Source organism: Copidosoma floridanum, unplaced genomic scaffold (genome assembly GCF_036245765.1).
Source record: "Copidosoma floridanum isolate Cflo_tuat_1 unplaced genomic scaffold, Cflo_Japanese_pri ptg000001l, whole genome shotgun sequence".
Classification (NCBI taxonomy): Eukaryota; Metazoa; Arthropoda; class Insecta; order Hymenoptera; family Encyrtidae; genus Copidosoma; species Copidosoma floridanum.
In genome coordinates, this window is record NW_028321878.1 from 14,992,600 (window position 1) to 15,064,688 (window position 72,089).

At 35.2% G+C, this 72,089-nt stretch overlaps 2 protein-coding genes across 3 annotated transcripts in view; both read left to right on the forward strand.

Annotated features, from left to right (window-relative positions):
* The window catches only part of LOC106642879 (succinate dehydrogenase assembly factor 4, mitochondrial), a 2,490-nt gene extending 2,390 nt beyond the window's left edge, over positions 1 to 100 (forward strand). For both annotated transcript variants that reach the window (XM_089591756.1, XM_014357789.3), the window contains exon 5: positions 1 to 100. This exon is cut by the window's left edge and continues 119 nt beyond it. In XM_089591756.1, the coding sequence (XP_089447882.1) occupies positions 1 to 51 (51 nt within the window). In that variant the 3' untranslated portion in view covers positions 52 to 100.
* An 18,294-nt stretch (positions 101 to 18,394) lies between these two features.
* LOC106642868 (uncharacterized) lies at positions 18,395 to 33,029 on the forward strand. Its single transcript, XM_089598246.1, has 4 exons — positions 18,395 to 18,581; positions 28,639 to 28,869; positions 29,983 to 30,245; positions 31,726 to 33,029. Exons 2-4 carry the CDS (start codon positions 28,785 to 28,787, stop codon positions 32,791 to 32,793), a joined length of 1,416 nt encoding a protein of 471 aa, XP_089454372.1. The 5' UTR covers positions 18,395 to 18,581; positions 28,639 to 28,784; the 3' UTR covers positions 32,794 to 33,029.
* The last annotated feature ends 39,060 nt before the right edge of the window (positions 33,030 to 72,089 follow it).

Below are 72,089 nucleotides of genomic sequence, written 5' to 3' on the forward strand. Positions count from 1 at the left end.
CCAACGAGGTATGGTGACTGGGAGAGAAAGGGTCGCGTATCTGATTTTTAAAAATCCAACTTAAGTGTCTACGAAATAGTTGTATAAATTCTATTTGAAATCTAATGTAATTTGTAAATAATATATTTTTAATCATTAAATTACTTTATAAATGTTGAAAAAGTCGCTTTTTTCGAATACCCAATTTAACAATGCAGTTAAATAATTTTACTCATAGAATGGTAGACGTCGAAAACACTTCTGTAAAGAAAAATTTAGAAATTAAAAAATTCTCTAATTCACCTTTTGGCTTTCTTAGGGAATACATTGTATCAAGATCAAAAATTTTGTCTGGATTTCCTAATGCCTACTTACCCCCCTGAGTATGAAAAAATGTGTCATAAAAATATGTATGATTAATCTTCCTAAACAATATTTAATTGGATAAATGAATCTCTACAAAACTTTACACTCACTTCTTTGTTATAATTATCTGAAACGGAATATATTTTTTGCCCTAAATATTAAAGTAAAGTGCTTTATCAAAGACTACTTAAACACATAATTAATTTTTAAATATTTAAAATATAATTTTTATCATTGTTAACGTCGTTTCTCATAAAAAGTAAAAATGAATGATATGAAAATATTAAAATAGTACACTGCAATTCTCCATGTAAGATATGACGTGAAAAATTCAATTTACAGCGATTTTTACAACTTTTAAACAGGTGGCATTGCTATACTTTCCCGTGATATATATATGTATATATATATATGTGTGTATAAAATCATTTTTTTGACTCCATTGCCTTGCCCCCTTTTTTTTAAAATTTTGTTTATTTGTCATTTATTTTATCTTAATCTCCTAATATTATAAGACTGTAATTATTTGATTAGTAAGATTTTCTCAATGGAATTATTTTTAATGAAATAATTTTTTCTTCGATAAGTACTTTATTCCTTCTTTGTAGCTACAATTGTTTGTATGTAATTTATAAAAACTATAACATGAATACAAATATATTTAAACAGTAGAATAATTACTTTCACGAGGGATTGAATAATTTTTTTAAGTTTCAGACCTAAAGCTTTATTAATTCGGAAGGTAAAAAAGTTTTTTGATAATGTAGTGTCACGTACAGTATGTATGGAACATACTACGTGGGATGAGCTTCAGCTATTAGTATTAGGAAGGAGCACAAGTGGGGGAAGAGAGAGCATAAAAAGGCCCGCAGCAGTGGCCACAGGGCTCTTGAACGTCGGGACTAGAAGGAGGTGAGTCGCGATAAGTCACCCGGGACCGCAAAGCGCCTTCCCTCAAGGAATATAGCAATAAAGTGATTGATTGAGTTTAACTGCCGCGTTGTTATTAAGCACCCCGAACCTTTAGAATCCTACGTAACAGTTTTGGTGCTAAGTGTGGGGTAGGTTTTGTCGCGAAATAAAATTTTTTTTTTACACGTGATATTTCGGAATTTTCGGGCAACAATCGGGAAGCACACATAGTGCAGTGCAACAACAGGCGCAGAAAATTCAAGGCAGTCACCTGCAGCTACTATCGAGTAAGGAAGGACTAGGGTCAACATCCAGTTTTAAAAGGAACTATCGTAAAGAGGATGACTTGGAGTATATTGGCGTTCACCGTCTTGTGCCTTCTTTCAGAGTAAGTAATAATTCTATTTATCATCCCAAATATATATACTTATTGTCCCTCGGGTTTTTAGCTAAGGAAACGACGTACAATATAAAATAATACTTAACCCGAATACGGCTAGTTCCGCTCGTTTTAGAAGCCAGTAAAATAGAAATACAGAATCGGAAATAAAATAAGGATCCTTTTTTTTCTATTATTTCTTCGTGCGTGGACTGAAAGCAACTAATATAATTAAGCTCACATCACTCTAATATAAAAAAAAGGGGGAAGGAAATAATGATGTCCGACTACGGGGAGGAGATTGATAACGGTAGGAATGGTTTAAACGAAACTTTTTCCATGACACAGGAAGATTCAGATACAATAACGGTTATGCTTGAACACGACCCCGAATCGTATGCACTCTATGAGAAGATGGATAAAAAAAATCAAGTTCTTATGTTAAAGATATTTAAAAATATAAAACCAAAAATTTCATTTAAGAAAAATCCTAATACAAAATTAGCAGAGCCAACGAACGAAACAGCAGAAATAGAGATGTTGGAAATGGCACCAGAAAAATCAGAATTAAAAGAGAATGCGATTAAGGAGAACATAGGGGTAGACAGGAAACGTGATCAATTAGGCGTGGAAGGGCTAGGCAAAACGAGTTGGCAGGAAAAGTATACCAAACGGCAAGAACAAGAAAATACAAACAGTGAACAACCTTTTATACCATTCTGCGATTGGCCACCTCTGCATTCAAATGACAAAAATTATAACTACTATACATCAAACAATAGGACAGATAGGCTGAGGTTTGGATACGAAGAAAATCATAATGACGTGTATACAAATACAGAATATCTTTTCCCTGCATGTGACCGACCAACCGAGCTGCCGATAAATAATCAGGCAGAATCTTTTCAAAGGACACAAAGTAACATACGTGATATTCCTCAGCATCAAACCATGCAATTTTTTCCTAGTAATAGGCAACAAACAGGGGTACCGTTAGCCTTAGGCTCGAATCTTAATATATTAGGCTACCTAAACAACGCAGTAAATGGTATACCACTGTATAATGGAGACCCCGTGCAGTTCCCCTTATTTGAGCAAATGGTAAGGATGATAAAGGGAACAATACCTGCCCAGTATGAAAAATATTTTATAGGACTTTTGGGAAATAAATTGCGAGGCATAGCGGACGATCAATTCTGCACGCGATTATCGTTATTTAATTCGATTGACGAGCTTCTGTCGGCTCTATCACGAAGATTCAATAAAATAGGAGGAATAGAGACACTTGCAGCGGAGCTTAAAACTGTCACGCAATGGAATAACGAATTAATTATGGAATATTGCGGGCGAGTCCAGCGACTACACAATGGAATCATGATGGCACATGAGGCGAACCCATACTCGACGCGGGCCGAGAAAGACGCGTCGAAAAAGAGATCAGACAGTGAAGCAGTGAGGCAGTTTCTGTACGGATTAAAGGCACCGTATAACTGGAACGTCGCAGGGTTCCAACCAAAAACGCTAGAGGAGGCTATTGAAGCTGCCATTACTGTAGATAATGAATTAAGCCTCCGCCGCTCAATGATAGTGCAAAAGAGCAGATTGAGAGCAAATAACGCCGAGAGACGGTATGACGCCATGGTGGGCCTTATCGGTAGCGACGCACCCGTGGGGAAGTCAGATACGGACGAGTGGGACGGTGTGGCTGATGTAAAATACTGTTCGTATTGTCGAGAGCACGGCGCCCATTCTACTAGTGGATGTGAAAAATTGTGGCAAGATGCAAAAAAAGGAATAATAAAAAATCCTAACGTTGACGAAGAACCAAAAAAAGAAACAATAGAAGAAGAAGGATGGTATGATAGGAAGGTAGCGTATAATGATTATCACCGTCGGTATGGAAACGATAGGATTTTTGATAGACAACAAGGGAATAATGGTAAAAGGCCTTACAACCAAGGGAATCGCTACCAGGGAAGAAAATATAACTATGATAGTAATAATTATTATAACAATAATAATAACAGTAATAATTATGGTGGAAATAGTTACAATGACAGAAAAGTAGGTCATAATTATAATAGATATGACCACAGGAAGGACGATTATCGGGACAGGCAAAATAACCAATACTCCAATCAGGATAATCGCAGGGATGATTATAGGAGAGATAATCTTAATAGTCAAAGTGCGAGGGTAAACAGCTCGAAAACCGGGCATTTAAACTCGCAGGATGTTCGACGCGATCCCCAATCGTCGGGCATGACAAAGCAATAAATGAAGAAATTTATGAGAGGAAGTTAGGAGTGTTAGAGGAGGGTATGGATAATGACAAGCATAAGGTATCGGAGACTTATGCCACGACGCGTGAAAATTCTAAAGCTGAGGGAAAAGATGAGCAGCAGCTATCTCGCACAGTGAAAATAAATTTATCGAAAATAGGATACACACCACCCACAGTAATTCTAAAAAGCCCTTATATAAACGAAGGTGCGACATTTTATGCCGATACGGGCGCGGAAATTTCAATAATTAAAGAGAATTGTCTCGATATTGGAGTAGCGGTAAATAGTAGGGAAAAATTAAAAATAAAAGGCGTAACGCACGGAGCTCGCCAAACTTTGGGATCTATAAGATTACCCCTAGAAAACTTTATGTGTACCCTACACGTAGTCCCCCATGACTTTCCCATAGAGGTAGAAGGAATCATAGGATGGGATATTTTTAAGTTGTATAACGGTCAGATAAATGCCGAAGACAATACACTTAAATTGAATGGAAGGAGAATTCCGCTACGAGAATCAGAAAGTTTTGAAATTGTGCCGAAGACGAGGCAAGTTATATATGCGTATATAAAAGAGTCGCACAGGAAAATTAAAGTGGGCTGGGTCCCACTACAAAAGCTTACAGAGGGTATTTTGTTCGGTAATTTTATCGCAACGAACAATAATGGTAGGGTGTATGCCGAATGTCTAAATATATCAAATGAAATAATAAATGTACCAGTCCCAGTGGTGGACTTTTTAGAGTGTGAGACGACGAAGAAAGCTGACTCATCGGACGTCAATCGGGATGACGTAGAAGCATTAGAAAGAGCCTTTGTACGGATGTTTAGAGAAACTGAAAACCCTGAAGAGAATCAAAAACTAGGCAATGAGATAAAAAACGACGCCAGCTGCACGAGTTAGTCGACATATCGGGGTGCAACGAAGAAGAGAAAAAATATGTGCGAAGGCTTATAGAGGTTGACCCGTACGTTTTTGGACTCGACGGGGAACAACTGAAAGCGACAAATCTTTTAAAACATAAAATAAACACGACTACGGATAGACCGATAGTAACGAAGCAGTATAGATATCCGCCAGCTGTGAGAGAGCAAATGAAAGTTGAAATTAAGAAATTACTCGAACAAGGCATAATAAAACCTTCAGAGTCGCCGTACAGCTCAAACATGTGGATCGTACTAAAAAACGCCGGACCAGACGGCGAAAAGCGCTGGTGGGTAGTAACGGATTTCAGGCAACTCAACGAGATAACAGTGGGCAGTTGTCACCCACTTCCCTTCCAGAGTGATATACTGGAACATCTGGCGACGGCACGCTGTATTACAGTGGTAGACTTAAAGCAGGGATTTTTTCAAGTCGAAATACATGAAAATGATGCTCATAAAACAGCATTTTCGGGACCAGAGGGGCATTACCAGTACAAAAGAATGCCAATGGGTTGCATGGACTCTCCGAACACGTTCTTAAGAGCAATAACGCTTGCACTGGCAGGGCTGCAGGGCCATGAGGTAGAGGTATATTTAGACGATATAATGGTGTTCGCGTCGAATCTTAAAGAACATCGCAAACGCTTTATAAGATTGTTAGAGCGATTGTCGAGGGCAAATCTTAAAATTGAGCCAAAGAAGTGCCAATTCTTAAAACGTGAAGCAAAAGTGTTAGGCCATATTGTAGGGAATGGTGAAATAAAAACGGATCCAAAGAAAATCGAGGCTGCAAGAAAATATCCAAAGCCTACAAATGCAAAGAAAATCAAACAATTTCTTGGATTTGTTGGATATTATAGGAGATTCATTAAAGGATACGCTAAAATTGCTCAACCGCTGTCGAGGCTTCTGAAAAAAGGTACAGAGTTTAAATGGGAAGAGCAGCATGAACAAGCATTCAAATCGCTCGTAGATGCACTTTGCAGCGAGCCTGTACTTAAAGCACCCGATCTAGAAAAACCATTTGTGGTGACAACGGATGCATCTGACTATGCCATTGGGGCAATATTGAGTCAGGGAGAAATAGGAAAAGACAATCCGTGCGAGTATGCCTCTAGATGCCTAAAGGGCAGCGAAATTCGATACCCTACGTACGATAAAGAATTGCTCGCAATAGTATATGCAAAAGAGCAGTTTCGACCCTATCTATTTGGCAGAAAGTTTACAGTGGTTACGGACCATGAGCCTCTTAAACATTTTCACTCATCAAAGAAGCCAGATATAAGATTTAATAGGCTTAAAGCTGAATTAAGGGGCTACGAATTTGACGTTGTTTATAGACCAGGAATAGCCAATAAGGCACCGGACGCACTGTCCCGAAATCCAATCATAGAGGATGGAGAGAAAAATCCTGAACTACCGCGACGAGAGTTATATGAACTTGCTGAAGAGCAGGAGAGAGATGGTCATGGTGACATAAATGCGCCACCCGCACGAATATTCAAAATGCGGACAAGAAGAGAGAGAAACATAATAAGAAAGGATAAGAAATGGCAGATAGAAATATCTGATTCAGACGAGTCGAACAAAAAGATAGAAAGGAAAAAGCCTCGCAAGACGAATAATTCGGATGAGTTGACGGTCAATGAACACAGCGACGCTGATTCAGAATCAGAGTGGCCGGTGGCGAGTGAAAATATAGAGAGTAAAGGAGCAGAACCACGTAAGAAACAAGGGAAAAGAGGCAGGCCGCGTAAACAGATAGTACAGATCGCAGAAGGGAATAAGGGGAAAAATATTCAAATAGGATCCTTAAACAATGGCGAAGAACAAATCCTATCACAGGGTCCGACGGAGGATAAATTAGCTTACATATGCAAAGAAGAAAATTTGAAAAAAGGGGTGGGAATAACAAGCACACCGTATTTAGAACTAGAAATACAACCGAAGGTGCAACGAAAAAATCGCAAAAGACAATTGGATACGCTGCATAGGCACCCGCCAAATTTTTCAGTAACACCGCAAATAGAAACTGTGTCGAAGGAAATTATCATAGCGAACTGTGACTCACCGGTGGCTTTAAAAGGAAAATCCGAGCCGGTAAAACATTGGGGATTCCAACTAGCCGCAGCTAGCCTAGCGAATGAGAAAGGTAAAGAGGAAGAAGAAACTGTAGGTACAGAGATCATAGTCATAAATGCGAATAATGATAAGCACGGGGGACACCAGCAGGCACAGGAAGGCCTGGTTACAGAGTTGATCGGAAAGAGAGAAAGAATGCTTGACCCTATAGATACCATAGAGATGGTGAGTTCGGATGCAGGTATCTCAAGCAGAAATGCGAATAAAGGAGAGAAGGAGAATAACCGATGGGCCCAAGCTCACGCGCAAAGTGGGCTCCAAGAGAGTAACAAGCAGCAACAGAAAATACCGAATACGGTCGAAGGGGACCGACCGACGCCGAAGGAAGGGGCACAAAGCAGACCGTCTAGTGAGAGTGTAAGCGAGAAGCAAATAAATGAATCACGACGGGGTACACAGACGAAAGAAAGTCCAGAAAAAGGGACGAAAGTAAACAAAAAGATCGGAGCGTTACTTAATAACTCAATAGATAACTTCCAAGCGAAAGTTAGACTAGATGTTAAGCGCCGAGACTTTAAAGGCAAGCCGGGAATCAGAATAGACGCTTGGGAATCCGATACTATCACCGATCGACTTCTGAGCGATCCGACGGTAAGTACAGATAATGATACAAACATATCTCAACAGCCCTCGAAGGAGAGAACGGGCTCAGGGGATAGAGAGAAATTCTTGAGCGAGGAAGATACCCCGTGTGAATCACCACAGATAAATGAAAACCCATCGGGGAATGAAAGAATAAGAGGGGTAACGGACGATTATACCGATGAAGGTAATAAGCTTGAAAGTAAAACAGGAGGCGGAAATGTAGCCGAACGGAATTTAGAACAAAACTGCATGGAGTCGAATAAAAATTTAAAACTCATCAAAGAACTTCCGGTAGAAATACCAGGTAATTGCTTATTCGACTCTCTTATTTTTTCCTGTGACTTGCAATTGACGGCGCGAGAACTCCGGGATGTACTACAAGGTTCGAAGTGGAAAAATATATGTGTTGACCCGGAGGAGGTAGGAAAAATCCTGCAGTCCAATACAGAATATGGTAATGATGATTGCATATTGTTGTTCGCACAAGAGTTCAGGAAGAATATTTGTATACATCTACAGGGTACTAAGAGGGGAAAAAAGTGTGAAATTTTCGAAAGTTTCACGATTAATGCCAATGAGGAATATGTACACTTGCATCTCCTCAACAACCACTTCAGGCCACTCGTTGCCGCATCCCGGCATAGCGAGGAGGAACAAAGCCCGGTGGAAAGGGAATCGCGGGTTAGTGACGAATCGGGCGCCAATATAAATTGGAAAAGTGAAGTAAACGAATCATGGAAAGGAAAAGAGGAAGGAGTTAAAGAAATAGAGCGTAATAAAAGTGACTCCATGGATGAGGAAGTTTATGAAGATGGGGACACGCCCCCACCTGATCCACCACCACCCCCAGACTCTTCAAGTAGTTCAGACTTACTAAACAATGAGAGTGATGAGGGGGCTGGTTTAAACAAGGCCAGACTGGAGTCGGAAAGCGAACCAGAGGAAGCAGACCTTCAAAAAAAAGTATTATCAAACCTCCCACAGCTAAAAAAGTACAGAGTATGCAGGACACGGTTGCCACATCAAAAACCACCGTGGCTACCGGGAAAAGAAACAGACATACAGCCATTCCAAAGAATGCATCGAGCAAAGGATCACCCATTTCATTATCTAGATAACCTAGCATTCGCGACGGTAACAGAAAGTGTGCCTGATACGGAAACAATAGACGCCCTATATGAGCGCGGATACATAGATCCAATAGCCCTAAATAATGAAAAAAAGATGGTTGGTGACGTCATGAGAGCAAATGTGAGAAAGGTCGCGGTAATGCGAATGTATATTAAATCACATTTTGAAGATACGGCGCTAAAATCGGACATCAAGAAATGCATTACGTCACTCAAGGCACTAGTAATGATAAATAAAATAAAGTCTATAGGCGTGATACGTGACTTGGCAATACTCAACATGAGCCAATGGATCTACTTCGTGGAACAATTTGAGGAAACTTTCAAAAACCTCAAGGTCACAGCGACCTTTTACATGAACACCTTAGTTATACCACCAGTGGATCAAAGATATAAGGTTATTAAGGAGTATCACGAATCAACAATCGGGGGTCATAAAGGAATGAATAAAACCTACAATAAGATAGCAAGGGACTATTATTGGAGGCACATGAGGGCCGATGTAAGGCAATTTATACTTGGATGCAGGTCATGTCAGACTAAGAAACTAGTGCGCGTAAAAACAAAGCAAGCTATGCTCGTTACAGATACGCCCAGCAGACCGTTTGAAAAAATCTCGATTGACTATTACGGACCAATTAATAAGCCTTCAACAAACGGCTATACACATATTCTGTCAATACAGGATTGGCTAACCAAGTTTATTGTATTAATACCGGTACAAAAAGCAACAGCTGAAGAAACGGTAAGAGCCTTAACGAATAAATTTTTAGCATACTTTGGAGCGCCAGAAAAATTATTATCAGACCGAGGAACGCATTTTATGAACAAAACGATGGACGAGTTTACGCGATTATTCAAAATTGAAAAACTTGGGAGCACAGCATTTCATCCTCAGAGCAACGGGGCAATTGAACGCATGCACCACGTTTTAACAGAATACTTAAAAGCCTACATTAGCGAGACCGAAAAATGGGACGAACTATTGCCGTTGTGTATGCTTGCTTACAATACGTCGGAACACGAGAGTACAGGCTACACACCCTACGAGCTTATATTTGGTCAACAGGCAAAACTCCCGTCAAGCTTCAAGAGGCCAGAGGTGGGTCAAACATATACAGAGTTACTGCTGCAAATAACGGGGACACTCGCGCAATTACGATCGTTGGCAGCAATGACCCAAACACAGAACAAATACAGATCAAAGTACTATTATGATAGGGCGCTGAACACGAATTTTTTTATGGAAGGTGAGATGGTGTATGTACTAAAAGAGCCATCTAAAGGGAAATTTGATGACCAATACGAGGGCCCTTACGAAATAGTCGGCATAGATTACAGGAACCATAATGTGAAGTTACAGAGAAATGAAGAAATACGGGTCTCACATGTGGACAAAATAAAAAAAGCTTGTGTATTGAAATCTCCGCGTCCAAGGGATGAGATGATAAGAAGAGGAGAAGAAGAAAAGTGAAAGGAACCAAGCGGCAACTTGCTCCCCACCCCAATAGTTACTTGCGAATAATAGCATTATAGACGAATAGGGGGTAGAAATAGACGTGAAAATAAATACCACTTCTCTCGGGAACTCCTTTTCTTTCGCGGCCCCCGGACGCGCCGCGAAGATTCATTAAATACAGGCATACGGGAGAAGACACGTAACGAAGGGAAATATATTACGTTCAAAATTATCACAGACTGAGGAATTAAGGAGAAGAGAGAAACATGCAATATAAGAATAATAATAACAATCATAATAATGAGAGGGAATGAATAAATAACTTGTATAATAAAGTGATATTCTATTTTTATTTTCTTTGTTACTCTTTACATGAACGATGATTGAGGTGGGTAAAAAGGGCGTGTGGCTCTATCTAACTAGCGTTAAAACCATGTCAATACAATTATCACATAAGTGTACACTTAGGAGACATATGCAGAATATAGGCATATATATATGTATAAAAAAAAAAAACCTTTTTGAGTTACATATTTGTACGGCCGGGAGGAGCATGGAGGAACGGTGAATAGAAATAATGGGGGGTAACCGCAAAAAAAAAAAATTTTTTATCACACTTTTATCGTGGGCCACGAGTTCGCGAACTAGGACAGATCTTCCTCTTCCCTCTTCCTCCCTCCTTCTTTCGCCCGCCGTCAGGGACTATCCTGCCCCCGCCATAGTCACTCCTGGATAATAACAGCGCCCGTGAACGGCGCACGCAGTCGTCATGAGACAACACTGAATCGGCGGTCACGTCCTTGGCGATGAACAGACCGTCCACTGGACCGTCCACCTAAGGTAATTTTTCTTTACAAAAGTATATAACTGGCAACTATGACGAGAAGTAAATCAACTGATAGCGCACCTGGATTATCGGTCAGCTGTCGAGAGGATAGGAAGCAACGTCGAACTGCACGTCGACTACCACCACCATGAAGGCCCGGTGGCAAGTACACCCGATAACAATAGTATAAGTCGCCCCGGACTCAAGACTTCGACAGTATTTCCTCAGCACGCGGCCGTCGAATGACGTGCACGCCACCGCTTCCTCGTGGTCCTGGAAAACAAGGACAAACGGTACTCCTAAGAAGCACCGAACCTCACAGGTTTCAACACCTCCACAGTATGGGTACCGCCGCAAGGGTAAGGGGCCACGTTGTGAGACCACCCTTGCTCACACAGAGGCTTCGGTACGCCGAAATAAGCGTACGGATCAACAACGAGCCGCGTACCCAACTAAAACAAATTTTTTCTTAAACTTCAGAAACTCGGGCAACCGCACGGAAATATCAAAAATCGCACTTGCACCAGTCATAGTAAAATTTTTTTGCGTTGTGTGGAAACAACAAGGAAGAGTACCGGAAAAAATCAGCGAGTACACAGCCGGGAGAGCAGCAATGAGAAAAGGAAAACCCAACAGAATCCCTTTGACATTCCCTCCTTGAATTCTGTCACATGAAAAGAAAGAAAAAAAAAAGAGACGGAAGGAGATAAGGTATAATTAGGGGAAATGAGTGAAGTATTGGTCCCAACATGACATACTGCTCACTACGGAAAGGCGCGATCATCAAATCATCTACTCCTCCAGGCTCATCCCAACCAAAATAGGGACAGACTGTAATACAAAGCGGTACCTTCCAAAGGTACAATAAACAAATACATACACAAATGTCGCAAGAATCGGCGAAAACAACGCTGTAAACATACAGACACGCATTTACCTAACCCACGATGTGGGAAAGAAAACATAATTTTGAGCAAAAAAAAAGAAATTCCTAAGGAATAAGACTATTATGTACCTTATGTTTATAGCATACACATACATAGTGTAACAAATATAGATGTACATAAGTATAACATTTATATTATATGCAACGATATACCCTGAATGTAAAGATGGAGCCACACTCGCTACTTACCGTAATAACCAGTCAAGCCCTAATACTAGATTGCATTTAATGATTATTAGGAAAATATGTATTATGAATTGTATGGCATGGTCATTTGTATTTACACAGAACGTTAAAACAAAATAAAAATAAAGAAATAAAAATAAAATAAGAAGGAAGGTAAAATTTTTCTCTCTCTCTCGTAGTTGTTCTCTCTTTCCTTAATCAAGGGTAACCTAGGAACCTAGGATATTACGATAAATGGGAGTGAGAACGGGAAAAAAGGATAACTATTTCATGTTTTAGGGGTGAAATAGCGTTGGGGGCGGCTGCAGGATCGGTCGATATTTTTAAATGGGGGGCCCCACTTATACTAAATTTATATAGAATGTTTGCAGAAAGAAGAACCAGAAACAATGTCGCAAGAAATGAAAATCCGGGGAATTCTATGGCACTACAGCCAATACTTATCCAAGTACGGGGTGAGCGGCGACAAGAAGATCAACCGACGGGCAGTAACAATCAGTTACCATAAAAAACAAACAAACCTTAGCTAAGTTAAAAGTAGAGCCTTAATACCTAAGCATTGACGATGTCTAGTAAAAAAAAAAAAAAAGAATACGTATGTAATAATGATGATAATAAAATAAAAAATAAAAAGATTTTTGTCATGTTGTGTGGAAGACGCTGCGTTAAATGTAATGAATATAGTATAACACAAAAAAAAAGGAAATAAAAAAAAAAGGGAAATGAATACACAAAACAAAAGTTGTAAGTAAAATAAAACCGAAAGAAGGAAAACAATAATCATAATGAGGAAAATGAATATGTATGAAACAACTCAAAAAAAAAAATTTGTAAGTAAATAAGTAAATATTAAACTAGATGATAAGCAATAAATGGTAATTGAATAATCATCAATGAAAGTAAGACCCACAAGGGCATATTTATCAATTTATTATGTAAGAGGGAAGAGCGCAAACACAAACAATATATGTAATAACACAATTATAAACTTGCGGAAAACTAATCAAAGCCTGTAAAAGAAAAATTAACGAGGATATTCATAGGAACACCTCATTAATTTCTCTTATATGATTAGTATACATTACAACACGAACAACATGATACAAACACTAATTAAACAATCATTCCCGAGGTGGTACAGAAAAGAACGTTGTCGAGGGCGAAAACGAAGCGGCCTCGGACGTGTCACGTACAGTATGTATGGAACATACTACGTGGGATGAGCTTCAGCTATTAGTATTAGGAAGGAGCACAAGTGGGGGAAGAGAGAGCATAAAAAGGCCCGCAGCAGTGGCCACAGGGCTCTTGAACGTCGGGACTAGAAGGAGGTGAGTCGCGATAAGTCACCCGGGACCGCAAAGCGCCTTCCCTCAAGGAATATAGCAATAAAGTGATTGATTGAGTTTAACTGCCGCGTTGTTATTAAGCACCCCGAACCTTTAGAATCCTACGTAACAGTTGTAAATAATTTTTGTCATGCAATAGCTAGTGCTTTCATTGTAACAACCTATAAACCAGTTGTAAAATATATCCACAACTTCCACAAGCGATCATTGCTTCTTTTTATGATTAAAATTTAATATATTTTGTACACTTTAAACGTACGCTGTCTCGTAAAAAGTTAAACTCTTTGGAACCATCGCAAAAAATAAAAAAAAAAAACAAACCAAAAGAGGGTAAAGTGTGTTTTATGATGAAAAGAATTTCATAGTTCTAGTACTTTCTTTTTAAAGTAATCTTTTTAATGTGTTGATAATAGTCAATTCATACCGTCAATTGTAGGAAAGGAAGGACCAGTTTAGAATTCAATAAAATAAAAGAGTACCACGTCTTACGGCGTCACTGCTGCATTGATATTAAATTATCTTATTCTTGAGAGCGCACTTCGTTGCCACTATAAAAATTGTCTCCGAATTAGAATTTTTTTAAGCAAAAATCTGAGTTGTTACTTTTTTGCCTATATACAACTTCTGGTATGCTGCAGAAATGGAGGGGCTGGTTAAAGTTTTATTTGTAACGTGATTAACAGTTAATATAATCCTTGAAAACTGCTTGAAAATATAGAAAAAGCAATGGTAGTTTTCGTCACAGAAGTACCATTGTCTCCGAAGTTATTTGCGGTCCGAGATACCGTAAGGTAGCCCCTAGGGGGCTATGGCACATATATACTACTATTTTTATTAAACTAAAAATAGCAAAAATCTTTGGTGCGTCTACATCAGTATAGCTCAGTATTTTTTTTTTTTTCGTTATTTGCCAGGCAAACAAATATGTTATCTTTTGAGACATTTAAACATTTTTACAAATAAGGAGACACCACCTGATACATTTTATTAAGAAAGACGTGCAGAATGAGGTACATACGACTGCCTAAAAAAGCCGCTGCTTTGAATCCCTGGTAGGTAAGTATTGCATATCGTCTTATTAATACACGAATCTATGGTAAGTGTAACATGGACTTCGGTTGAACTTCGGCAAGTACAACAATTATTCTGAGAACGATTAAATTTTTTTTATGTTGTCAATTCATAGATAATAGTTACGATGTATTGTTTTTGAAGTTCACTATCCGCCTTTCCTATAACCGATTCTACTGTTTAAAAGTGTTTAAATATTTTTTACTACAAAATTGTGTTTTTAAGCCTAACTGTGTTTCCACCGTATTTTAAAAATGAATATGTATGAGAAATATTGCAGTAAGAAAACCATGTATTCAAGTGAGGCTTACGAAAATTTGTCTTTATGTTGGACACTTCAATTTTGGTTAGAATTAAATGAATGAACTAAGGTAAAAGAGAAGAAATTTACAATTCCCTTCTCAATCAGGCTCCAGTAAGTTTCATCTTTCTTAACTATATTGTCAGAGGTATAACAAAAAAAAAAAAGGTTTCAACATTATACATGGTATATCCAATTGTCTCACTCAAATTTCTACACATTTGTGAAATTCATTGCAGCAATAAAAATCATTATTTCACAAGCAACACTACAACATATGTAATTAATAATTTAAACAGACCTACCACAAAAATTTGTCACTAAGTTTAATTTCATAGAAAATTTTTTTCAACGCATTCAATAATAAAGCATCGAAAAAATAGCAATTTTAACCGATGTATGGAATGTGATTTTAACACTAAATAAAGTCGATATTAAAGCACAGATAACATAGCTGTAAAATATACATATATTTGAGCATGTGTTTTTTACCATAAAAAGCGGGAGTAATACTTTTTTAATTTTTTTGCTTAAAAATTATAAAATCTTATCTGCTAAATGGATAGTTGAAATATTTTTTTTTCGCTGGTTAAGGAAAGATGGTATTTAACTTAATGGTTTTACATTTATTCAAGTCAACCGAGTTCTCATTAAATTTGATGGCTTATTGAGGAAAGTAATAAAAGAAAAAAAAAATAAAATAAAATAAGGATAGAAGAAGTTATAAACAAACAAGGTACTAAGATGTGTTATCATTTTGTTTCATTTGACGATACCAATTTTTGTTAATTATTAGCTATAAAAAGATTAATAACTTTTTTTCTTTGTTATAGGATTTGGTCTGTTTTCAAAGTTATTTTTTTATTTTTATGGTTTTTTGCATGAAAAAAATCGCAAAAACATATCAAAAATCATTTTTCACAGTGGAGAAAGCTGTTGCACATGTTTTTTATTTATTAAAAAATTGCAAGTCGTAGATAAAGGTAACTGAAGGAGAAAATCGATTTAACCAAGGTCAAAAATCCAAAGTTACCGCATTCTAAAACCAATTGAAGTGTCACAACTTGGCACTTGTTATCTGAAAATCGAACTGCAATACAAAGGCAAAAACTTCTTGTGAATTAGTTTATGTTGAACAAAGGAGTTGCCATTACTCGAGACGACTACGGTGGAAAAAGATAAAAGCATACAATTCCTCTTAGAATCTAATTTCAATTATGAATTTTTGTTAAAACTTCATTTTTTTTGCCACGATTGCTTTACAGAAGTACCCTATATTTTTTTCAGAGCAAAAAGTGTAACCACCACTTATGAAGATATGTAAATCAACTGTTTCGAAAACATGACATCCAACTGTGCTCAAATTTTAATTATAGCTTCATTTTCATACGACAATCAGACAGTTTTAAATTCAGAAAATTTGGACGAAGGGAACTTTAACAGTAAAAATGTTAACAATAACTCTTAGAAAATGAAAATCAGAACCTTATGTATAACTATTCAAGTGGATATTTTAGGTCAATGATATTTTTTAAATGTTTTTATTTATTTTTCCCAAACCATTTATATACTTAAAAAAAATTGAGAAAACATCGCAAAATATAAAAATAATCAGTTCTTTTATTATACCTTGTAGTTTCCATTAAAGGTGAGTGCATGGTAAAAAAAATGTGGATTCCCTTGAAATAAATTTTTTTTTTTATTGTACACTTATTTAAATTGCAAAACTGATGGTCTGGAAGATAATAAACACAAAAAAATTGGTTTTGGCCAATTGTAGTTTTAAGCTTTTTTAAAAATATTTTTCAAGGACTTGTTTCATGCTCTAAGAATTAAAGAAAATATTTCAGTATTACAAAAATTAGTTCTTTTACTACAGCTTATATTTTCGATTTATGCGTGGGGAAGGAAAATTAAACTGTAAATTTTGTTGCTCTACGTTTCTGTAATATACATCTATATCTTAAATTTTATCATTACTCATGTAAATTTTTTTTTTTCATACTACACTTTTTTCAAAAAGATCCGAATGCTCTGTACTAAAAACTGCTTAGGTTTAAAATTCATATAAAGTGATGTCACATGAACAAATAGTTAATTGTTTATGCAAAAATGTAAATTGTTGTTTTAAGACTTCCCATCAGTTACAAATGAAAAAATTATATTCAAATTCGTGGTCAGATCCCACCTGAAAAAGAAAGACGGAATTCCATGTGTGATTACTGCTGTAATACCTTCAGGAAAGCCATGTGGCATTACATATGGTTTTACGTATGGCATTACATAAGGGGTTTTAGCTTGGTAATGCCATATGTAATTCCATTTGAAAAAACACATAGAATTACAAATTGGAAAAAAGAAAAAAATTTTGTCATCTATAAATAACTGCAGAATACTGTAATGCGTCATTTACTGTGAACAATTAGTGTTACCATCTGGATGATAACTCGAAAACAAGGGATTCAAGTTCTATTTCAGAAATAAAAAAAAAAATAAAAAAATAAAATTGTTTTCTATAGAAGTAAAATCCCCTTGTTTTGGAGTTATCATCCCGATGGTAAGACAAAATGCTAACTGCAAATAACTTATTATGGTATTTTGCAGTTATTTCTAGATGATAGAAATTTTTTCTTTTTCCAATTAGTAATTCCATGTGTTTTTCCATATGGAATTACATATTTATGGCATCACCAAGCTAAAACCCTTTATGTAATGCCATATGTAAAACCATGTGTAATGTGCCATATGGCTTTCCTGAAAGTTTTACAGAAGTAATTCTACATAGAATTCCAACATTTTTTTTCAGGTGGGATATGTAACCTGAACTGCTTTTAACTTCAGAATTTTGTAACAGGCAACACTATATTAAAGATATCGGTCGGGATTAGACAAAGATTTTTGAACCCATTACGGTTTCTTTGTTCCATTATGTGATTCGTAAACATACTTGTTTACCGAAATATTTCAACATATTTTTAAAGCGGATACACTACAGCAGTGCAGCCTAAAGAATTGACTAAGACATGTGCTTTTTATCTAATTTATTTTAACTGTAAATGTATTTTTAGAAAAATGTATTTCTAATACTAAGTGAAGATACATAATAAGTTGATATTTCCGTTGCACGTGAGCGTATATTGGTAAGATAAAGCTTATTAAAAATTGTTATGTATTGAATTCAGTAAAAAAAATTTTCATAATTATAATTAAATAAAAACGCGCATTTATTGTAATTAGCGCATAAAATAATTATTTAAAGTTAATGTAATAAACTGGATGAGTGAAAAATTAATTTATGGAATTTTCAAGCTATTTTTTTGTAAAATAAGTGTTTTAGTGTAAAAAAAGTTTTTGAATATATTTTCACTATCTTAATGTTCAACGCGGAGTCATTAGGTCTTCACCTTTCACAACGGCATATCTTTTATCACAAATAGTGGGTATATATATATATGTATATAGACGAGTGTACAGTTTGCTTTTAGAAAAATTCGCTTTCTAAGTGCACACCTCACTTAAGCTGAAGTTCGAACGGAACATTTCGAGGAGTTCTTATCAAGTGTTTCTTCGCAACATTCGATCTAAAATTTGTATATATACGTGGCGAGGTGCAAGTAAAAGTTTAATTGGATTTTTGAGTTCGTTGACGTTGACATCAACAATAGAATGTGTACTTAAGTGACGTACAACAGTAAGAATACAAGTGCTTTGAGAACACGATGATGGTTATATCCGAAATTTGGTGAGTTTTTTGTATAAAAATAACCATTTTTTTTTCGAGAATTTTTTTTTGTTAGTTTAATAGCCTTACCAATTTAGTGTAACAATGTATTATATGTAACAATATTTATGAATCCTATCTTAAAAGATTATTTGTTTCACGGGGGACGGGGTAAAAATTTAACGGTATATATTGTAATAACATTTAATGAAATAATTTCACACTGTGATAAAGATCTGAAATGCTATTTGACGTGTTTGTCCTTAGAAAGAGACAAATGGACAAAAAATTATATCTGATTGAAGGTGGTATAAAATAAAATAATCTGTAATTTATAACATTATGGCGTACATAATAAAAATTGTCTACCAAAAATTCACAAAAATTGGTGGAACTATAAAGATTGCGTAGGTAAGATGTAGTCTGTACGTTTGCGAGTACAACAAAATGGGGAAAAAAATGGTCAGCATGAATTTGTTTTCTTCGAGTAGTGTGATATGATCATGGAGTATATAATATAAAAGTAGTAGTCACAATGATTTAGATCTCGTAAAGCGCGTTTAACGTAACTAATAAACTATATATGTTAAACATTTCATTGAAGAATATAAAGTGAAAGTCAGTAAAAAAGAAACTACAGTATAAATTAAATAAGTTTCTTAATAATATTTCTTAGATGGTATTTGAATGTATTTGTTTTTATTGGTTTTTTTATTATTTTTTAAATTATTTATTTTGGTTTGTAATATCTATGGTTGAGAGAATCCTCCGAAATGGTAGAGTCTACGTCAGAAATTAATTGTAAAAAAGCAAATTTTTCTACAATGATTGTTCTTAATGCATCATGTGAACTATTCATTTCATATCGTACAATAAAATATGACAAAGTCGTGAATACCCAAAAAAGTCTTTAAAACGAGATTTGTCTATTATCTTTTTTTTCTGATCTGTATTGTACAGATACATTAATAGCATCGCGTTCAAACTGCCAGTTTAACTTATCATATCTTAAAAATTCTCTTGAAGGTGATACCACTTGGCCTTCTGAAATTTTAATGTGCATCATTCTAATTATAATCTCATATGATGCTTGAATTCTTTAAAAAATTCTTGATTAAATAGTTGTGGGCTACGTTAATAATGTAAGTAGTCTGTTTTTGGCATATAAATATTGTAGTGTGAACACATGAACTAATCAACGTGTCTTCAAAAACGAAAACAAGTGTTAACAGCTGAGAAAACTGTAGACGACAATAATCACCGTAACTTGTTTAAACTTAATTCAGTTAGTTTTAAATGCTTGGATGTAACAGTAAGGTAGAGAACATTGTTGAAATAATTCTTAAATTTAATGTTTCTCAATAGACTTGGTATGAAATTTAATGATTATGTAATTTAAATTACAACAAAAGATGAAAAATGTGAAGTTTATATTTACTTTATTGAGTTTCATGAACTTTCAATTCATTAAACCTAATAACTGCTGCATAAAGATACATTAACAACAGAAATATTTAAATTCAAATACAATTTATACCCTCTATATTTATTTTGAAACGCAAACTTATGAATTTCAATATATTAATAAGTTGAATTACAATGATTTAACCAAAAAATTACGAATTTTTGTTAAAAATAATTAATAAAAATTAATACTAAACATATATTATTTATTAAAGTTATAATGTTACTGTTAAAAATGTTAAAATTTAAGAACGTTTTTAATAAAAATTCAAATTTAATTTTATAATATGTTAGCTTGAATTTGACACAACTCATTTAAGTTTTGTATTTTTAGATATTGTATTACCTCTATTTTGAGACATCAACTTATTTATGTTAGTATGGAAAAGTATTAAAATTACATTGCACAACTGAAAAAATACTCCATGTCACATTATTTGTGATATCTATTATGTCTTGTAATGGAAACCTCTATTGTAGCTCATTTAATTTTAGTTTATATTGAAAGTTTGAAGAAATTGTATTTAACAAAATAAGTTAAGTACAGTTAAAAAAAATAATAGAGCATAAACTCACTTAAAACAGCAAAATCTAACGAAAAAATGTAACTAGCTATTCAAATGAGTAGTGCAGTAGTGATGTGGAATACTAAAACCTAGATGATTTTTTTTAACTACTTACACTCTATTTTGGCAACCCCTTCAAATGAAATACTCAAAAATTCATAAAAACATATTAGAAAAAATTTACAAAACAAAATTTTTCATTTTAATCATAGAAGATTTACAGTTTGTGTTTTACTTTCTCAGCGATGGTCTCATTTGTTCTTGTAACTTATTTTTATCTTAATGCAACTATTCCTTTTGATCTTGTGGCGCCTTTTTATGTAATAACTTTTGTTTCTCTTTCTGTTTTTGCTCTTTTTCCATCGATATTTTTTATACGTTTTACTTATCAGCTTCTTTCAGTTGAAATCTTTCCTATTTAAGAATATATTTAAGGAGGAAGGGGAGAGGCAAATACTGTGGGTCAAGGTAAAAAGAGAATTCGAATTTCAATCGATTATATACAAATATCATGTCATGAAAATTAATGTTTATTAAATATATGTTACTGTAAGCGAGTAAGGCGACAAAAAGTTATAACATACCATTATAATTTTACAAAATGTATGTTAAACAGAGTGCACGTGAAATTAACGAATAATCCATCTATAATATCATGAGAAGAAAAATTGTAAGTATCTTCTCAGAAAAAAAAACGTTAATAATCAGATAATTGCATGCGATCTGTCCTGTCTTGCCTTATTATACTTTTTCACATAGGTGTCATAGGTTTTTGTTAAAAAATAAAAACAAGTTGCACCTTGAGTCTTAAGAAATGTATGGTCTAATAGTACAGCAACAAAATTTGATCTGATTTGAAAATACTTTTTTTCATTACCAGCTGCCAAATTTTTTTTAAATCGTTAGAAAAAACAATTATAATACGAGAATAATCACGTATACGCTTCTTGTATTAAAAGATTAGAAACATATCACGTGCCATTACGAAGCAATTTTAATTTTGAAGTAATTGTCATTTTTTTTGTGCATCTATATCGAGACATTAGCTTCTCATCATTAAAACAGTCCATTTCGTGCCATATCAAGTTGCGAGCGACATTTTTCTTGCCAAGGGTACTAAGTGCTGTTTTGCGTCCGTGGACACACTGAATCGGTTTGTTTCCCATGAAGGAAAGTACCTCACTTTGGGCCTCGAGGACCGAATAGTTGTTGAAGAGCACACAGGCTTTCCCATAATTTGGCTCATAAGGTGAGAAATAGTACTTTTCCTACTTTGGCCTTTTTTCTATTACCTTCGAACGTTTACCGTGCCCCCAGTAGGAAAAAAAAATTTTTTTTACCACGGACACACGGCTTTGAGCCCTAGAGCATCACAGTGCGCCCTTCAATTACTTTGCATTCGTACTTTTTTGCTGTACAGAAAAGCTGACTGCAATATTTTCCGGTTTCATTCGGGTAAATCCAAAAGCCCGACAAGCTGCAACAGCTTTTTTCAAGAGAAAAAGGTTCAGTGGGCCATTTTGTAGGGGAGAAACTACCTAGTCGGCTGAATTATTTTTACAATGGCAGTCATCGCACACATCGACGAGACTCCAACTATTAGAGCTTTGTTTTTTTTTTCACTTTAAAAAACGCGCACGCATACACGCAAGAGAATGCACATGTGTGTAATCCATGCGAGGAAACAAAAGGTAGGATACGAGAGGGACGCGTATTCATCTCACTTTTTCGCTCGAATCCGGAAAAATTGTGGCGTTTCTATTTTCGGCATTAGGTGTCCTGTGCACGTAAGAACCGTGCACATAAGTATTGTGCACTAAAAATTGTACACATATATTTATTCACATGATAATTTGGTAAAGCAAATAATGCATGCCTCCACCGGAATGTCAAAGCTATACGGGCTGAAAATGGGGTTGTGGCGTTGGCTCGTTGGACTATTTTTTTTAACGACGACTGCAAACGAGAAACTCCATTCGAGTAAAATCGAAATTACCGGGGTTTTTTTGAGCATTGAATTTTTTCCATTTTTCCCCCCTCATTTCGTTTTTGAATAGAGAGGGATCAAGTGCTATCGTTTATATAGGCGATCCGTGGCATTGTATGGAGTTTTTATACGTCCATACATGTGCGATTTACTATGAAATCCTGTTTCTATACAACTTTTTTTAGAGTAAAAAAATGGAAAAAAAAAGAAATGGTCAGTTTTGGTGTTTGCGGTGAAACGATAGGCGTGATATACACACAGTAGTGTACGGGCAAGCGATGAAAAGGAGAAAGCCCACCGGTTGATATTTCACTTTGATGGCTCGTATTTGTGACTGGACTGCTCGGCTTTGAGGCGCGTGAATTTTTTTTTTCCAAGCGCTCGATAAAAGTTGACTTTTATGGTAGCGTCAAAAGCTTCACTGCCAATTTATCTGTAGTCATGCTCTTTTTTTTCTCGCTTCGTTAAATTGCATAGAAGTATAGGGACGATAGAGTTTTTTTGTTCAAGTACCGCGTTGGTTAACATTTGAGGGGAAAAAAATTTGAAATTAAAATGTTCATCCTCTTTTAAATGAAATCAATGGTATTGACGTACGTATGCGCGCTGCTGTAAAGTAAAGTATCTCAAATCGTTGTGAAATCATATCCCAGGAAATGTACACTTTATAGTATGCACAATAGGACGTATGTTTGTACAGCTTGGGTTAGTTGAATATGTTATTATATTTTCAGATTTTTACAGGGCGTTTGCATTTAAATGTCTAATATTTAAAAAATACGGTAAAAAATAAAAAAGATGGTAAAATTTAAGGTTTATATTTAATTTTTATTCAAGTATTTAATTCAATAATATTTAAAAAGTTTTAATTAGCAATGCATTGAGTATATTTTTGCGTATTGTCATTTTAAATGTGTGATTTAATAATAACTTGATGATAATTAATACTTTATAAATATGATAACAATATTATAAAGTTCGATAATTTTCTTTATCTGTATTACTAAATAATATTTATTATTCGTGATTTAATCAGTGATTAGAAAACTTTTACATTGCATTTTAATAAACTTTCCTAATTTTAATAACATATTGACGTTTAATACTAATGAATTATTTATTACATTACATACAAGTGAATCGTTATTATGGGTTTCAGTCTTTATAAGTTGCTAAATTAACAAAATTTACAACAGGTAAATGTGAATTGGTTTCTTCTACTTTTTACGAAATAAGTGTTTTTTTTCTCGAATTTTAAAAATGTACAGAGCATGTATACTTTTTAAATTCTAACTGACGTTTACATGCTATAAATAAATTGTTCCTACGTCAATTCATTCTACTGAAATACATTTAATTTAAACATTGACATTTCAATTACACTACGTTCAACTGAATCTCAATTAGTCCAGGCTCCAGTAGATGCGTTCATGGTTCCACCAAAGTTTTTATTCATTACGTACTTTGATCCTCTGAATTCGATTTTGGTGGGCATCCGCCCATCAGCAGACTTGGACACAGATATCCAATATTTTCAATTTTTACGAATTTTTAAAAGAAATTTTTTCAATTAAAACTTGCAACCCTGTGCTCAAAAAAATTTTTGCCAGCAAAAACGATGCATTACAACTCGAAATGAAAAGCAAATTATAAGGAAGAAATATTCGATTTCAAATACACTACAATAAACTTTTACATTTAAAATGAATTGCACTAATAAGCTAGAAAAATGTTTCTCCACTATTGTAAAAATAGTGATGAATGAAAAATTTTAATACACTTTGTTAAAAAAAAGAATTCCTTTACAGTATTTAAAAATTCACAAAATAATTATGTGTAAGTTTTCTCACCAGGCATACATAAACCCTCTTGACCTCTAGGCTGAACACGAATAGGTATCAATAAAAAATTTTTTATTTCTAATTAGTAAGCACTGCGACATTCTAATTAACCACACCTGTACAGGTACTGTATCACGGGTTTAACAGATTTTAATTAATATTTCCGAACAAATTTACAAAAAAGCAGTGCTCAAATATTCGATCAAGTTACATGTACATATACAAACACCGAGTAATACGTCGTCAACGACAACGATATTCGTCTCAATACATTCGCCCACGCGTGTGCGTGTGTGCAAGAGTGCATATGCCAATCATAATAACACCGACGCGTAAGTATACAAACATGGAAAACTTTCCGGCGTGCCGTCGCCAACTTTTCGGCCTCACGCTCCGACGTTACGTCTTTTTTTTTGTACCTCTGAACACCTTGTTAGCGCAAAATTAAGTCTTCCGTTTGTGTACGTGTGCACGTAAAACGGCGGCGCGGCTCGGGAGCCCCAAGGCATCACTTGAATCAATATTTGTCTAAATTTGCTTTCTGTGTCTCAACTCGCACACTTTTTACTTTTCCGTTGCACGCATGTGTCTATACACATGCTCGTTAACCGTATACTCTTCCCTCTTAGACTTGTGCGTGTGGGTGTATATATTTGCAGTTTGTCGATTTCGGAATCGGCAGGCGCCTTCCCCTGTCGACGATCGCTAAGTCTATTGGGTTAATAGAGTTTACAGATACAACAACATCTATACAATAGCGCGTCAGCGTCGAAATCGTCAGCCAAGAGGGGTACATCGGGAGATAATGAAGTGGATGTACGAGGCGCCGGTGGTGTGTATCATCGTTTGATAGGCGCGATGAAAATGAGGAAGAAGCGCAATAAACTGCGGCGGGCTAAAGCCGAATTATGTACGCGCTTGTCTCCTTATCTTCTTATGGCTGCAACTTTTTCGTTAAATGAAAAAACGAAAGCTTTCAGGGAGTCCAGTTGTTGCCGTGCCAGCGCGTGGATCGTTTGTTGCTTTTTTTTCATTGGTGTACACAGTTTTCGTTGCTAGGATGAATCAGTTTGAAATGCATGGGTGACTTAACAACTTGTCTGGCTTTAATATTGTTTCGAGGATTTTGGCACTTGTAAGTTATCCCTATCAGTTATCGTGTGGGCTCCTCAAAATACGTGATAGCTTAAGATTTATCATTAGAGTTTTACAATGACAGCAAATATGTAGTTGTAAAACTACGCGGATAAACTTTGATATTGCATTGATATTTTTGTTAATGAAATAATCACCACATTGTTATCTCAGGTTACTCTTAAGGTAGTTATCTGAAACTTTATATTGTACAGACGGACACTTTGAACGTTTGGGGTAGCTATAGTGGTGTCAATAAACTGTCCGATAATATTATTTTGTAAATAAAAATTCTTGATTCTTTTGTCTCTTGAATTGTAACTTTAAGTAGTACTTATTATGCTTTAGTAAGAAGAATTAAGTCTCTGCAAAACTATCTTTAATTTTGATCAAATATTTTGTGTTTTCATAAAGTTAAAAGGGACTTTCCCACTTAGGAATGGGTCGAAAAATATAAAAAGTAGTAAATGTTACTGTGTGAAAAATAAAAAAAATTTGTCGTAAATTGTTTACATAAAAAAAAATTATTATTATTTTTTAAATTATAAATCCTATACATTACTTCTACAGCAAAGATAAATCTATAGTTGAATCCGACTACAATAAATTGACAATATTAAAGTACTTATTAGAAAATTAGTAAACATACTGTGCCAATTTCAATTTTAGATGAATGATCAAAGGCTTGTAATGACGAAAAAAATTAAAAAGTATATGTTGAATGTTGTGACAACGTCAGTTTATATAAATTTTAAAAAAATGTATAAACAAATTGTACTTGTTAACTAAGAATATTGTAACAAAACTACAAATATAAAGAGACTATGGATTATATTCTCGTCCTCGCCGGTCCGAGCTTATATTTCCTATTTAGCGTTTCCAGGGTATCTACTATCTGTACCAAAAAAAATTCCCTAACATTTCCAGATTTTGTAAGGATCCAGTACTTAAAATTTTACATTTTAAAAAATATTAATAAATATGAAAGAAATCTATGATTTGGGTATAGAAATTGAAGCGTATACGAGACATTCTTAATAATCAACAAATGCCATAAAAATTAATTGCCTCAATGCAAAAGGAAGGTATCATATTTTTTTACAGAAGTTTTAAACTCAATTGACAATATATTTTTTATAGTGCATTAAATTAAGATCAAGGAATCATTATTTTCTCATTAAATTTCTGGTTGATATAACGCAACAATATTTGTTTTTTAACTATTTTTTTATTTTATTTTATTTTTTACATCAGTTTTCCCTTAGGCTAAGTAATACATACAGGTAGGATAATAAAACTGGCCTTAGAACAAATTTTGATGGAAATCAAGTATTTTTAATGTTATCTAAGAGTAGATTCGTAATTAAAAGAAAAAAAAAAAAAAAATCGTGTTTAAAAATAACTCTAATATTTTAGTGGAAAATTTTTTTTCACGTTTAATAATATTTTTTATAAAATTTGGAAATATTAAAACATTGCAAAAAAAATTTTAAGTGACAAATATTTTGCGTAACCATATAACAGTCGAACATTTCGGAACATTTCTAACATATTAAAGAACATTTTTTTTATTTAAGAATCTACTTTAGAACTTTTTAGTGTTTTTAATGTTGTTTGATGCGCCACTCGATGACATATGTGTTTTAGAATAATGAAAAGAGTTATTTAAGTAAAAAATAAAATTAAAATAATTTTTTTGACTGTTTGATGATAAAAATATTTTTAAAACGTTTTATTTCTCGAAGATTTGATTAAAAGTCAAAGATTTTCAAAAAGAGAGTATTCAATTGATTTTTCTACATAGAGTTTAAATAAAAACAAATCTATTTTATTAGCTAACAATAGGAAATAAGTAAAATAAAAAAAAAATGTTTTGAAAAGTTGAATGAATAAAAATATTCAGAAATTGATAAAAATTCCCTGATACTTCCAGGTTTTTTCGAAGTCAAATTTCTTTCCTGATATTTCTAGATTTCCAGGTTTTTCACATCTAGTAGACAACCTGCGTCTCTGAAAGATCTTATTTGGCGAGTTAAAAAAAATTTTTATGTCTTTAACGCTTCTGAAACGTTACAAATCTAACAATAGATCTCATTTAACAAAATTTATACTTGAACAACAACCTTTTTTCTTACACAGTTGGGAGAATAAAAGACCCTAATAAAAATTCCCAGTAGTAAATTACTGCTAACAAATAGTTATCTATACAGTCAAGATTGAGAGTAGGAAGATTGATTTGATTTAGTTGAAAGCCCGGGCTCTTTGTACACCCAATTCAAGTAAATTTACATAACAAAAGTTCTTTTAATATATATTTTGAGTAACTTTTACTGGGGGTCAGAGAATTACTACAACAAATAAATGACGTTAATACTTTAAATAATATAAAAACTGATAATTGTAATTGTTTAATAAGTTTATTGCAACATTATTGTAGGAGCATGAACGTATTCAATTTCCATTTGAAGCACGTGTGTTTAAAAGTTTTTTGTTCAGAAACGTATACAAAAATATTACACAGTTCGCTCCTGATTCTTGATAATCATTCTTATGTTTACATAACAATCACTTTGATGTTTACATTACACTTTAATGGATTCAATTTTTCCTCAAAATCGAGACATGTAAATTTCACTCGATTTTATTTTTTAACGAGTAATTTATCTTATCGAACCAAATGAAATTTTATACAATTTTTATAAGGTTCATCAAACATACGATAGTGGGCATCGCGTTTGATTCAACTTGTGCGAGATAATAGATTAAATTTTACACAAGAGAAGGATGAGACGCTTGTAGACGCAAAAAAGCTCTACTTTGAAAAAAAAAAAAAAAAAAAAAAAAAGAATGTTGTCAATGATGCGCAACAGCGATAAAAACAATCACAAAATGTGTCGACAAAACCGATCCGACGCCGAGTAATCCGCTCTAACCGAGCTTTGCGCTTACAATCACGGCTCTTGCTCGGCTCACCGCGCATTATCATCGCCAATTGAATTTATCTCATGATACAAGTGCCATTTTGTCGATGTAAAAACTGCAGGGATAAATAAGGCTTATAATGAAAATAATGTCGTTCATTACAGAGACCGGCAGCATCAGTAATACCAATCAGACAACGCCGACGACGAAAAAAGAGTCACTCTACTGCCCTCATTTGCTCCAATTTTTGAAAAAAGCCTAGGATTGAAGAGATTTAAGCCGAAGAGAGAGGGACAGGAGGCAGAGAGACATGGGCGGCGCCGACAAAGCTGAGCGGGGGGAGTACACGAGCTTGAAGGGAAACGAAACTTGGGAGTACATGGCGACGATTGCCTGTAAGCTTTTTGTTTTCCTCCCACCTTTATACTGTACTTTGACTTTGTTCGTTAACTTACTCATTTTCATTTTCCTGCTTCTGTAAGTCATCTAGAACCCGCATTAAGCTTTGACAACAGGTTTTGAAGAAGCTTCGCACGCTTTTCTCTCACTCGATTTTTTGTTTTGTCTTTTTTATCGGTCTTGAACTGTACACGGTACCGGATCAAGTTACGAGTTAATATTACGACGCCCTGGAAACTTTGTTTCCACTTTCTATATACTTATTTTTTTCCTTTTTTTTCACTATTGTTGTTGTTATTTTTTAATTTAAAGTAAGTACGCGAATTAGATCTTTTTTTTTTAGTACCCGATAACGATTTTGCACTGATTTATTGTATCTAGGAAAGTTATACGTAAGCACAAAACTACTTAATTAAATTGAAACTCTTTTTTGTTCTTTTATCATTAACCTACAGTACGAAAACGTAACTTGGTGGTTCTCAAGCAAAACAACAAAACGCAGTTGGTACACAGGCGTTGGATTTCTTATCGTTTATGTGTCGGATGAGCTGTTTCAGGGAGGGAAATGTATATGTATACATGAGAAACTGTCTGAAATTAAACGGAAGCCGATTACCTAAGGTTTACGCTTAATTTCTCACTTTAAAATGAAAAAGGCACTCTGAAAAAAAAAACCGTAAAAATGAATGTGCTAAAATACGGTATAGTAATCTACTATTGTTCTGTCGTTCAAAGACTTTTTACTTTTGACAAATTAGATCATATTATTTTGAACAGTATTTTTTATTGCGCAAAAAGTAAAAATCACTGTACTTGGGATAAAAACCTCTGTTAATAAAAGTAAAAATCTTTGTACAAACAGTTGAAAGTTTCTACATGATTGTGTCGTACCAGATTACACTTGTAGCGCGGTAATTTTATTATTATTTTTTCTTAGTGCACAGCCAGTTTTTTCACGCTCTTTTCGTTACAATCCGATTTTTCATCTGACTCCACCTATATAAATGTAATATCATCATCTGAGCTACATCCAAAGCCTCTCAAACATCATCAACTTGATCCTCTGATCTTACAGATGCAATTACAATGAAACCCGCGTGAATTTGCAGGTTCGCTCCTGATGCTCTGCATCGGCTCGGCGATGGGCTGGAACTCACCGAGCAGCGTGAAACTCATGGAGCCAGACTCGCCGGTCAAGATAACGGCGTCCGATCTCTCAAGCCTCATGTCTCTGATGGCGATAGGTCAGTTCGTCGCACCGCCCCTCAACTCCATCATCGTCGACCGCATCGGCCGGAAGAATACCATACTATTCGTCGGACCGCTCCTCATCGTCGCTTGGCTACCCGTTACTATGACCCACAGCGTTATGGTAAGATTTTATCACGACCATTATTACCATGATTTTATCACGTTTTGGGAGCTCTCATATGCTTCGAAACGTAATTTGAAGAAAAATAAGTAAATAAATTAAACAAAATTAAGTTCATCGACCTAAAAGTGTGGCAACGAATTCGTTCTTTCTCTCCCGAAAATTTCTTCTAATGGAAAGAAAAATCTGGATGACGTTCCAAGCGATCTAATCCCCCAAATATTTCGTCGGCTCGACTGCTCTTTCGATGTTTTGTTTCACACCACTCTCGTAACGATGTCGCAAATTGTTGTTATCGCGAACGCAAAAACCCTCACTTTGTGTGTCTGTACAAAAAGCCATTTACATATATGTAACGTTGTCCACATATAAATGTGAGTGCACATTCCGCGAATGGTCATTGTTGGCGAGATTCTCTCTTTTAACTGATAAAAGGCGATTTGTGCTGCTCTTGTTCTCGGCACATATGGCCAAAAATGAATCCGTATAACACGTCTGTGGAACATCGGATTGTCAGAGCTTTTTTTTAATACTAAACCTTCCGAAACATTTTTATCTCCCACGTTGCTGCTGTGCAGTATGTATGCACATATATACCTCCAAATGCGTGAATGTCAGGCGGAAAAGTTGTTGGGGGGCGGGTGAAGCTTTTTTGTTGTCCGAGCAAAAAGTTTGCAAAAGTTGGTCCACTCTTTCCGCGTCCTTTATTTTCAAAACTATTTGCCGGAATCGCGGCGAGAATTAAAAGTTTGGTGTATGCTTTGCACGAGGTCAGTCGTGTGGGAGGACGCGAGATTGATCCGGTTGCGTAATTATACGAGGATTATATGTGCGGAATCGACGATATTGTTTTCCGCGTTATCGGACAATTTAATTGATAATTCGGCCATTGAAGCGCTCTCCATAGATATGGTAAATTAAAAAAATGGAAAACAATGATGGTTCTTTTTATTTTAAGGAAAAAACAAGCAAACAAATAAACAAACATACGTTCGTTTATTTTCCTACTTTGTTGACGCATAGCACAGAAAAAAATGCAACAAATATTGACACACTGAGAGAAAAAAATAATAAAATTTATAGAGGAACTTCATCAAAAATTACTATTCAGCACAGTAAATTGGAAGCTGGTAAAAAAGGAAGCAATTATTAGTTTTAGCAGTAAAAATTTTTGTTTTAACCCTAAAAAGATCGGTTTATAAGTTTTACTTTCCCGCATAGAAAATTTTACTATTTAAACCATAACTTTTACTTTTCAAACAATAATTTTCACTCTTGAAAATAATAACTTTTTCGCTTTTTATCAGCTTGTATTCGATTGGTAGTTTTTGTTGAAATGTCTCTATAATGTTTACAATTTTTTTCTCTGAGTGCACAGGCGCATCAGCAAGTCTCGTGAAGCTCGTAGTTCCCACTAAATACCCGACATACTAGCTGCATGGTCTGTATATTATTAATAACACGAAACACGCCTTTTCAGATATTGTACGTGGCGCGACTCGCCGCCGGGCTGTCCCTGGGCATCGGGTTCTCCGTCTGTTCCATGTACCTCGGCGAGATAGCGTCGACGAGTACGCGCAGCATGAGCAGCTCCCTCATGCTGATAATGTACAACCTGGGCATACTGATAGCCTTCATATTCGTGCCGAGTCTGAGCATCGTGGCCAACGCGTGGCTGAACCTCGCCCTGGTCGTCAGCTTCATGCTCGTGTTCAGCTTCATGCCCGAGTCGCCCATATACCTGGCCATGGCCGAGCGAACGGACGAGGCCGAGGAGGTGCTGATGCTGCTGCGTGGCAGGACCGACGTCTCCGAGGAGATGAAGGAGATCCAGAAGCAGCTGAGGAACAGCAAGAAGATGCAAGAGGGCCAGAGCCGCTTCTCCCTCGGGGCCATTTTCACCGACAAGGCCAGCCGAATGGCCATTTTCATCATCGGCCTCTTCTCCGTGACCCACCACTTCGGTGGCAACGTGCCCGTGCTCACCTACGGCCAGAAAATATTCCGCGACCTCAAGATCCAGGTGATCTCGGATCACGCGGCCAACGTCATCAACGGAGTGGTACAGCTGGTGTCCATCTGCCTGGTCGCCCCTCTGCCGAACAAGTGGGGACGCAGACCCCTCGTGGCCATATCAGGCGCGATGGCGGGATTCTGCAACCTCGTCGTGGGCGTCTACTTCTACTTGCAGGAGTACACGGAGTTCAAGGTCGAGGGGTACTCTTGGATACCCATGATCGCCATCTTCCTAGTGATATTCGCGTTCAACTGTGGATTGCAGACCGTCCAGAACATCCTCATAATGGAGATGTTCGCGCCCGAGTTCAAGGCTCTGGGCGTGTGCGTGGTCATCATGAACGGAGGGTGGATGTACGTGATAAGCTCGAAGCTGTACCTCATGGTGTCGGACACGTGGCATTTGGGCCACTCACCACCCTTTTTGTTCTTCGTCGTCGTCGTTTGGTCCGTCACGGGACTGCTCATGTGGTTCACCCCGGAAACAAAGGGCAAAACTCTACTGGAGATTCAGGAGGCGCTCTTAAAGTGAAGGATTTCAGGAGGTAACGATCGTAAGCACAATTGAAGCGGATCCTCATACGTTTAAGCCAATAACGCGATTGTTTGATGATTTGGAGAACACGACAGTTAATTGTTTATACCGTTGCGCAAAATCTTCAAACGATTATCGAAATGCTTGCTCGTAGGTTTCGAGGACACGCATTTGGCTCGAAGTGTAAGATAATACAATGTAATTCAACACGAGTGTGTACGTATGCAAGATGAATTGGCTTCCTAAAAATATTATATGTATAGGTTTAAAAGTTGTATGAAAAAGAGAGCCCTCACCCATCGAGGATTGTGTGGGTTTGGCAAAGTCGAGGTGGTTAAAATACATTGGCCGTACATCAAACGACTTTCAAGTTATGTGTTTTTAGTTTCAAGTTCATTAAAAACTTTTAAAGCTTATGTGGTTTTCCAACAACAGTAAACACGTACTGGAATTAACCAGTAGTTCGAGCATCGTAAGTTTCACTCATTGGCGTTTGGAGTTGTTTTTTTTCTTTAAGATAAACGTATATGATGTGTGTGCTTGGAGCAAATGGATTGCCAAAGTTTGCTAAAAGTGTCGGGAAATGCATTCAGCTTAAACAAAACAGTAGTTTGTTGATTGGTAAAATGTCTCTCAGAGATGAGGTGACGAGAAATGAGCAAGAATCTACGATTTTTTTTTGTTAATAGTAATTTTGTCCGATAATTTGTGTTGATTGACTAAAGTGTGCGTTACGTTTATAATGTAAACGACAATAAGGAAACAACGGTGACCTTTTTTTAACAAAGTATCTATACGCTCAAGTTTAGTACATTTTATATTGAAGAGTCATCATTTAGTGGACTTTTTTCTAAAATAGAGAAATTTTATGATTCTTGTATCATAAATAAAATGAACCTCAATAACACTACACCTATTGGTATGTATTATACATACATATGTAATTAGATGACGTATCCTACAATTAAAAAGACTGTACAGTTTTTATTGACGCGTGAAATGTATATTTTTTTAATAAACAAGTTAATATGCTGGCACGCATTGTCCAGTTGGCGAAGCAAAAACGGCATGAACTCTGTTGTAGCACGAAATTACTAAATATTAGCGTTGAAATTGCGAAAAAGATGGGCATGTGAAAGACATGACCACCACATTTGTTAACTAGACAAACAGTTTTAATGTCGTAAAATTGTTAAATTTTTGTAAATTTTTTTTTAATTTCTATGAATTGAAATTACGTTCTTTGAAGCTGTTTTTTGTGAACCAAAAAAATTTTTAGTGAATTTTAAATCCTAAGGTACAAATGTTACCAATTAGCTAATCTACTTTTAAAGCATATAATTATTTCCTAATTGAAAAAAATCTAAGAACTATTATTTTCTTGCGAACAGTAAATTTGGTATTTTATATAATTGAGACGGTGGTATTGACATAACGTTGATTTCTTACGTAGCATCATTAGCTATAGATCAATATTAAATAAATACCTAGAAACATAGTTGACAAAAATCATTGTACCAGCCACGTACGTACAATAAATTTTTTACACAAAAATACAATGAAAAATTTGTGCTCTATTTAATCCCTTATTGTGAACCGAAATATATTTCAGAAGAAAATAAATACTTTATTTAGCCACGCTAATGCCTTTGTGGGGTAAAAAAGGACGGCTGGTCTTAAAATATATAAGTGGTTATACTTGAACGGAAGAATGAGGTAAAGGGTCATGGCTGGGAATAAGAGAAAAAAATGTCTGCATACTCTCTGGAACACTGCACAGCCGAGTCATACATTCATGTAGGTATATATCGCGGAAAACTCTTTTACATGTACTACAAGCACACCGAACACGGTACCACCCACGGCTGGGACGCTGCGATACATGCTCGGCAGCATACCTTACTGCATTATTAGTCAAGCCGAATATTTATCGTGGAGTACAAGGGTCCACCCGCGCTCGCTGTTGCAACAGCATGAGCTTATTATGGAGAAAAGAGAGGAAAAAGGAAATTACTCGGCTTCTCCCTGTAACGCGAGGCAAAATTAAATGCAGCCTCTTACGAGGATTACGTTTTTCTCTTTACCTCGTTGAGCGCTTATTACAAGTTACTTTCTGGAATTAAATGAAATTTTCCAGTGATAGTTGTTTTAAATCACGTTATTTTTATGTATCTCTCTGTGAACGCGTAATTAATAAAAACATTCTTTTTGTTTTTGAAAATCCGTGTTCGCTTTTACTTAATAAAAATTTTTTTTTTTCATTTGACAAGGATTTAGTTGCATGTATAGGCATTACTTGAAACCTTAAATACAGTATTTGAAATTTTTTAAATAAATACTGATGGTGTTGTAATTAAAATACTTCAAATACATTTAAAAAAATTTTTAAAATCTCAATACTTTATTTCAAACAAAATGTTTTACATACAGAAAACTTGAAATACAATTATATTTGGTCAATGGATTCTAAATAATGTAGTTAAAATACAAATCTATTTCATGAGAGTATTTCAATTTATTTAATAAAATGTATATGTTTTTTAAATAATTCACCACGAATACAATTGTATTTAAGATTTTTTTTATTTGAAACACTTCATAAATCAATTGTATTTCAAATATTTAAATTAAATACTTGACTAAATACGTTTGTATTTGATAAAGTAATTGAAATAATTAAGTCAAATACAAGTATGATTTTTCAATGTGTTTGAATTGATGACAGAGTTGTCCACGACAAATTGTATAACTATGAAATTCAAAGTTTATATTTTTTCTCTTATTCTATGGCCATACCTAAACGTAATATAAAATGTTTCAAAGTAAAATCAGCACGATCGTATCATGTCTTTTAGTATTACCCAAACCCAACCATATGAAATTTTTGTAAAAGAACCTAAGGTGAATTTTAGTCTGTGTGTGCGGTGTATAGTTTTTCTTTTCTCGTTAAACTCACAATCCTTGCATCTAAGATGAGCTCTTATGTAATATTACAACGCATAAATGTATATCTACACACTAATTTTGGGTTTAAAGTCATAGGGATTAATATTTATAATTTTTTATTTTTAATTAAACTTTTGTTTAGAAAAAATTATAGAGCGTTTTTAAGTCGAAAATTGCATAGAGCTACTTATAGTTCTGGAGCTTTTGTATTCAGTAAATAAAAATTTTGGTACCTGGTGAGACATTACAAAATCTCCATCAACCTCAGTGCTTGTACATACATACATTACTGAAATTATATACGGAGCCACTAAGCATTCGCCAGGAGAATGTATTGTAAGTGGGAAATTAATCATTTGGGAACAACCCATACTCTGATGTGATCCCAAAACGCTTTGATTTGATACATCCGTATTTGAAGTATAATATTTTAATACATTTTGAAATACAATTGTATTTTATCAAAGTATTTAAAATAATTAAGTTAAAAAAAATGTATTCAAGCAAAATTATTTCAATTACTTCTTAAAATACAAGTGTATCTGAAACAATGTATTTCAAATAAAAATTTATTTCGTACAATTTATTTAAAATAAAAAAAATGAACTGCTTTGTATTCAAACATTTTATTTAATATTTATTGTATTTAAATACAAATTCATTTAAAATACAAACGTATTTGATGTTTTTATTTGAAATAAAATAATTTGATTACTATATTTTAAATAAAAATAATAAATATTAAAAAAAAAATTTTTAACGATTGAAATATTTTATTTGAAATGAAACATTTATTTAAGTATTTTATCTAAATTGCTATTTTAAATATAATTACAAATAGACTATTTAGTTGAGATATTTTATTAAAATAAAGTAATTAAATTTTTGGATAACTTGAATTAAAGCTGAAATGAAGTATTTCAGAGTATTTCAACTCTGTCAAATACTGCCCATCTCTGCATGTAGACAACAAGCAATAAATAGACGTTAAAAAGTATTATAAATTATACTATTTAGCCCAGTAGAAATTGTGTTTGAATCTAAAGAATAGATACCTCTGACTTAACTTACGTGTATGCGTTCATGATAAATCAAGTACATCTCCTTTTCTCGAACCTTTTTTGTTCCATCTTCTTCTACTATCGTGTAATTTAAATTAAGTAAATATGTATTTTCATTTTTTTTTGCATTTTTAGGTGATATCACAAATTTTGTAGGGATAAAATTTGTATTTATTTTTTTCTTTTTCAACCCCACTAGTATAACTTTTCATACGTTTCGATTTTCAGTGCAACGGTAGTAGCTCCTATTCAGAAAGATAAATTCAATCTTCTTGAAAAATTTTAAAGTCGTTGAGTAATTGTAGCTAATATTCTTCTAGAAATAGAATATTCAGTGTTCACGGGGAATCAATTTAAAAAAAATGACGATTGTATATAATAAAATAAGAAAAAAATACTAATTAATACGAAGAGAAAAAGCTTTCTCCCCCCCCCAAAAAAAAATACTGTCACTAGTTTTTTCGAGACGTAAAAATCGTGTTTGAATAGAAGGCCGGCGTCGTCTTGCCATTGGCACTGCAATTACCTTTTAAACCACACCGTCACTGTAGCTGTATCGTTTCCCAGCCTCGTTCATAAGCGTATTAAATTTTTTTTCGCGCTGCTTTAAGGCCATTTGCGACTTTCTGCTCCCTCTTCCACTTTCACCTTTCCTGTTATACCCTTTTTCAGGTACGTCAAGGAGCTTAACTGAAGTACGCACAATTGGCTATTCAAAAATGCGTCGCTCGAGCAGCGGTACCTATATAGCACCAGCAGCGATTGTGCACCGCAGCCGTGTAATAAGCGGGGGATTTCAATTACGCGACTTTTCTTTTTTTTTTTTTTGCCCCGCAGCGCGCCACGTGCTGATTTTTAATAGAGTTTGTTCCACGGTTAATATGGAGCGAGATATCTTTTTTTTCTTCCTTTTCAAGAGAACCTACCCACCTCGGCTACCGTAAAAAGAGTTTTTCCTAGTTAACCCGAGGATATTATTTTTTTTGTTCCACGGTACAAAATTCAGCTGGAACAAAAGACTGTACAATACTTAATTAAGTGAAATTCGTGGCGTCGCTCGTGCAGAGTCAATCAAGATGTAAGAATTGCAACTCTTATAAGCATAAAATTTAAGCTATTCCGATGTTATTTTATTTCAAGCTCAAAACAGTGCGAAGGAAAAATATTTCCAAGAATAAACATTCACTCATCTGAACGCTCCCTTAGTAAACAATACCTTGGGAACAAAATGAGAGCTCGTTTCATAAATAGAGTTATTCCAGACAAATCTGTTACGAATTTGAGAAAATCTCGTAGAAAAGCCTCGTTTTTCATTGATTTTTAATTTTAGTGAAACGAAAAACAATTAGTCAAAAGAGTTAATTTCCCGAAATTTTTTTCGACAAGATTCTTCTTGTAGTGTAAAAAAAAATCCACTTTCAGTTCAGTTTAAATATTTACATTGTGCATGCGTGTACACTTACACATTTTTAAAGATACTTTTAGATGAACGTAGAAGCTACCACACATTTTCGGCGAGTAGCTTCCAAGGCTGAACCAGATCAGTGAATCCAGTAATAGAAAGAGAGCCCACTAGGTACTGATTTAGTTATAATGATCGAATGCAATGACGGATAGTAACGGCTATATTGAAATACAAAGGGGGGGGGGAGCTTCTTTCTGCCGTGTTGAAGTACGTACATGCTGCAGCTGGTATATGGTAATATTTCTGTGCCCAAATATTTGCAGATACATAATATACGTAATGAGTCGTGAGTCGTGTTTCATACAATATCCGCACGTATACGGTATAGTGTCATTTGGATTCAAAATTTTAAATGTTTGGAATGTAGGAAATGCTTTTCCGTCTATCATTTTATTTTTTTTCTTAAATTGCTTGTGCTTTGCTGTTACTCCCTGAAGTGTTTTTTTGACTGCATAATTTAAATGATTTAAAAAAAATCCTGTATCCTACATGAATATCAATGAAATGTTACAAAAGCTGATGGCCAACTATGAGGTCCCTACGATCAGGAAATTCATAAACATAGATGGCGTGCTGTAGCTAAGAGGAAAATGGCGTCACTGCCACACTACGGCTATAAAGGACGACGGTTTACGGTAATGTGAACCTACTTATGTGACAACATATCCGTCAAGCTGACACCAGGAGATCATGAATACTACATTTGTGTCAATGTGACGCCATTTTTCTCTTAGCTACAGTACGCCATCTATGCTAAGTTTGCTGAACGTAGGGACCGCATTAGGATACATGCATTGCCTAATAGTTGGCCACCAGATTTGACTGTGTATTTTATACAGTGGCCAAGTATTGGGACCAGTTTTTTGGTGGCCAACTACTGGGACTTTTACCTTAATTACGTTTTTTATTTTTTTCCTCTTACCGCATTAGTAAAATATATCTTGGATCCAAGTATCTGTAAGAAAAAGTAACATCATCCAAAAAAAATTTTGTAGTAAGACTATGGTTACCACTAAAATATCAGTCTTACAAAGTAGTACAATTCACCATGAAAAAGTTATCACGGTTATAAGGACGTGGTTTCATTGAAAACATTATTAGGAAAACATATCGCTGTTATAGTATGAAAATTTTAATAGTATTTGACATTATTTGTTAAAAATATAGCTCGTGAGCAATTGAAACATAATCACGTAGACATATGTTAGAAAATAAGGATGTACGGTTTTTACAAATAGCACCACTTTCCTCTACTACACTTCAGTGAAAGAAAAATCTAATAAAAATTACAGAGCTAGAATAGTAATCTGGTGTCATTTCACCGTCTAGGGACTTTTTACTTTGGCCAGATTTATTTTTACAATATTCTGGACAGTAATTTCTATTGCAAAAATAGTTAAAATCACTATACTTACAACAAAATTACTGTTCCAAACAGTAAAAATTATTGTTCAAATAGGAAAAAGTCTCTCTCAAATCGACCAAACAGTACTACATTGCCATTCGAGCACAGTAATTTTTGTTATTTTTTTCTCTCAGTGTTCAAAGTAAAAAAAAATGGCTCAACTACACCAGATTAGTATATTCAAGTTTTATTTGTCGGAAAATACACCTTTTTTTAGTATTTCTTAAGATACCAACATATAATAAACAAAACTCAAGATTCATTTACTTGGAAAAAGCATTATTTACCCTACTATTGCACAAAGTTAAAGTTGACACGTAACAGACAACTTGAAAAATTCCTTGTCCGAAAATTTATTTTCATGTCGGTGCAAGAACTTTTAAATTTACCCTCATGACATGAACTCAAAACTTTGTGTGATAATATAATTAAGCAAGTGTAATCATAGTTTTTGCTGATATTGAATATGTCTGTAAATGAATTAGAGAAAGAGCATACTTAACCGACCGACCGACCAAACCACTATGGTAAAAGTATTAGAACTTTTAGACCTTGTTAAATATTTTTAATGAGTATTTCATCGTTAAGCATTGAGATAACTCTATAAGGATCAAGTATTATCTTAACATAAATGTATAATTTTCAACAGATTTTAGTTTACTTAAAAAAAGATCTTTTATCTGCAACATGTAAAAAATTGTAACCTTTATCATTAAAATAGTATTTTGGGACCTATTGTATGAAACTTACTTCTCGATCACAAGGCGAGTAGGTTCTCTATTTCAGTATAAAGGGATGTATTTTCAAGCTAACGATTTAAAAATACTTTTCAAATAAGCAGAGAAAATTTACGTACAGTCCGTGAAAATATGAAAATAATTATGCATAGCGTCGTCAAGTTTAACGTTATGATTTAAAAGTCAACAGCTTTCAAGTAATGAATTAAATGGAATGATACCACTATTTTCAAATAATTAATTAATATTATTTTTATTTCTCTCAAACAACATAATTCTCTAATTTTTTACATGTGAGTCATAGGAGACTTTTTAAGAAAAAACTTTGAAATTAAGTAGTTACAGGATATTTTTAATTTATAAAATCAGTAAGCATAAGATTTGTCATGATAATAAAATACATTTAACTTACTCAAAGGTAAGTTTGTTAAAAATTTATGAGAAACCGTGTTTAATAAATGGAAATGAAGTGGCATAAAAATAAATCCGAAATTACTTAATCTCATAAGATTCTCACTATGAAAGTTCTCTGAAGCTGGTTTACTGAAAAAAAAATTCTTAAATTTCCTGTGCTTAAATGATAATCTTGTATTATTTTATATGATATGTTTTAACATTTGTACCACATTAAAATGACTGTCTAGCGATAGAATGATAAAAATAAAATCGGGCGTTTTCATCAGCATATTTGATCTACTTTTTTCATTCGTTGCAAAGTTGACATTTACCGTTAAAATTTTTTTTTATTTTTTTATTTTTTTTTTTTTTGTATTTTCTGTTCATACTATTTTTAACATAAAAATTTTATTCATTGTTTTTAAGGATTTTAAATGTTTTTTTCCACTTAGCATAAAATGTTTCCGAGCGTTTACAACATTTATGTGAACTTTACACTTATTTTATTGGAGGAAGAACATTTTACATGAATTTTTATTAAATCTTGGTTTTCATATCACCCGTGATGGATTTGCAATGTATGATCAAAAAGGAAAAAAATAAAAAAAAGGCATAATTTAAAATTTTGTATATTTATTTATTTTCAAGAAAAATTTTGTATATTCAGTTTATACAAAAATATGCAGGGATTGAAAACCTTTCTGTAATTTTACAACGTTTTATGTACAAAATATTGTTTAATTTTTGACACGTCTATCGATGTTATAAAAAATAAAAATCCACTACACATAGTCCAGTAAACTATAGCACATTTTCGTCGCAAAATGTGTTTATCTGTTCTTTGTCAACTAAATGTAAATTTTTCCAAGACAAGTATAGCACAAATAAAATGTCATACTAGTCAGCGATTATGTAATTTTGTATTTACATGTATACACAAGTAGGCACTTTTTACACAAGTGATAATATATATTTATCAAAGTTCCTCTTCTTCTTCGCGATACCTCGTGTCTGCCCCCAAACTCTGGAGGTAATGACACACATGTTCGCGATCGTTACGGAGCGCTAACACGTAAGCAGTCGATTCTGAGTAACTTTTCTGATCCAGATCACAGCTCCTGTTTCGAACCAGGAGGTGAACTAAGCCCAGAAAGCCGTCCTCGGCTGCCAAATGCAAGGCCGCCTTGCCAGTGGGATTCTCCCTCGCGTTTACCTCAGCACCAGATGCCAACAGACAACGGACCACAGCCTCGTTTCCGCTTTTCACGGCTACGTGCAGGCAAGTTTTCCCTGCGGACAAAAAAGTGCACCGTCAGACGTGAAAGTGACATCGTTGACCCGGGGCACGCACCACGAGCACCCGGGATACTTGCTCAGAAAAGAAGTCGTGATATATACCGATATACCGTATATCGCCACATCGCCGCAAAATCTGTTACTTGAGGAAATTTGGAAATGCTTAAATTTCCCGACCCGATTTGTGCCCAATTTGAGTCCTGTGCGTTCGGGCCCTCGCCCTCTTCCGTACGGCTTCGTATACGCTCTCCCCCCACTTTTGCCCCACTGTCCCATGCGCCCAAGCGTTTCAATACTACCCGATCCTCCAGTCGGAGCACAGTTCGCTCTCAACCCTCCCAAGCTGAATACCAAGCAGTTCGAAGTCCCCTTAGCTCCCATCAAAGTGCGGCAAGTGATTCACGTCAGAGTTTAGTTGAGTTTTGTGCTGTTGATTGACGAGTACAGAAGGACAAAAAGACTTGGAAAAATGGGTATCGATTGTTTGAGTGCTACCAACGCAGCTTCGGTCAGCTTAGCTATGATTAGCGAAAATAATATGGAAATAGACAATGTGGAGGTGGAGGCTGCTCCCACGGAACGTCAGATGGACGTTGACAGGGTTGTCAACGAGAATAACAGAAAAATTTGGAAGTGGATCTTTAAAATACGGGGGAGAGGAGTATCCGTCGAGAAATTTTTCAAGCAGGATAAGAACGGCAATACGTAAGTACACTTTTCTTACTCAATTCGGGGTTTGTCAAACTTTATAGCGCTCGCGTTTGAAAAAATAAAAATTGCTAGACTGTTGAAATCGAATACATCGAGAATCAAAGTGTATAGTGTTACGTGCTTTTATTTTTTATCTTTGTGGTGACATGCCTGTAAATTCACTCAATTCATGAAAGTGACGACTAAACTATCCGTTACAATGAACACAATGAGTGAGCTTGTATTTGCATTACTTTCAAGTGTTGGATCGTAAAATGAGGAGACTCTCCTTGGCATAACTTTGAAGAAGGAAAAAAAAAAAAAAAAAAAAAAAAAAAAAAAAAAAAAAAAAAAAAAAAAAAAAAAAGTCACAATAATTTCAATCCTTTCCAGAGAGCTGGCCCGAGTCATAAGAAGGGGACTCGAAACTGCCGCGGTATGGCTAATCGAGGCCATCGGCGCGAGGAGCGACCTCCTGGACCTGCCTAACTCGGACGGGCACACGGCCCTGCACATGTCCGTGATGTTGGGTAGTGTCGCCGTCACCCGAAAACTTGTGCTCTCCGGCGCAAACGCCAGGCTGCAATCGGGGAATGGCGACACTCCTCTGCACCTGGCTTGCATGAGCAACGACCTCGACTGTCTCCGGGCCCTCACGTTGCCCTTTGCCCCGACAGAGTTGCCCGCACTGCAGGGAATCATGCAGGACCAGCCGGGACCGAGTTTCAACCTCGGGGCGAAAAATTGCCAAGGTCGGTACCGATATATCACGACTTCTTTTCTGAGCAAGTATCCCGGGTGCTCGTGGTGCGTGCCCCGGGTCACGATGTCACTTTCACGTCTGACGGTGCACTTTTTTGTCCGCAGGGAAAACTTGCCTGCACGTAGCCGTGAAAAGCGGAAACGAGGCTGTGGTCCGTTGTCTGTTGGCATCTGGTGCTGAGGTAAACGCGAGGGAGAATCTCACTGGCAAGGCGGCCTTGCATTTGGCAGCCGAGGACGGCTCTCTGGGCTTAGTTCACCTCCTGGCCCGAAACAGGAGCTGTGATCTGGATCAGAAAAGTTACTCAGAATCGACTGCTTACGTGTTAGCGCTGCGTAACGATCGCGAACATGTGTGTCATTACCTCCAGAGTTTGGGGGCAGACACGAGGTATCGCGAAGAAGAAGAGGAACTTTGATAAATATATATTATCACTTGTGTAAAAAGTGCCTACTTGTGTATACATGTAAATACAAAATTACATAATCGCTGACTAGTATGACATTCTATTTGTGCTATACTTGTCTTGGAAAAATTTACATTTAGTTGACAAAGAACAGATAAACACATTTTGCGACGAAAATGTGCTATAGTTTACTGGACTATGTGTAGTGGATTTTTATTTTTTATATTATCGATAGACGTGTCAAAAATTAAACAATATTTTGTACATAAAACGTTGTAAAATTACAGAAAGTTTTTCAATCCCTGCATATTTTTGTATAAACTGAATATACAAAATTTTTCTTGAAAATAAATAAATATACAAAATTTTAAATTATGCCTTTTTTTTATTTTTTTCCTCTTTGATCATACATTGCAAATCCATCACGGGTGATACGAAAACCAAGATTTAATAAAAATTCATGTAAAATGTTCTTCCTCCAATAAAATAAGTGTAAAGTTCACATAAATGTTGTAAACGCTCGGAAACATTTTATGCTAAGTGGAAAAAAACATTTAAAATCCTTAAAAACAATTAATAAAATTTTTATGTTAAAAATAGTATGAACAGAAAATACAAAAAAAAAAAAAAAAAAAAAATAAAAAAAAATTTTAACGGTAAATGTCAACTTTGCAACGAATGAAAAAAGTAGATCAAATATGCTGATGAAAACGCCTGATTTTATTTTTATCATTCTATCGCTAGACAGTCATTTTAATGTGGTACAAATGTTAAAACATATCTTTTAAAATAATACAAGATTATCATTTAAGCACAGGAAATTTAAGAATTTTTTTTTCAGTAAACCAGCTTCAGAGAACTTTCATAGTGAGAATCTTATGAGATTATGTAATTTTGGATTTATTTTTATGCCACTTCATTTCCATTTATTAAACACGGTTTCTCATAAATTTTTAACAAACTTACCTTTGAGTAAGTTAAATGTATTTTATTATCATGACAAATCTTATGCTTACTGATTTTATAAATTAAAAATATATCCTGTAACTACTTAATTTCAAAGTTTTTTCTTAAAAAGTCTCCTATGACTCACATGTAAAAAATTAGAGAATTATGTTGTTTGAGAGAAATAAAAATAATATTAATTAATTATTTGAAAATAGTGGTATCATTCCATTTAATTCATTACTTGAAAGCTGTTGACTTTTAAATCATAACGTTAAACTTGACGACGCTATGCATAATTATTTTCATATTTTCACGGACTGTACGTAAATTTTCTCTGCTTATTTGAAAAGTATTTTTAAATCGTTAGCTTGAAAATACATCCCTTTATACTGAAATAGAGAACCTACTCGCCTTGTGATCGAGAAGTAAGTTTCATACAATAGGTCCCAAAATACTATTTTAATGATAAAGGTTACAATTTTTTACATGTTGCAGATAAAAGATCTTTTTTTAAGTAAACTAAAATCTGTTGAAAATTATACATTTATGTTAAGATAATACTTGATCCTTATAGAGTTATCTCAATGCTTAACGATGAAATACTCATTAAAAATATTTAACAAGGTCTAAAAGTTCTAATACTTTTACCATAGTGGTTTGGTCGGTCGGTCGGTTAAGTATGCTCTTTCTCTAATTCATTTACAGACATATTCAATATCAGCAAAAACTATGATTACACTTGCTTAATTATATTATCACACAAAGTTTTGAGTTCATGTCATGAGGGTAAATTTAAAAGTTCTTGCACCGACATGAAAATAAATTTTCGGACAAGGAATTTTTCAAGTTGTCTGTTACGTGTCAACTTTAACTTTGTGCAATAGTAGGGTAAATAATGCTTTTTCCAAGTAAATGAATCTTGAGTTTTGTTTATTATATGTTGGTATCTTAAGAAATACTAAAAAAAGGTGTATTTTCCGACAAATAAAACTTGAATATACTAATCTGGTGTAGTTGAGCCATTTTTTTTTACTTTGAACACTGAGAGAAAAAAATAACAAAAATTACTGTGCTCGAATGGCAATGTAGTACTGTTTGGTCGATTTGAGAGAGACTTTTTCCTATTTGAACAATAATTTTTACTGTTTGGAACAGTAATTTTGTTGTAAGTACAGTGATTTTAACTATTTTTGCAATAGAAATTACTGTCCAGAATATTGTAAAAATAAATCTGGCCAAAGTAAAAAGTCCCTAGACGGTGAAATGACACCAGATTACTATTCTAACTCTGTAATTTTTATTAGATTTTTCTTTTACGGAAGTGTAGTAGAGGAAAGTGGTGCTATTTGTAAAAACCGTACATCCTTATTTTCTAACATATGTCTACGTGATTATGTTTCAATTGCTTACGAGCTATATTTTTAACAAATAATGTCAAATATTATTAAAATTTTCATACTATAACAGAGATTTGTTTTCCTAATAATGTTTTCAATGAAACCACGTCCTTATAACCGTGATAACTTTTTCATGGTGAATTGTACTACTTTGTAAGACTAATATTTTAGTGGTAAGCATAGTCTTACTACAAAATTTTTTTTGGATGATGTTACTTTTTTTTACAGATACCTGGATCCAAGATATATTTTACCAATGCGGTAAGAGTAAAAAAATAAAAAACGTAATTAAGGTAAATGTCCCAGTAGTTGGCCACCAAAAAACTGGTCCCAATACTTGGCCACTGTATAAAATACACAGTCAAATCTGGTGGCCAACTATTAGGCAATGCATGTATCCTAATGAGGTCCCTACGGTCAAACAATCGATACCCATCGCTATAATTCCTGTAACTTTTCTCGCCACATCGCCGCAAAATCTGTTACTTGAGGAAATTTGGAAATGCTTAAATTTCCCGACCCGATTTGTGCCCAATTTGAGTCCTGTGCGTTCGGGCCCTCGCCCTCTTCCGTACGGCTTCGTATACGCTCTCCCCCCACTTTTGCCCCACTGTCCCATGCGCCCAAGCGTTTCAATACTACCCGATCCTCCAGTCGGAGCACAGTTCGCTCTCAACCCTCCCAAGCTGAATACCAAGCAGTTCGAAGTCCCCTTAGCTCCCATCAAAGTGCGGCAAGTGATTCACGTCAGAGTTTAGTTGAGTTTTGTGCTGTTGATTGACGAGTACAGAAGGACAAAAAGACTTGGAAAAATGGGTATCGATTGTTTGAGTGCTACCAACGCAGCTTCGGTCAGCTTAGCTATGATTAGCGAAAATAATATGGAAATAGACAATGTGGAGGTGGAGGCTGCTCCCACGGAACGTCAGATGGACGTTGACAGGGTTGTCAACGAGAATAACAGAAAAATTTGGAAGTGGATCTTTAAAATACGGGGGAGAGGAGTATCCATCGAGAAATTTTTCAAGCAGGATAAGAACGGCAATACGTAAGTACACTTTTCTTACTCAATTCGGGGTTTGTCAAACTTTATAGCGCTCGCGTTTGAAAAAATAAAAATTGCTGGACTGTTGAAATCGAATACATCGAGAATCAAAGTGTATAGTGTTACGTGCTTTTATTTTTTATCTTTGTGGTGACATGCCTGTAAATTCACTCAATTCATGAAAGTGACGACTAAACTATCCGTTACAATGAACACAATGAGTGAGCTTGTATTTGCATTACTTTCAAGTGTTGGATCGTAAAATGAGGAGACTCTCCTTGGCATAACTTTGAAGAAGAAAAAAAAAAAAAAAAAAAAAAAAAAAAAAAAAAAAAAAAAAAAAAAAAAAAAAAAAAAAAAAAAAAAAAAAAAAAAAAAAGTCACAATAATTTCAATCCTTTCCAGAGAGCTGGCCCGAGTCATAAGAAGGGGACTCGAAACTGCCGCGGTATGGCTAATCGAGGCCATCGGCGCGAGGAGCGACCTCCTGGACCTGCCTAACTCGGACGGGCACACGGCCCTGCACATGTCCGTGATGTTGGGTAGTGTCGCCGTCACCCGAAAACTTGTGCTCTCCGGCGCAAACGCCAGGCTGCAATCGGGGAATGGCGACACTCCTCTGCACCTGGCTTGCATGAGCAACGACCTCGACTGTCTCCGGGCCCTCTCGTTGCCCTTTGCCCCGACAGAGTTGCCCGCACTGCAGGGAATCATGCAGGACCAGCCGGGACCGAGTTTCAACCTCGGGGCGAAAAATTGCCAAGGTCGGTACCGATATATCACGACTTCTTTTCTGAGCAAGTATCCCGGGTGCTCGTGGTGCGTGCCCCGGGTCACGATGTCACTTTCACGTCTGACGGTGCACTTTTTTGTCCGCAGGGAAAACTTGCCTGCACGTAGCCGTGAAAAGCGGAAACGAGGCTGTGGTCCGTTGTCTGTTGGCATCTGGTGCTGAGGTAAACGCGAGGGAGAATCTCACTGGCAAGGCGGCCTTGCATTTGGCAGCCGAGGACGGCTCTCTGGGCTTAGTTCACCTCCTGGCCCGAAACAGGAGCTGTGATCTGGATCAGAAAAGTTACTCAGAATCGACTGCTTACGTGTTAGCGCTGCGTAACGATCGCGAACATGTGTGTCATTACCTCCAGAGTTTGGGGGCAGACACGAGGTATCGCGAAGAAGAAGAGGAACTTTGATAAATATATATTATCACTTGTGTAAAAAGTGCCTACTTGTGTATACATGTAAATACAAAATTACATAATCGCTGACTAGTATGACATTTTATTTGTGCTATACTTGTCTTGGAAAAATTTACATTTAGTTGACAAAGAACAGATAAACACATTTTGCGACGAAAATGTGCTATAGTTTACTGGACTATGTGTAGTGGATTTTTATTTTTTATATTATCGATAGACGTGTCAAAAATTAAACAATATTTTGTACATAAAACGTTGTAAAATTACAGAAAGTTTTTCAATCCCTGCATATTTTTGTATAAACTGAATATACAAAATTTTTCTTGAAAATAAATAAATATACAAAATTTTAAATTATGCCTTTTTTTTATTTTTTTCCTCTTTGATCATACATTGCAAATCCATCACGGGTGATACGAAAACCAAGATTTAATAAAAATTCATGTAAAATGTTCTTCCTCCAATAAAATAAGTGTAAAGTTCACATAAATGTTGTAAACGCTCGGAAACATTTTATGCTAAGTGGAAAAAAACATTTAAAATCCTTAAAAACAATTAATAAAATTTTTATGTTAAAAATAGTATGAACAGAAAATACAAAAAAAAAAAAAAAAAAAAAATAAAAAAAAATTTTAACGGTAAATGTCAACTTTGCAACGAATGAAAAAAGTAGATCAAATATGCTGATGAAAACGCCCGATTTTATTTTTATCATTCTATCGCTAGACAGTCATTTTAATGTGGTACAAATGTTAAAACATATCTTTTAAAATAATACAAGATTATCATTTAAGCACAGGAAATTTAAGAATTTTTTTTTCAGTAAACCAGCTTCAGAGAACTTTCATAGTGAGAATCTTATGAGATTATGTAATTTCGGATTTATTTTTATGCCACTTCATTTCCATTTATTAAACACGGTTTCTCATAAATTTTTAACAAACTTACCTTTGAGTAAGTTAAATGTATTTTATTATCATGACAAATCTTATGCTTACTGATTTTATAAATTAAAAATATCCTGTAACTACTTAATTTCAAAGTTTTTTCTTAAAAAGTCTCCTATGACTCACATGTAAAAAATTAGAGAATTATGTTGTTTGAGAGAAATAAAAATAATATTAATTAATTATTTGAAAATAGTGGTATCATTCCATTTAATTCATTACTTGAAAGCTGTTGACTTTTAAATCATAACGTTAAACTTGACGACGCTATGCATAATTATTTTCATATTTTCACGGACTGTACGTAAATTTTCTCTGCTTATTTGAAAAGTATTTTTAAATCGTTAGCTTGAAAATACATCCCTTTATACTGAAATAGAGAACCTACTCGCCTTGTGATCAAGAAGTAAGTTTCATACAATAGGTCCCAAAATACTATTTTAATGATAAAGGTTACAATTTTTTACATGTTGCAGATAAAAGATCTTTTTTTAAGTAAACTAAAATCTGTTGAAAATTATACATTTATGTTAAGATAATACTTGATCCTTATAGAGTTATCTCAATGCTTAACGATGAAATACTCATTAAAAATATTTAACAAGGTCTAAAAGTTCTAATACTTTTACCATAGTGGTTTGGTCGGTCGGTCGGTTAAGTATGCTCTTTCTCTAATTCATTTACAGACATATTCAATATCAGCAAAAACTATGATTACACTTGCTTAATTATATTATCACACAAAGTTTTGAGTTCATGTCATGAGGGTAAATTTAAAAGTTCTTGCACCGACATGAAAATAAATTTTCGGACAAGGAATTTTTCAAGTTGTCTGTTACGTGTCAACTTTAACTTTGTGCAATAGTAGGGTAAATAATGCTTTTTCCAAGTAAATGAATCTTGAGTTTTGTTTATTATATGTTGGTATCTTAAGAAATACTAAAAAAAGGTGTATTTTCCGACAAATAAAACTTGAATATACTAATCTGGTGTAGTTGAGCCATTTTTTTTTACTTTGAACACTGAGAGAAAAAAATAACAAAAATTACTGTGCTCGAATGGCAATGTAGTACTGTTTGGTCGATTTGAGAGAGACTTTTTCCTATTTGAACAATAATTTTTACTGTTTGGAACAGTAATTTTGTTGTAAGTACAGTGATTTTAACTATTTTTGCAATAGAAATTACTGTCCAGAATATTGTAAAAATAAATCTGGCCAAAGTAAAAAGTCCCTAGACGGTGAAATGACACCAGATTACTATTCTAGCTCTGTAATTTTTATTAGATTTTTCTTTTACGGAAGTGTAGTAGAGGAAAGTGGTGCTATTTGTAAAAACCGTACATCCTTATTTTCTAACATATGTCTACGTGATTATGTTTCAATTGCTTACGAGCTATATTTTTAACAAATAATGTCAAATATTATTAAAATTTTCATACTATAACAGAGATTTGTTTTCCTAATAATGTTTTCAATGAAACCACGTCCTTATAACCGTGATAACTTTTTCATGGTGAATTGTACTACTTTGTAAGACTAATATTTTAGTGGTAAGCATAGTCTTACTACAAAATTTTTTTTGGATGATGTTACTTTTTCTTACAGATACCTGGATCCAAGATATATTTTACTAATGCGGTAAGAGTAAAAAAATAAAAAACGTAATTAAGGTAAATGTCCCAGTAGTTGGCCACCAAAAAACTGGTCCCAATACTTGGCCACTGTATAAAATACACAGTCAAATCTGGTGGCCAACTATTAGGCAATGCATGTATCCTAATGAGGTCCCTACGGTCAAACAATCGATACCCATCGCTATGATTCCTGTAACTTTTCTCGCCACATCGCCGCAAAATCTGTTACTTGAGGAAATTTGGAAATGCTTAAATTTCCCGACCCGATTTGTGCCCAATTTGAGTCCTGTGCGTTCGGGCCCTCGCCCTCTTCCGTACGGCTTCGTATACGCTCTCCCCCCACTTTTGCCCCACTGTCCCATGCGCCCAAGCGTTTCAATACTACCCGATCCTCCAGTCGGAGCACAGTTCGCTCTCAACCCTCCCAAGCTGAATACCAAGCAGTTCGAAGTCCCCTTAGCTCCCATCAAAGTGCGGCAAGTGATTCACGTCAGAGTTGAGTTGAGTTTTGTGCTGTTGATTGACGAGTACAGAAGGACAAAAAGACTTGGAAAAATGGGTATCGATTGTTTGAGTGCTACCAACGCAGCTTCGGTCAGCTTAGCTATGATTAGCGAAAATAATATGGAAATAGACAATGTGGAGGTGGAGGCTGCTCCCACGGAACGTCAGATGGACGTTGACAGGGTTGTCAACGAGAATAACAGAAAAATTTGGAAGTGGATCTTTAAAATACGGGGGAGAGGAGTATCCATCGAGAAATTTTTCAAGCAGGATAAGAACGGCAATACGTAAGTACACTTTTCTTACTCAATTCGGGGTTTGTCAAACTTTATAGCGCTCGCGTTTGAAAAAATAAAAATTGCTGGACTGTTGAAATCGAATACATCGAGAATCAAAGTGTATAGTGTTACGTGCTTTTATTTTTTATCTTTGTGGTGACATGCCTGTAAATTCACTCAATTCATGAAAGTGACGACTAAACTATCCGTTACAATGAACACAATGAGTGAGCTTGTATTTGCATTACTTTCAAGTGTTGGATCGTAAAATGAGGAGACTCTCCTTGGCATAACTTTGAAGAAGAAAAAAAAAAAAAAAAAAAAAAAAAAAAAAAAAAAAGTCACAATAATTTCAATCCTTTCCAGAGAGCTGGCCCGAGTCATAAGAAGGGGACTCGAAACTGCCGCGGTATGGCTAATCGAGGCCATCGGCGCGAGGAGCGACCTCCTGGACCTGCCTAACTCGGACGGGCACACGGCCCTGCACATGTCCGTGATGTTGGGTAGTGTCGCCGTCACCCGAAAACTTGTGCTCTCCGGCGCAAACGCCAGGCTGCAATCGGGGAATGGCGACACTCCTCTGCACCTGGCTTGCATGAGCAACGACCTCGACTGTCTCCGGGCCCTCACGTTGCCCTTTGCCCCGACAGAGTTGCCCGCACTGCAGGGAATCATGCAGGACCAGCCGGGACCGAGTTTCAACCTCGGGGCGAAAAATTGCCAAGGTCGGTACCGATATATCACGACTTCTTTTCTGAGCAAGTATCCCGGGTGCTCGTGGTGCGTGCCCCGGGTCACGATGTCACTTTCACGTCTGACGGTGCACTTTTTTGTCCGCAGGGAAAACTTGCCTGCACGTAGCCGTGAAAAGCGGAAACGAGGCTGTGGTCCGTTGTCTGTTGGCATCTGGTGCTGAGGTAAACGCGAGGGAGAATCTCACTGGCAAGGCGGCCTTGCATTTGGCAGCCGAGGACGGCTCTCTGGGCTTAGTTCACCTCCTGGCCCGAAACAGGAGCTGTGATCTGGATCAGAAAAGTTACTCAGAATCGACTGCTTACGTGTTAGCGCTGCGTAACGATCGCGAACATGTGTGTCATTACCTCCAGAGTTTGGGGGCAGACACGAGGTATCGCGAAGAAGAAGAGGAACTTTGATAAATATATATTATCACTTGTGTAAAAAGTGCCTACTTGTGTATACATGTAAATACAAAATTACATAATCGCTGACTAGTATGACATTTTATTTGTGCTATACTTGTCTTGGAAAAATTTACATTTAGTTGACAAAGAACAGATAAACACATTTTGCGACGAAAATGTGCTATAGTTTACTGGACTATGTGTAGTGGATTTTTATTTTTTATATTATCGATAGACGTGTCAAAAATTAAACAATATTTTGTACATAAAACGTTGTAAAATTACAGAAAGTTTTTCAATCCCTGCATATTTTTGTATAAACTGAATATACAAAATTTTTCTTGAAAATAAATAAATATACAAAATTTTAAATTATGCCTTTTTTTTATTTTTTTCCTCTTTGATCATACATTGGAAATCCATCACGGGTGATACGAAAACCAAGATTTAATAAAAATTCATGTAAAATGTTCTTCCTCCAATAAAATAAGTGTAAAGTTCACATAAATGTTGTAAACGCTCGGAAACATTTTATGCTAAGTGGAAAAAAACATTTAAAATCCTTAAAAACAATTAATAAAATTTTTATGTTAAAAATAGTATGAACAGAAAATACAAAAAAAAAAAAAAAAAAAAAATAAAAAAAAATTTTATCGGTAAATGTCAACTTTGCAACGAATGAAAAAAGTAGATCAAATATGCTGATGAAAACGCCCGATTTTATTTTTATCATTCTATCGCTAGACAGTCATTTTAATGTGGTACAAATGTTAAAACATATCTTTTAAAATAATACAAGATTATCATTTAAGCACAGGAAATTTAAGAATTTTTTTTTCAGTAAACCAGCTTCAGAGAACTTTCATAGTGAGAATCTTATGAGATTATGTAATTTCGGATTTATTTTTATGCCACTTCATTTCCATTTATTAAACACGGTTTCTCATAAATTTTTAACAAACTTACCTTTGAGTAAGTTAAATGTATTTTATTATCATGACAAATCTTATGCTTACTGATTTTATAAATTAAAAATATCCTGTAACTACTTAATTTCAAAGTTTTTTCTTAAAAAGTCTCCTATGACTCACATGTAAAAAATTAGAGAATTATGTTGTTTGAGAGAAATAAAAATAATATTAATTAATTATTTGAAAATAGTGGTATCATTCCATTTAATTCATTACTTGAAAGCTGTTGACTTTTAAATCATAACGTTAAACTTGACGACGCTATGCATAATTATTTTCATATTTTCACGGACTGTACGTAAATTTTCTCTGCTTATTTGAAAAGTATTTTTAAATCGTTAGCTTGAAAATACATCCCTTTATACTGAAATAGAGAACCTACTCGCCTTGTGATCGAGAAGTAAGTTTCATACAATAGGTCCCAAAATACTATTTTAATGATAAAGGTTACAATTTTTTACATGTTGCAGATAAAAGATCTTTTTTTAAGTAAACTAAAATCTGTTGAAAATTATACATTTATGTTAAGATAATACTTGATCCTTATAGAGTTATCTCAATGCTTAACGATGAAATACTCATTAAAAATATTTAACAAGGTCTAAAAGTTCTAATACTTTTACCATAGTGGTTTGGTCGGTCGGTCGGTTAAGTATGCTCTTTCTCTAATTCATTTACAGACATATTCAATATCAGCAAAAACTATGATTACACTTGCTTAATTATATTATCACACAAAGTTTTGAGTTCATGTCATGAGGGTAAATTTAAAAGTTCTTGCACCGACATGAAAATAAATTTTCGGACAAGGAATTTTTCAAGTTGTCTGTTACGTGTCAACTTTAACTTTGTGCAATAGTAGGGTAAATAATGCTTTTTCCAAGTAAATGAATCTTGAGTTTTGTTTATTATACGTTGGTATCTTAAGAAATACTAAAAAAAGGTGTATTTTCCGACAAATAAAACTTGAATATACTAATCTGGTGTAGTTGAGCCATTTTTTTTTACTTTGAACACTGAGAGAAAAAAATAACAAAAATTACTGTGCTCGAATGGCAATGTAGTACTGTTTGGTCGATTTGAGAGAGACTTTTTCCTATTTGAACAATAATTTTTACTGTTTGGAACAGTAATTTTGTTGTAAGTACAGTGATTTTAACTATTTTTGCAATAGAAATTACTGTCCAGAATATTGTAAAAATAAATCTGGCCAAAGTAAAAAGTCCCTAGACGGTGAAATGACACCAGATTACTATTCTAGCTCTGTAATTTTTATTAGATTTTTCTTTTACGGAAGTGTAGTAGAGGAAAGTGGTGCTATTTGTAAAAACCGTACATCCTTATTTTCTAACATATGTCTACGTGATTATGTTTCAATTGCTTACGAGCTATATTTTTAACAAATAATGTCAAATATTATTAAAATTTTCATACTATAACAGAGATTTGTTTTCCTAATAATGTTTTCAATGAAACCACGTCCTTATAACCGTGATAACTTTTTCATGGTGAATTGTACTACTTTGTAAGACTAATATTTTAGTGGTAAGCATAGTCTTACTACAAAATTTTTTTTGGATGATGTTACTTTTTCTTACAGATACCTGGATCCAAGATATATTTTACTAATGCGGTAAGAGTAAAAAAATAAAAAACGTAATTAAGGTAAATGTCCCAGTAGTTGGCCACCAAAAAACTGGTCCCAATACTTGGCCACTGTATAAAATACACAGTCAAATCTGGTGGCCAACTATTAGGCAATGCATGTATCCTAATGAGGTCCCTACGGTCAAACAATCGATACCCATCGCTATGATTCCTGTAACTTTTCTCGCCACATCGCCGCAAAATCTGTTACTTGAGGAAATTTGGAAATGCTTAAATTTCCCGACCCGATTTGTGCCCAATTTGAGTCCTGTGCGTTCGGGCCCTCGCCCTCTTCCGTACGGCTTCGTATACGCTCTCCCCCCACTTTTGCCCCACTGTCCCATGCGCCCAAGCGTTTCAATACTACCCGATCCTCCAGTCGGAGCACAGTTCGCTCTCAACCCTCCCAAGCTGAATACCAAGCAGTTCGAAGTCCCCTTAGCTCCCATCAAAGTGCGGCAAGTGATTCACGTCAGAGTTGAGTTGAGTTTTGTGCTGTTGATTGACGAGTACAGAAGGACAAAAAGACTTGGAAAAATGGGTATCGATTGTTTGAGTGCTACCAACGCAGCTTCGGTCAGCTTAGCTATGATTAGCGAAAATAATATGGAAATAGACAATGTGGAGGTGGAGGCTGCTCCCACGGAACGTCAGATGGACGTTGACAGGGTTGTCAACGAGAATAACAGAAAAATTTGGAAGTGGATCTTTAAAATACGGGGGAGAGGAGTATCCATCGAGAAATTTTTCAAGCAGGATAAGAACGGCAATACGTAAGTACACTTTTCTTACTCAATTCGGGGTTTGTCAAACTTTATAGCGCTCGCGTTTGAAAAAATAAAAATTGCTGGACTGTTGAAATCGAATACATCGAGAATCAAAGTGTATAGTGTTACGTGCTTTTATTTTTTATCTTTGTGGTGACATGCCTGTAAATTCACTCAATTCATGAAAGTGACGACTAAACTATCCGTTACAATGAACACAATGAGTGAGCTTGTATTTGCATTACTTTCAAGTGTTGGATCGTAAAATGAGGAGACTCTCCTTGGCATAACTTTGAAGAAGAAAAAAAAAAAAAAAAAAAAAAAAAAAAAAAAAAAAGTCACAATAATTTCAATCCTTTCCAGAGAGCTGGCCCGAGTCATAAGAAGGGGACTCGAAACTGCCGCGGTATGGCTAATCGAGGCCATCGGCGCGAGGAGCGACCTCCTGGACCTGCCTAACTCGGACGGGCACACGGCCCTGCACATGTCCGTGATGTTGGGTAGTGTCGCCGTCACCCGAAAACTTGTGCTCTCCGGCGCAAACGCCAGGCTGCAATCGGGGAATGGCGAAACTCCTCTGCACCTGGCTTGCATGAGCAACGACCTCGACTGTCTCCGGGCCCTCACGTTGCCCTTTGCCCCGACAGAGTTGCCCGCACTGCAGGGAATCATGCAGGACCAGCCGGGACCGAGTTTCAACCTCGGGGCGAAAAATTGCCAAGGTCGGTACCGATATATCACGACTTCTTTTCTGAGCAAGTATCCCGGGTGCTCGTGGTGCGTGCCCCGGGTCACGATGTCACTTTCACGTCTGACGGTGCACTTTTTTGTCCGCAGGGAAAACTTGCCTGCACGTAGCCGTGAAAAGCGGAAACGAGGCTGTGGTCCGTTGTCTGTTGGCATCTGGTGCTGAGGTAAACGCGAGGGAGAATCTCACTGGCAAGGCGGCCTTGCATTTGGCAGCCGAGGACGGCTCTCTGGGCTTAGTTCACCTCCTGGCCCGAAACAGGAGCTGTGATCTGGATCAGAAAAGTTACTCAGAATCGACTGCTTACGTGTTAGCGCTGCGTAACGATCGCGAACATGTGTGTCATTACCTCCAGAGTTTGGGGGCAGACACGAGGTATCGCGAAGAAGAAGAGGAACTTTGATAAATATATATTATCACTTGTGTAAAAAGTGCCTACTTGTGTATACATGTAAATACAAAATTACATAATCGCTGACTAGTATGACATTTTATTTGTGCTATACTTGTCTTGGAAAAATTTACATTTAGTTGACAAAGAACAGATAAACACATTTTGCGACGAAAATGTGCTATAGTTTACTGGACTATGTGTAGTGGATTTTTATTTTTTATATTATCGATAGACGTGTCAAAAATTAAACAATATTTTGTACATAAAACGTTGTAAAATTACAGAAAGTTTTTCAATCCCTGCATATTTTTGTATAAACTGAATATACAAAATTTTTCTTGAAAATAAATAAATATACAAAATTTTAAATTATGCCTTTTTTTTATTTTTTTCCTCTTTGATCATACATTGCAAATCCATCACGGGTGATACGAAAACCAAGATTTAATAAAAATTCATGTAAAATGTTCTTCCTCCAATAAAATAAGTGTAAAGTTCACATAAATGTTGTAAACGCTCGGAAACATTTTATGCTAAGTGGAAAAAAACATTTAAAATCCTTAAAAACAATTAATAAAATTTTTATGTTAAAAATAGTATGAACAGAAAATACAAAAAAAAAAAAAAAAAAAAAATAAAAAAAAATTTTAACGGTAAATGTCAACTTTGCAACGAATGAAAAAAGTAGATCAAATATGCTGATGAAAACGCCCGATTTTATTTTTATCATTCTATCGCTAGACAGTCATTTTAATGTGGTACAAATGTTAAAACATATCTTTTAAAATAATACAAGATTATCATTTAAGCACAGGAAATTTAAGAATTTTTTTTTCAGTAAACCAGCTTCAGAGAACTTTCATAGTGAGAATCTTATGAGATTATGTAATTTCGGATTTATTTTTATGCCACTTCATTTCCATTTATTAAACACGGTTTCTCATAAATTTTTAACAAACTTACCTTTGAGTAAGTTAAATGTATTTTATTATCATGACAAATCTTATGCTTACTGATTTTATAAATTAAAAATATCCTGTAACTACTTAATTTCAAAGTTTTTTCTTAAAAAGTCTCCTATGACTCACATGTAAAAAATTAGAGAATTATGTTGTTTGAGAAAAATAAAAATAATATTAATTAATTATTTGAAAATAGTGGTATCATTCCATTTAATTCATTACTTGAAAGCTGTTGACTTTTAAATCATAACGTTAAACTTGACGACGCTATGCATAATTATTTTCATATTTTCACGGACTGTACGTAAATTTTCTCTGCTTATTTGAAAAGTATTTTTAAATCGTTAGCTTGAAAATACATCCCTTTATACTGAAATAGAGAACCTACTCGCCTTGTGATCGAGAAGTAAGTTTCATACAATAGGTCCCAAAATACTATTTTAATGATAAAGGTTACAATTTTTTACATGTTGCAGATAAAAGATCTTTTTTTAAGTAAACTAAAATCTGTTGAAAATTATACATTTATGTTAAGATAATACTTGATCCTTATAGAGTTATCTCAATGCTTAACGATGAAATACTCATTTAAAATATTTAACAAGGTCTAAAAGTTCTAATACTTTCACCATAGTGGTTTGGTCGGTCGGTCGGTTAAGTATGCTCTTTCTCTAATTCATTTACAGACATATTCAATATCAGCAAAAACTATGATTACACTTGCTTAATTATATTATCACACAAAGTTTTGAGTTCATGTCATGAGGGTAAATTTAAAAGTTCTTGCACCGACATGAAAATAAATTTTCGGACAAGGAATTTTTCAAGTTGTCTGTTACGTGTCAACTTTAACTTTGTGCAATAGTAGGGTAAATAATGCTTTTTCCAAGTAAATGAATCTTGAGTTTTGTTTATTATACGTTGGTATCTTAAGAAATACTAAAAAAAGGTGTATTTTCCGACAAATAAAACTTGAATATACTAATCTGGTGTAGTTGAGCCATTTTTTTTTACTTTGAACACTGAGAGAAAAAAATAACAAAAATTACTGTGCTCGAATGGCAATGTAGTACTGTTTGGTCGATTTATGAGAGACTTTTTCCTATTTGAACAATAATTTTTACTGTTTGGAACAGTAATTTTGTTGTAAGTACAGTGATTTTAACTATTTTTGCAATAGAAATTACTGTCCAGAATATTGTAAAAATAAATCTGGCCAAAGTAAAAAGTCCCTAGACGGTGAAATGACACCAGATTACTATTCTAGCTCTGTAATTTTTATTAGATTTTTCTTTTACGGAAGTGTAGTAGAGGAAAGTGGTGCTATTTGTAAAAACCGTACATCCTTATTTTCTAACATATGTCTACGTGATTATGTTTCAATTGCTTACGAGCTATATTTTTAACAAATAATGTCAAATATTATTAAAATTTTCATACTATAACAGAAATTTGTTTTCCTAATAATGTTTTCAATGAAACCACGTCCTTATAACCGTGATAACTTTTTCATGGTGAATTGTACTACTTTGTAAGACTAATATTTTAGTGGTAAGCATAGTCTTACTACAAAATTTTTTTTGGATGATGTTACTTTTTCTTACAGATACCTGGATCCAAGATATATTTTACTAATGCGGTAAGAGTAAAAAAATAAAAAACGTAATTAAGGTAAATGTCCCAGTAGTTGGCCACCAAAAAACTGGTCCCAATACTTGGCCACTGTATAAAATACACAGTCAAATCTGGTGGCCAACTATTAGGCAATGCATGTATCCTAATGAGTTCCCTACGGTCAAACAATCGATACCCATCGCTATGATTCCTGTAACTTTTCTCGCCACATCGCCGCAAAATCTGTTACTTGAGGAAATTTGGAAATGCTTAAATTTCCCGACCCGATTTGTGCCCAATTTGAGTCCTGTGCGTTCGGGCCCTCGCCCTCTTCCGTACGGCTTCGTATACGCTCTCCCCCCACTTTTGCCCCACTGTCCCATGCGCCCAAGCGTTTCAATACTACCCGATCCTCCAGTCGGAGCACAGTTCGCTCTCAACCCTCCCAAGCTGAATACCAAGCAGTTCGAAGTCCCCTTAGCTCCCATCAAAGTGCGGCAAGTGATTCACGTCAGAGTTGAGTTGAGTTTTGTGCTGTTGATTGACGAGTACAGAAGGACAAAAAGACTTGGAAAAATGGGTATCGATTGTTTGAGTGCTACCAACGCAGCTTCGGTCAGCTTAGCTATGATTAGCGAAAATAATATGGAAATAGACAATGTGGAGGTGGAGGCTGCTCCCACGGAACGTCAGATGGACGTTGACAGGGTTGTCAACGAGAATAACAGAAAAATTTGGAAGTGGATCTTTAAAATACGGGGGAGAGGAGTATCCATCGAGAAATTTTTCAAGCAGGATAAGAACGGCAATACGTAAGTACACTTTTCTTACTCAATTCGGGGTTTGTCAAACTTTATAGCGCTCGCGTTTGAAAAAATAAAAATTGCTGGACTGTTGAAATCGAATACATCGAGAATCAAAGTGTATAGTGTTACGTGCTTTTATTTTTTATCTTTGTGGTGACATGCCTGTAAATTCACTCAATTCATGAAAGTGACGACTAAACTATCCGTTACAATGAACACAATGAGTGAGCTTGTATTTGCATTACTTTCAAGTGTTGGATCGTAAAATGAGGAGACTCTCCTTGGCATAACTTTGAAGAAGAAAAAAAAAAAAAAAAAAAAAAAAAAAAAAAAAAAAAAAAAAAAAAAAAAAAAAAAAAAAAGTCACAATAATTTCAATCCTTTCCAGAGAGCTGGCCCGAGTCATAAGAAGGGGACTCGAAACTGCCGCGGTATGGCTAATCGAGGCCATCGGCGCGAGGAGCGACCTCCTGGACCTGCCTAACTCGGACGGGCACACGGCCCTGCACATGTCCGTGATGTTGGGTAGTGTCGCCGTCACCCGAAAACTTGTGCTCTCCGGCGCAAACGCCAGGCTGCAATCGGGGAATGGCGAAACTCCTCTGCACCTGGCTTGCATGAGCAACGACCTCGACTGTCTCCGGGCCCTCACGTTGCCCTTTGCCCCGACAGAGTTGCCCGCACTGCAGGGAATCATGCAGGACCAGCCGGGACCGAGTTTCAACCTCGGGGCGAAAAATTGCCAAGGTCGGTACCGATATATCACGACTTCTTTTCTGAGCAAGTATCCCGGGTGCTCGTGGTGCGTGCCCCGGGTCACGATGTCACTTTCACGTCTGACGGTGCACTTTTTTGTCCGCAGGGAAAACTTGCCTGCACGTAGCCGTGAAAAGCGGAAACGAGGCTGTGGTCCGTTGTCTGTTGGCATCTGGTGCTGAGGTAAACGCGAGGGAGAATCTCACTGGCAAGGCGGCCTTGCATTTGGCAGCCGAGGACGGCTCTCTGGGCTTAGTTCACCTCCTGGCCCGAAACAGGAGCTGTGATCTGGATCAGAAAAGTTACTCAGAATCGACTGCTTACGTGTTAGCGCTGCGTAACGATCGCGAACATGTGTGTCATTACCTCCAGAGTTTGGGGGCAGACACGAGGTATCGCGAAGAAGAAGAGGAACTTTGATAAATATATATTATCACTTGTGTAAAAAGTGCCTACTTGTGTATACATGTAAATACAAAATTACATAATCGCTGACTAGTATGACATTTTATTTGTGCTATACTTGTCTTGGAAAAATTTACATTTAGTTGACAAAGAACAGATAAACACATTTTGCGACGAAAATGTGCTATAGTTTACTGGACTATGTGTAGTGGATTTTTATTTTTTATATTATCGATAGACGTGTCAAAAATTAAACAATATTTTGTACATAAAACGTTGTAAAATTACAGAAAGTTTTTCAATCCCTGCATATTTTTGTATAAACTGAATATACAAAATTTTTCTTGAAAATAAATAAATATACAAAATTTTAAATTATGCCTTTTTTTTATTTTTTTCCTCTTTGATCATACATTGCAAATCCATCACGGGTGATACGAAAACCAAGATTTAATAAAAATTCATGTAAAATGTTCTTCCTCCAATAAAATAAGTGTAAAGTTCACATAAATGTTGTAAACGTTCGGAAACATTTTATGCTAAGTGGAAAAAAACATTTAAAATCCTTAAAAACAATTAATAAAATTTTTATGTTAAAAATAGTATGAACAGAAAATACAAAAAAAAAAAAAAAAAAAAAATAAAAAAAAATTTTAACGGTAAATGTCAACTTTGCAACGAATGAAAAAAGTAGATCAAATATGCTGATGAAAACGCCCGATTTTATTTTTATCATTCTATCGCTAGACAGTCATTTTAATGTGGTACAAATGTTAAAACATATCTTTTAAAATAATACAAGATTATCATTTAAGCACAGGAAATTTAAGAATTTTTTTTTCAGTAAACCAGCTTCAGAGAACTTTCATAGTGAGAATCTTATGAGATTATGTAATTTCGGATTTATTTTTATGCCACTTCATTTCCATTTATTAAACACGGTTTCTCATAAATTTTTAACAAACTTACCTTTGAGTAAGTTAAATGTATTTTATTATCATGACAAATCTTATGCTTACTGATTTTATAAATTAAAAATATCCTGTAACTACTTAATTTCAAAGTTTTTTCTTAAAAAGTCTCCTATGACTCACATGTAAAAAATTAGAGAATTATGTTGTTTGAGAAAAATAAAAATAATATTAATTAATTATTTGAAAATAGTGGTATCATTCCATTTAATTCATTACTTGAAAGCTGTTGACTTTTAAATCATAACGTTAAACTTGACGACGCTATGCATAATTATTTTCATATTTTCACGGACTGTACGTAAATTTTCTCTGCTTATTTGAAAAGTATTTTTAAATCGTTAGCTTGAAAATACATCCCTTTATACTGAAATAGAGAACCTACTCGCCTTGTGATCGAGAAGTAAGTTTCATACAATAGGTCCCAAAATACTATTTTAATGATAAAGGTTACAATTTTTTACATGTTGCAGATAAAAGATCTTTTTTTAAGTAAACTAAAATCTGTTGAAAATTATACATTTATGTTAAGATAATACTTGATCCTTATAGAGTTATCTCAATGCTTAACGATGAAATACTCATTTAAAATATTTAACAAGGTCTAAAAGTTCTAATACTTTCACCATAGTGGTTTGGTCGGTCGGTCGGTTAAGTATGCTCTTTCTCTAATTCATTTACAGACATATTCAATATCAGCAAAAACTATGATTACACTTGCTTAATTATATTATCACACAAAGTTTTGAGTTCATGTCATGAGGGTAAATTTAAAAGTTCTTGCACCGACATGAAAATAAATTTTCGGACAAGGAATTTTTCAAGTTGTCTGTTACGTGTCAACTTTAACTTTGTGCAATAGTAGGGTAAATAATGCTTTTTCCAAGTAAATGAATCTTGAGTTTTGTTTATTATACGTTGGTATCTTAAGAAATACTAAAAAAAGGTGTATTTTCCGACAAATAAAACTTGAATATACTAATCTGGTGTAGTTGAGCCATTTTTTTTTACTTTGAACACTGAGAGAAAAAAATAACAAAAATTACTGTGCTCGAATGGCAATGTAGTACTGTTTGGTCGATTTATGAGAGACTTTTTCCTATTTGAACAATAATTTTTACTGTTTGGAACAGTAATTTTGTTGTAAGTACAGTGATTTTAACTATTTTTGCAATAGAAATTACTGTCCAGAATATTGTAAAAATAAATCTGGCCAAAGTAAAAAGTCCCTAGACGGTGAAATGACACCAGATTACTATTCTAGCTCTGTAATTTTTATTAGATTTTTCTTTTACGGAAGTGTAGTAGAGGAAAGTGGTGCTATTTGTAAAAACCGTACATCCTTATTTTCTAACATATGTCTACGTGATTATGTTTCAATTGCTTACGAGCTATATTTTTAACAAATAATGTCAAATATTATTAAAATTTTCATACTATAACAGAAATTTGTTTTCCTAATAATGTTTTCAATGAAACCACGTCCTTATAACCGTGATAACTTTTTCATGGTGAATTGTACTACTTTGTAAGACTAATATTTTAGTGGTAAGCATAGTCTTACTACAAAATTTTTTTTGGATGATGTTACTTTTTCTTACAGATACCTGGATCCAAGATATATTTTACTAATGCGGTAAGAGTAAAAAAATAAAAAACGTAATTAAGGTAAATGTCCCAGTAGTTGGCCACCAAAAAACTGGTCCCAATACTTGGCCACTGTATAAAATACACAGTCAAATCTGGTGGCCAACTATTAGGCAATGCATGTATCCTAATGAGTTCCCTACGGTCAAACAATCGATACCCATCGCTATGATTCCTGTAACTTTTCTCGCCACATCGCCGCAAAATCTGTTACTTGAGGAAATTTGGAAATGCTTAAATTTCCCGACCCGATTTGTGCCCAATTTGAGTCCTGTGCGTTCGGGCCCTCGCCCTCTTCCGTACGGCTTCGTATACGCTCTCCCCCCACTTTTGCCCCACTGTCCCATGCGCCCAAGCGTTTCAATACTACCCGATCCTCCAGTCGGAGCACAGTTCGCTCTCAACCCTCCCAAGCTGAATACCAAGCAGTTCGAAGTCCCCTTAGCTCCCATCAAAGTGCGGCAAGTGATTCACGTCAGAGTTGAGTTGAGTTTTGTGCTGTTGATTGACGAGTACAGAAGGACAAAAAGACTTGGAAAAATGGGTATCGATTGTTTGAGTGCTACCAACGCAGCTTCGGTCAGCTTAGCTATGATTAGCGAAAATAATATGGAAATAGACAATGTGGAGGTGGAGGCTGCTCCCACGGAACGTCAGATGGACGTTGACAGGGTTGTCAACGAGAATAACAGAAAAATTTGGAAGTGGATCTTTAAAATACGGGGGAGAGGAGTATCCATCGAGAAATTTTTCAAGCAGGATAAGAACGGCAATACGTAAGTACACTTTTCTTACTCAATTCGGGGTTTGTCAAACTTTATAGCGCTCGCGTTTGAAAAAATAAAAATTGCTGGACTGTTGAAATCGAATACATCGAGAATCAAAGTGTATAGTGTTACGTGCTTTTATTTTTTATCTTTGTGGTGACATGCCTGTAAATTCACTCAATTCATGAAAGTGACGACTAAACTATCCGTTACAATGAACACAATGAGTGAGCTTGTATTTGCATTACTTTCAAGTGTTGGATCGTAAAATGAGGAGACTCTCCTTGGCATAACTTTGAAGAAGAAAAAAAAAAAAAAAAAAAAAAAAAAAAAAAAAAAAAAAAAAAAAAAAAAAAAAAAAAAAGTCACAATAATTTCAATCCTTTCCAGAGAGCTGGCCCGAGTCATAAGAAGGGGACTCGAAACTGCCGCGGTATGGCTAATCGAGGCCATCGGCGCGAGGAGCGACCTCCTGGACCTGCCTAACTCGGACGGGCACACGGCCCTGCACATGTCCGTGATGTTGGGTAGTGTCGCCGTCACCCGAAAACTTGTGCTCTCCGGCGCAAACGCCAGGCTGCAATCGGGGAATGGCGACACTCCTCTGCACCTGGCTTGCATGAGCAACGACCTCGACTGTCTCCGGGCCCTCACGTTGCCCTTTGCCCCGACAGAGTTGCCCGCACTGCAGGGAATCATGCAGGACCAGCCGGGACCGAGTTTCAACCTCGGGGCGAAAAATTGCCAAGGTCGGTACCGATATATCACGACTTCTTTTCTGAGCAAGTATCCCGGGTGCTCGTGGTGCGTGCCCCGGGTCACGATGTCACTTTCACGTCTGACGGTGCACTTTTTTGTCCGCAGGGAAAACTTGCCTGCACGTAGCCGTGAAAAGCGGAAACGAGGCTGTGGTCCGTTGTCTGTTGGCATCTGGTGCTGAGGTAAACGCGAGGGAGAATCTCACTGGCAAGGCGGCCTTGCATTTGGCAGCCGAGGACGGCTCTCTGGGCTTAGTTCACCTCCTGGCCCGAAACAGGAGCTGTGATCTGGATCAGAAAAGTTACTCAGAATCGACTGCTTACGTGTTAGCGCTGCGTAACGATCGCGAACATGTGTGTCATTACCTCCAGAGTTTGGGGGCAGACACGAGGTATCGCGAAGAAGAAGAGGAACTTTGATAAATATATATTATCACTTGTGTAAAAAGTGCCTACTTGTGTATACATGTAAATACAAAATTACATAATCGCTGACTAGTATGACATTTTATTTGTGCTATACTTGTCTTGGAAAAATTTACATTTAGTTGACAAAGAACAGATAAACACATTTTGCGACGAAAATGTGCTATAGTTTACTGGACTATGTGTAGTGGATTTTTATTTTTTATATTATCGATAGACGTGTCAAAAATTAAACAATATTTTGTACATAAAACGTTGTAAAATTACAGAAAGTTTTTCAATCCCTGCATATTTTTGTATAAACTGAATATACAAAATTTTTCTTGAAAATAAATAAATATACAAAATTTTAAATTATGCCTTTTTTTTATTTTTTTCCTCTTTGATCATACATTGGAAATCCATCACGGGTGATACGAAAACCAAGATTTAATAAAAATTCATGTAAAATGTTCTTCCTCCAATAAAATAAGTGTAAAGTTCACATAAATGTTGTAAACGCTCGGAAACATTTTATGCTAAGTGGAAAAAAACATTTAAAATCCTTAAAAACAATTAATAAAATTTTTATGTTAAAAATAGTATGAACAGAAAATACAAAAAAAAAAAAAAAAAAAAAATAAAAAAAAATTTTATCGGTAAATGTCAACTTTGCAACGAATGAAAAAAGTAGATCAAATATGCTGATGAAAACGCCCGATTTTATTTTTATCATTCTATCGCTAGACAGTCATTTTAATGTGGTACAAATGTTAAAACATATCTTTTAAAATAATACAAGATTATCATTTAAGCACAGGAAATTTAAGAATTTTTTTTTCAGTAAACCAGCTTCAGAGAACTTTCATAGTGAGAATCTTATGAGATTATGTAATTTCGGATTTATTTTTATGCCACTTCATTTCCATTTATTAAACACGGTTTCTCATAAATTTTTAACAAACTTACCTTTGAGTAAGTTAAATGTATTTTATTATCATGACAAATCTTATGCTTACTGATTTTATAAATTAAAAATATCCTGTAACTACTTAATTTCAAAGTTTTTTCTTAAAAAGTCTCCTATGACTCACATGTAAAAAATTAGAGAATTATGTTGTTTGAGAGAAATAAAAATAATATTAATTAATTATTTGAAAATAGTGGTATCATTCCATTTAATTCATTACTTGAAAGCTGTTGACTTTTAAATCATAACGTTAAACTTGACGACGCTATGCATAATTATTTTCATATTTTCACGGACTGTACGTAAATTTTCTCTGCTTATTTGAAAAGTATTTTTAAATCGTTAGCTTGAAAATACATCCCTTTATACTGAAATAGAGAACCTACTCGCCTTGTGATCGAGAAGTAAGTTTCATACAATAGGTCCCAAAATACTATTTTAATGATAAAGGTTACAATTTTTTACATGTTGCAGATAAAAGATCTTTTTTTAAGTAAACTAAAATCTGTTGAAAATTATACATTTATGTTAAGATAATACTTGATCCTTATAGAGTTATCTCAATGCTTAACGATGAAATACTCATTAAAAATATTTAACAAGGTCTAAAAGTTCTAATACTTTTACCATAGTGGTTTGGTCGGTCGGTCGGTTAAGTATGCTCTTTCTCTAATTCATTTACAGACATATTCAATATCAGCAAAAACTATGATTACACTTGCTTAATTATATTATCACACAAAGTTTTGAGTTCATGTCATGAGGGTAAATTTAAAAGTTCTTGCACCGACATGAAAATAAATTTTCGGACAAGGAATTTTTCAAGTTGTCTGTTACGTGTCAACTTTAACTTTGTGCAATAGTAGGGTAAATAATGCTTTTTCCAAGTAAATGAATCTTGAGTTTTGTTTATTATATGTTGGTATCTTAAGAAATACTAAAAAAAGGTGTATTTTCCGACAAATAAAACTTGAATATACTAATCTGGTGTAGTTGAGCCATTTTTTTTTACTTTGAACACTGAGAGAAAAAAATAACAAAAATTACTGTGCTCGAATGGCAATGTAGTACTGTTTGGTCGATTTGAGAGAGACTTTTTCCTATTTGAATAATAATTTTTACTGTTTGGAACAGTAATTTTGTTGTAAGTACAGTGATTTTAACTATTTTTGCAATAGAAATTACTGTCCAGAATATTGTAAAAATAAATCTGGCCAAAGTAAAAAGTCCCTAGACGGTGAAATGACACCAGATTACTATTCTAGCTCTGTAATTTTTATTAGATTTTTCTTTTACGGAAGTGTAGTAGAGGAAAGTGGTGCTATTTGTAAAAACCGTACATCCTTATTTTCTAACATATGTCTACGTGATTATGTTTCAATTGCTTACGAGCTATATTTTTAACAAATAATGTCAAATATTATTAAAATTTTCATACTATAACAGAGATTTGTTTTCCTAATAATGTTTTCAATGAAACCACGTCCTTATAACCGTGATAACTTTTTCATGGTGAATTGTACTACTTTGTAAGACTAATATTTTAGTGGTAAGCATAGTCTTACTACAAAATTTTTTTTGGATGATGTTACTTTTTCTTACAGATACCTGGATCCAAGATATATTTTACTAATGCGGTAAGAGTAAAAAAATAAAAAACGTAATTAAGGTAAATGTCCCAGTAGTTGGCCACCAAAAAACTGGTCCCAATACTTGGCCACTGTATAAAATACACAGTCAAATCTGGTGGCCAACTATTAGGCAATGCATGTATCCTAATGAGGTCCCTACGGTCAAACAATCGATACCCATCGCTATGATTCCTGTAACTTTTCTCGCCACATCGCCGCAAAATCTGTTACTTGAGGAAATTTGGAAATGCTTAAATTTCCCGACCCGATTTGTGCCCAATTTGAGTCCTGTGCGTTCGGGCCCTCGCCCTCTTCCGTACGGCTTCGTATACGCTCTCCCCCCACTTTTGCCCCACTGTCCCATGCGCCCAAGCGTTTCAATACTACCCGATCCTCCAGTCGGAGCACAGTTCGCTCTCAACCCTCCCAAGCTGAATACCAAGCAGTTCGAAGTCCCCTTAGCTCCCATCAAAGTGCGGCAAGTGATTCACGTCAGAGTTGAGTTGAGTTTTGTGCTGTTGATTGACGAGTACAGAAGGACAAAAAGACTTGGAAAAATGGGTATCGATTGTTTGAGTGCTACCAACGCAGCTTCGGTCAGCTTAGCTATGATTAGCGAAAATAATATGGAAATAGACAATGTGGAGGTGGAGGCTGCTCCCACGGAACGTCAGATGGACGTTGACAGGGTTGTCAACGAGAATAACAGAAAAATTTGGAAGTGGATCTTTAAAATACGGGGGAGAGGAGTATCCATCGAGAAATTTTTCAAGCAGGATAAGAACGGCAATACGTAAGTACACTTTTCTTACTCAATTCGGGGTTTGTCAAACTTTATAGCGCTCGCGTTTGAAAAAATAAAAATTGCTGGACTGTTGAAATCGAATACATCGAGAATCAAAGTGTATAGTGTTACGTGCTTTTATTTTTTATCTTTGTGGTGACATGCCTGTAAATTCACTCAATTCATGAAAGTGACGACTAAACTATCCGTTACAATGAACACAATGAGTGAGCTTGTATTTGCATTACTTTCAAGTGTTGGATCGTAAAATGAGGAGACTCTCCTTGGCATAACTTTGAAGAAGAAAAAAAAAAAAAAAAAAAAAAAAAAAAAAAAAAAAAAAAAAAAAAAAAAAAAAAAAAAAAAGTCACAATAATTTCAATCCTTTCCAGAGAGCTGGCCCGAGTCATAAGAAGGGGACTCGAAACTGCCGCGGTATGGCTAATCGAGGCCATCGGCGCGAGGAGCGACCTCCTGGACCTGCCTAACTCGGACGGGCACACGGCCCTGCACATGTCCGTGATGTTGGGTAGTGTCGCCGTCACCCGAAAACTTGTGCTCTCCGGCGCAAACGCCAGGCTGCAATCGGGGAATGGCGACACTCCTCTGCACCTGGCTTGCATGAGCAACGACCTCGACTGTCTCCGGGCCCTCACGTTGCCCTTTGCCCCGACAGAGTTGCCCGCACTGCAGGGAATCATGCAGGACCAGCCGGGACCGAGTTTCAACCTCGGGGCGAAAAATTGCCAAGGTCGGTACCGATATATCACGACTTCTTTTCTGAGCAAGTATCCCGGGTGCTCGTGGTGCGTGCCCCGGGTCACGATGTCACTTTCACGTCTGACGGTGCACTTTTTTGTCCGCAGGGAAAACTTGCCTGCACGTAGCCGTGAAAAGCGAAAACGAGGCTGTGGTCCGTTGTCTGTTGGCATCTGGTGCTGAGGTAAACGCGAGGGAGAATCTCACTGGCAAGGCGGCCTTGCATTTGGCAGCCGAGGACGGCTCTCTGGGCTTAGTTCACCTCCTGGCCCGAAACAGGAGCTGTGATCTGGATCAGAAAAGTTACTCAGAATCGACTGCTTACGTGTTAGCGCTGCGTAACGATCGCGAACATGTGTGTCATTACCTCCAGAGTTTGGGGGCAGACACGAGGTATCGCGAAGAAGAAGAGGAACTTTGATAAATATATATTATCACTTGTGTAAAAAGTGCCTACTTGTGTATACATGTAAATACAAAATTACATAATCGCTGACTAGTATGACATTTTATTTGTGCTATACTTGTCTTGGAAAAATTTACATTTAGTTGACAAAGAACAGATAAACACATTTTGCGACGAAAATGTGCTATAGTTTACTGGACTATGTGTAGTGGATTTTTATTTTTTATATTATCGATAGACGTGTCAAAAATTAAACAATATTTTGTACATAAAACGTTGTAAAATTACAGAAAGTTTTTCAATCCCTGCATATTTTTGTATAAACTGAATATACAAAATTTTTCTTGAAAATAAATAAATATACAAAATTTTAAATTATGCCTTTTTTTTATTTTTTTCCTCTTTGATCATACATTGCAAATCCATCACGGGTGATACGAAAACCAAGATTTAATAAAAATTCATGTAAAATGTTCTTCCTCCAATAAAATAAGTGTAAAGTTCACATAAATGTTGTAAACGCTCGGAAACATTTTATGCTAAGTGGAAAAAAACATTTAAAATCCTTAAAAACAATTAATAAAATTTTTATGTTAAAAATAGTATGAACAGAAAATACAAAAAAAAAAAAAAAAAAAAAATAAAAAAAAATTTTAACGGTAAATGTCAACTTTGCAACGAATGAAAAAAGTAGATCAAATATGCTGATGAAAACGCCCGATTTTATTTTTATCATTCTATCGCTAGACAGTCATTTTAATGTGGTACAAATGTTAAAACATATCTTTTAAAATAATACAAGATTATCATTTAAGCACAGGAAATTTAAGAATTTTTTTTTCAGTAAACCAGCTTCAGAGAACTT

Bases quoted from the DNA above. Each gene is read 5' to 3' on its own strand.
- LOC106642868 (XM_089598246.1), top strand. From the start codon at position 28,785: ATGGGCGGCGCCGACAAAGCTGAGCGGGGGGAGTACACGAGCTTGAAG. The intron at 28,870-29,982 runs GTAAGCTTTTTG...GTGAATTTGCAG, and splicing joins GTACATGGCGACGATTGCCT to GTTCGCTCCTGATGCTCTGC. The intron at 30,246-31,725 runs GTAAGATTTTAT...ACGCCTTTTCAG, and splicing joins CTATGACCCACAGCGTTATG to ATATTGTACGTGGCGCGACT.